The following is a 72,089-nucleotide window of genomic DNA, read 5'->3' on the forward strand; positions in this document are numbered from 1 at the left end:
TCTACTTGCTTAATCAGCTTTAAGTTTCAGGAATTCCAGCTTACAACTACAGCCTTCATCTCTGCGACCACCGAGGGACAGAAAGAGACCCTCCCAGCAACACGTCACACATACATCATCGGAGGAAAGAAGCAAGATAAAAGCAAGACTGAAAAACCTGCCAATTCACTGCAGTTGGTGGAGCGAGACTCCCCTGCCGTCCAGCGCTGTATTTGCCTTTGCTTTGCCTGCTGCAATGTAATAAATTCCTATTGGAACTTTTCTTTGTGTTCATAATCTATTACAATTTGGTGCCATGACTCGGATCCACCTGCAAGATAGGACTTTTGGTTCTGCCTGGGGGGCGCCCCGCCGATCAGTCGGCGGCCCTGGTAGACCCGATTCCTGTCTCGGTTGGACCGACGAACCTAAATTCAAAGCATTAGGCAAAGGAAGCCGGCAGACCCTATAAACTTTGTGCACAAAGGTCCGGACGAAGACGCAAGACGCGTGAGTATCTGTGTGGAAGATTCCGTTCGGTCTGGGTCGGGTATCCTGGAGTGCTGCGAGTGTGTGTGTGTGTGAGAGGAAAACCGGCAGCTTGGATTCTCCAAGCGATTGTGGACCCTCAGTAGTGCGGTTCTCATTGTCCGAGAGGGCGTGAGCCACGAACAAGGGGAAGCGAGTGACTTCTGCACCACACTTGTGTGAGGGCACTCCAGAAGATGGGACAGGGGAAGAGCAGGCCCTCTACTCCCATAAAACAGATAGCCCACTGGGGTTCATATTAGACAATTGGAAACATTACCCTAACACAGGGGGTAAAGATAAAGCTAAAATGATCCATTATTGTGTGGTAGTATGGGGTGGAAAGGAGATTTCCTGGAATATTTTTTAGCCTATTTTTGGATCATCAGAAGATTGGGTGAGGCAAAAACTCAACTTGTGGGTAAACACTAAAATTCGTTTTAGTCAGGAAGAAAGTGAATATGCTAATGTATGGGTTACAAGACCTGGGGGTGAAGTGCTCCTGTTTCCCCTCAACGAGGGAGGACGAAAGAAAGACAGGAGTAAAGAGGAAGAAGCCTTACTACTCCCACCTCCTTACATACCCCCTCAGAACCCCCAGATTCCGGATGCACCTCCAATGGAGCCTCAGGAAGCAGGAAGTAATCCCGAGCCCCCCAAGGAAGTGCAGGGACCCATAACCCGAGGTCGGGCTAGACAGCATAACCTATATCCCCTAAGAGAAATGCCTGTGGGGGGGGGGGGCAGGGACCTCACCCAGCGATAGGGTTTGTTTCAGTACCTTTGAGTTCTGGGGATGTTCGGGAATTTAAGAGGGAGATGGGGAGCCTCCTGGAAGATCCTTTGGGGGTGGCCGAGAGACTGGACCAATTTTTGGGACCCAGTATTTATACTTGGGGCGAGTTGCAAGCCATATTGAATATTCCCTTCACGGCCGAGGAAAGAAATATGATTAGACGAGCGGGGATGCGGATATGGGATTCACAACATGCACAAGGACCTTTAGCAGACACCAAGTGGCCTTTGCAGGATCCCAATTGGAATCATCAGCAGCAGGATCACAGAATCAATATGCAGGATCTGAGGGGGATAATAGTACAGGGGATCCGGGAAGCGGTGCCTAGGGGGCAGAACATCAACAAAGCATTTAATGAGAGACAGAAAAAGGAGGAGACACCTACGGATTGGCTAGAACGCTTGAGAAAAAACCTGCAGATGTACTCGGGCTTAGATCCTGAGACACCGTTAGAGCAAGCACTACTAAAAACACAATTTGTGGCTAAATCGTGGGAAGATATCAGAAAGAAGTTAGAAAAATTAGATAATTGGCAAGATAGAGACCTGGATGAGCTATTGAGGGAAGCACAGGAGGTATGTGTGAGAAGAGATGAAGAGAGTCACAAGAGACAAGTAAGAATGATGGTGGCAGCAGTAAGGGAAACTAGGAGAATTGATGCCCCTCCCAAAACAAGTCAAGTGTGTAGAAATAGCTTCCTCCTGCTGCTGAGGACTCCAGGACGGTGTAGATGAATGTAGACGAGAGATCTCTGAAGTTAGGTTTTAGAAGATGAGGTTTATTGTAAGGGATGTGGGGGGCCTTGCTCGGAGCTGCCAGGCTGCAGCTCGTGGCAAGGCCTAGGAAAGTGGGGGAAGGGAGAAGTAGGGAGAGGAAATTCCAAGAGAGGAAAGTCCTCAGGGAAGGGTGCAAGCAGAAAGAGAGCAAAGAGCAAAGAGCAAAGAGACCGTCCAGCCCCCCGGGACCCCTTATCAGGGGTCTTCAAGGTGGGCTGGAACAAGCCTTGGGCCAATGGGGTTACAGATACCTGATACTTCAGGGGAGGGGTACAGGTGTGGGATGAAGCATACATTGAGGGGTGAGACAGAACATTCCATTTGACCTCTGGGTCTGGCTGCAGGTAACTTTCAGATGGTCACATAACTGTTTTCCCAGAGATCCAGTATCTAATACATCTCAAACATCAAAACTTACTTTCAATTCTATCTCAGTTACAGGTTTCACATTCTCAGAATAGAGGCAATCATATTTATAGGGCTTTCTGGCTTCATCCTCCCCAACATCTCCCCCGTTCTTATTAACAACTAAAACACTAGACACTGTCTTACTCATTACTTTTTTCACACACTGAAGTATGCAGGGAACTGCTACTAAAACTACAACTACTACTATTAGAATGATCAAACCTATCTTACAAAGTTCCTTTAGCCAAGGTGCAAAGCTCAAACCATCAAACAAATTGTCTAACCAGGATGGGTCATCTATTGTAATTTGGCTAGCTAAATCTCTCAATTCTTGCAATTGTTTATGAATGGAAACAGAGTGATCAGATAAATTCATGCAGCACAAACCTTCAAAATCTTTTGGAAAATGTACTCTAACTAAACAGGTTTTTCAGGGCTTCTGTCAGATAGACAGATGGTATCAGAGCCTGCAGACTTAGCTAAAACAACTTAGACATTCATCTTTGGTTAACTTAGGTAAAGCTTCACTACAAAAACTAAAACAAAAGAACAAAAGTAACATGCAAATAATAAAACTCCAGTCTTTTCTTGGGCTGTTCTTGGCAGATCATCTTCTGGTGATTCTGCGCAGCTCAGGTCTGGGTGCTTGCTTCTTGGTTTGCAGAAGTACTGGCTGATGTGGGCGTGTCAGCAGGCTTCGATGCGTGGTACTGCTTCACATTCTTCACTGGAACTCACTTGAGTCCTCTTTCTGTGGAGGCAAATGCAAACCTCTTCCCCCATGTTACAGGATTATATGGTCTTTCTAACTGTCTTGATTTTAAATTTTTAATTGAAACTGGGGGGTGTACTTTCAGTTTTACCTTTTTAGTGTTCAAGAAATGTCTGTAAATGTGAGGGTGAGGCTCTTTTGCAGAGCTGTTCAGAAAATTATAAACATACTGAGCTTTCTTCAATCTCTTTTGAGGTGTAGCTTGGGCTTTCCCCCTTTTCACTTGGCTTAAAATGCGTTTTATGGTTTGGTGTGTTCTTTCTAGGGTATTTTTCAGCAGTTCTTTAAAATATGAAGAGCAGATGCCACTGTCCTTTATCACTTTTTGCAATTCTTTCATGTCCTGAGATGGGATAGGTGTCCCTGTTCTGGGACCTCCAGCTTGCTGGCTGAATATCACAGGCATGGCTAGAGGGTTTAGATTTTCCTCTTTGCAAATTTCTCGTGTGACTTCATGCCAGTCTGTCAGTTGAAGGTCATCAGAACATTTCTGGGGACCTTCCAAAATCGGGATTGGTGGTGGTGGATCCTCAGATTTGAGAGGGCTAGCATCTGCAAGGGCAAAACAGTTCTCTGTCTGTCCTGTATTTGTTAAAGTGGCTGTCACATTCCATCCTCCCCCTTCTCGTTGCAAGGCTTGTGTGCCAAGCTGTGGTTCTGTCATGCTTGGGCACGATGCAAGATGCGGCGGCAGACGCAGGGATGCAGGAGGCACAGGCAGGAATGCAGGAGGCAGAGAGCTTGTCAGTGAAGACATCTGAGAAGAACTTGAAGCCGCGGGAGGAGTCGTCAGGCATGAAGCTGTTACAGTAGAACGTAGGTCTGGCGGTGGAAGAGGCGCGGAAGGATACATAAAAGTCGCTGTAGAATCGTGTTGCTGTTGTGCTGCGTGCAGGGTCGTAGACGAAGGAAGGGCTGCTGGAGGCTGTGGTCGTGCAGAAACTGCTGAAGTCTGTGGCGTCGGGGGCTGTGCAGCACGCGCGGCAGTGTGGACTATTTGCGATGGCACTGTAACAAGTTCCGGCTGAGCGTAGGTTTCTGCATGGCTGCGGGAGCTGGCAGGCTGTATTACAGGCGGTGATGCGGCTTGGCGGGTTGGCGCGTACTGCGCATGCGCGGGCTGCGCAGTCTGCGCATGCGCGAGGTGCGCAGTCTCGGTGTAGGGGGACGTTATGGCGGCGGCTCGCATGGGGCGCGCGGGAGGCGGCGGGGGCGCGGGAGCCACAGCAGCGGTAGTTTCAGGGGCCGCGGGAGGGAACGCGAAGGAGTCTGCGGGCACAGGACACGCAGGGGCTGCGGCAGGGGGCAGCGCAGCGAACCCGGTGGCGGCCGCGGCGTCTGGTGCAGCTGCTGCTCCGGCAGGGACGGGGGGGCGGGGTAGAACACACCGCGGAGCAGGGACTGGGCTCGCATGGCCATCCGCCGTCCGTGCCGCGGCACTCAGCCGCCGGTAACTCGCAGGCTGGGCCGGGGCTCGCCGCGGAGCGGGGACAGGGCATGCATAGTCAGCCGCCGTCTGTGCCGCGGGAGTGAGCTGCTCGTAGCCTGCGGGCAGGGCCAGGGCACGCCGCGGAGCCGGGACTGGAACGGGCTGTAGCATCCGCCGCGGCGTGGGGCTGGGGCAGTTTGCAGGCGCCCGAACACGCGGGGGAGTGACGGGCGCAAGGGGAACTGCAGGGATAGCCGGTACCGGCGCCGCCGGCACCGCGGGCGCCGGCACCGCTGCAGCCGGCACCACCGGGTCGTAGAAAGGCGGCGGCGGCGAGGCAGCGGCGGGCACAGGCGAGAGCGGCTGCACCGCCAGCGCCGCGTCGGCCGCTGCGAGGGGACTCTGTGCTGCTTGCAAGACTGTGGCCGCTTGGTTGTGGAGGAGTCCGGCAACGGCGGCAACTACAGCCGCAAAAGCCATGGCAGGCGGAGCGGCGGGACTCGCGGCAGGGAGGGGGGGTAGAGCCGGGGCCGCGTGGTATGGAGGGGGCGGGGCTGCCGCCGTGCCGGCAGCGAGAAGCACCGCAGGGACGCTGTCAGTGGGCGGGCTCGAAGGGGCAGAGACGGGGACGGGGCCCGGCACAACGGAGCGGGGGGAGGGAGCCCCGGTAACAGGAATTCCAGCCGTGAACGGGACCGAGGGCGCGGTGGGAGGGGCCGCAGGGTCCGGTGGGGGCGTAGGGGCCGAGGGAACGGGTGCCGCGGCCACGAGGGTGGGGGATGGGTCCGCGGCGCTCGGCGGGGCCGCGGAAACCGAAACCACGTGGCGCGGCGAGGGGGGGGGAGGGGGGCGGGCTCCGCTGCAGACCGGCGGCCACGCGGAGGGGATCTCCGGGAGCGGCGTGACTAGATGTCGTGGCTGCAGAGGCATTTTTTGTAGCAAAGATCTCAACTAGGGCCCTACAAGCTGGAACGAGCTCAGCAGCAGCAAAATTCTTCAGTGAAATATCATTAAAAAGTCTATTTCCAACTGAGTCCCAAAAGTCTCTGGTAAAGACGGCTGAACGGTCAGCATTGGGAAAGTTAACTAGAGTCCATTCTAAAAGGTCTTTCAGCTCTTGCTTATGTAAAGTACTGTGATTGCAGCATAAAAGATACTTAAGTTTCTTATAGAGATCTCTATCAAGGGTAGAATGGCAGTGCCCCATTTTTACACCAGTGTAGCTCACCTCGATGTCGCAGAAGCAGGTCCTCACTCGAGATCCGACGTGGGGGTTGGCCAGACACTCCAGTCGGCTCTCAGGACGCTGCGCGGGGTCCCCTTCAAAGCCACGGCTCCAGGCGCTGCTCCGGAACAGCTCTTCCGTGCTCAGGGACTCCAACCTCCCCTCGGCGCTTCAGTGCAGGCAGTGCAAAGCGGTGCCCACACGCGCTCAACGCACGTGGCAACGTACCACGGCAAAACTCCCTCCGTGAGCCGCAGTGGCCGCCGCTCAGCAGCAGCCGTCTGTGCTCGAGGGACGCCAGACAAAACCTCCTCAGAGCTCCGAGTGTTCGCTACTTAGTAACGATCGTCGTGCTCAAGGTTTTGTCTTCGGCAACTTTAAAGAGCTCCAGCCTCACGCTGCCATGCAGCGATATACTGTGCTCACGACACCGATTAGCATACAACTGGTAATTTACCGTCCATGGGGAAGTCTCTCACAGCTTGAAAGGCTGGGTCCGGCGTTTTCCACGTTGTGCGCCAATTGTAGAAATAGCTTCTTCCTGCTGCTGAGGACTCCAGGACGGTGTAGATGAATGTAGACGAGAGATCTCTGAAGTTAGGTTTTAGAAGATGAGGTTTATTGTAAGGGATGTGGGGGCCTTGCTCGGAGCTGCCAGGCTGCAGCTCGTGGCAAGGCCTAGGAAAGTGGGGGAAGGGAGAAGTAGGGAGAGGAAATTCCAAGAGAGGAAAGTCCTCAGGGAAGGGTGCAAGCAGAAAGAGAGCAAAGAGCAAAGAGCAAAGAGACCGTCCAGCCCCCCGGGACCCCTTATCAGGGGTCTTCAAGGTGGGCTGGAACAAGCCTTGGGCCAATGGGGTTACAGATACCTGATACTTCAGGGGAGGGGTACAGGTGTGGGATGAAGCATACATTGAGGGGTGAGACAGAACATTCCATTTGACCTCTGGGTCTGGCTGCAGGTAACTTTCAGATGGTCACATAACTGTTTTCCCAGAGATCCAGTATCTAATACATCTCAAACATCAAAACTTACTTTCAATTCTATCTCAGTTACAGGTTTCACATTCTCAGAATAGAGGCAATCATATTTATAGGGCTTTCTGGCTTCATCCTCCCCAACACAAGTGGCCCAGAGAAATGGGGGAGGGGTTCCCCAGGCAGAGAAAAAGGATGGAGGTGTATGTTTCTACTGTGGAAATAAAGGACACTTTCGGAGAAACTGCAGGAAGCAGCTGAGGGATGAGAGAGTCTTCAAAGAGGACTGAAGGAGTCAGGGGCTTCATTTGCTGGGGACACGGAAACATCAGGAGCCCTTGATAAAATTAAAAATAGGTCCTCAGCAGCAGGAATTTGAGTTTTTAGTAGATACCGGAGCTGAGCGATCGACAGTCCAGGTACTACTGGAGGGATGTAAGATATCAAAGGAAACTGCTCAAGTGGTAGGGGCGAAGGGGGAGCCCTTTAAAGTCCCTGTTATTAAGAATGTACTGGTGGAATCAAGGTCCAAAATGGGAATAGGGAACCTTCTACTAGTACCAGAAGCAGATTATAATTTGTTAGGGAGAGACTTAATTATAGAAATGGGTATTAATATAGAAGTAGTAAATGAGGAAATCAAAATAAAACTCTGTCCCTTGAGGGTAGAGGATGAGAAAAAAATTAACTCAGAAGTATGGTACACTCCTGATAGTGTAGGAAGGTTGAATATACCCCCCTTCTCAGTAATCATTAAAGATCCAGAGACACCGATAAGGGTTAAACAGTACCCCATCTCCCCAGAGGGGGGTAGGTTGTTTGTAGATGGCTCATCGCGAGTAATTAATGGAAAAAAGGTCTCTGGCTATGCAATAGTTGGGGGAGAAGGACTTGTAGTTATCAAATCAGGCCCTCTAAGTGGATCTTGGTCGGCGCAGGCCTGTGAACTTTATGCTGTACTGTGGGCATTGCAGTTGTTGAAGGATAAATCAAGTACCATCTATACTGACTCAAAATATGCCTATGGGATTATACACACTTTTGGGAAAATATGGGAAGAACAGGGGTTGATAAACTCCCAGGGAAAAAAAACCTAGTTCACCAGGATCTAATCAGGAAACTGCTGAAGGCCTTGAGGGGACCTAGGAAAATTGCTGTTGTTCACCTGAAAGGGCATCAAAAGGGATTGAATTTTAAAAGCAGGGGAAATAATGCAGCAGATCAGGAAGCAAGAAGGGCTGCTTTGCAGACATCACAATCTACCCCCCAGAAAGATCCGAAGGCTAAAAGAAAAGAGCGTGAGACTAGCAGAGGGAACTTGCAAAAGATATATAGTTTTACTATGCAGGAAGAAGAAAAGATGAAAGGAATGGGGTTGAGAGAAGACCCAGAAGGGGAATAGCGACTTCCAGAGGATAATAGAACTGTACTGCCTAAATCCATAGCTATGGATATTATGAGGAGAATACATAGCAAAACACATTGGGGGGCACAAGCATTGGTAGATCAATTTGCCACCAAACATATGTGTATTGGGGCAGATGACTTGGCAAAGCAAGTAGTGAGGGGGTGCGTTACCTGCCTAAAGGTAAATAGGGCCAATTTAAGAAAAACCTTAATGGGGAGACGACCTACAGCATACCGGCCATTTGCTAACATCCAACTATGGAAAAAGGGAAAGTTAGCTCAGAGACCCCCACTAGATTTGAAACTGCACCAGGTGCAACCAGGAGATTAGGTAATGATAAAGTCCTAGAAAAAAAAAAAAAAGCAACCTTAGCCCCACAATGGGAGGGCCCTTACCTTGTATTGCTTACTACAGATACTGCAGTCAGAACAGCAGACAAGGGATTAGACCCATGCTAGCAGAATTAAAGGGCCAGTGAGCAAACCGACTCCTGAGTGGCAGGTGACAAGCAATCCCGGAGACCTGAAGTTACGGATCCAGAAGAGAGATCATCAATGAATGGACACCGTGTAGAATATGCACCAGAACCACACTACACGGAGGAAAGATTAATTTGTAACTCTGATGTTAAGATAAAGTGTAGAGACCCAGAGTGCAATTGTTATCCTTTTGTTTGTTATATTTGTAAAATCTGCAGGGACAGGTGGTGGAGTCATTGTAGGCGAGGAACCCCTCCTAGAGGAATTTGCAGCCCCTGTTGGGTACTGCAGCGGAACATAACTGATTGGATTCTAGAATATAAAGTTAAATATGAGGAATTAGTAGAAGAATCAGAAGAGTGGTGGAGGATTTTTGCATTAGGGATTGAACCAAAATATTATTGTTATCACCCTAATGAACCCATCCCGTTCATAGCTGAAATTGTTGACTGCACCTGCCGCACACGCCTAAAGGGAATCCGGTGTGATACACCCCCGGTTAAGTATCGGAACTGGGATTCCTATGTCAAGAGGCAACAGAGTCGCCCCCGGGGACCTCCTGAAGAATATCCCTGCTGAAGATGGTACCCCCCGTGGCTCGAAGCAACCGAGTCGACGGGAAAGGCAGAGGGGTAAAAAGCTGTGGAGGAAAGAAACCCCAGGGTGGGACAACAAAACAATATTTGAGGAATTGCCTCAGGAATGGGAATAAGAGCAAGGACCCTGGGCAGAGAGACAGGTTGCAGTCTATGAAATGGAACAATCCTCAGATATACTCCCATTCCTATGCCCCCAATGATGCTCACCACGTGACCCAGCCGATTACTTTTCTTTTGCTGATGTTATACTTGAGAGGGATTAATGCCTTAGACAATCTACCACACCAACCCTTTAAATGGTCACTATGGCGATGGGATGACAATGAGATTTTGCAAACTGTAACTACTGTAGGAGCACCCAGTTTCAGAGTAGGATTGTGTGATCTGACCAACATAGATCATTGTGGAAAAGTACTGAACCTAACGGGATTTTACATGTGCCCAAGCTCAAATCACGGTAAAGGATATTGTAATTATCCTGGGGAATATTTTTGTGGATATTGGGGCTGTGAAACAATCACCTCTGACTGGACACCCAGGGGAGGGCATGATAAATATTTGCAAGCAGACTTTGGACCAGCAGGATGCACAAAGCCATGGAGGGGTCCTTCAGGAGAAATGACCTATATAAAGGACTGCTCGTTTGTTTATCTCAATGTCACCCAACCAGAGAAACAAGAATAGCTATTAGGTAAAAATTGAGAAGTTAGACATTGGGAACCCGGGAGAGATAGGGGGAATATCATCCAAATAAAGAAGGAACCCGGTCCCCATTCGCCAGAGATGGGGGGGGGGGGGGGGGGGTTGTAGGACCAAACCCAGTACTAGTAGTAAGGCAGAGCAGGACAAACACTACAAATAGCAGGGGATCGGGAGAATTAACAGTGCCTCAGGCTGATGCCCCTGAAGAAGCCTCTAAATATGGTACTCTGTGGAAAATAATGCAAGCTAGTTATGGCATTCTAAATAGAACAAACCCTGATTTAACAAGAGAATGCTGGCTTTGCTATAACATCCGACCTCCTTTTTATGAAGCCATTGGGGTAACGGCTAAAGCAAGAAGAATAAATGGGACTAATCCAAAAGAATGCCTTTGGAAAAAGACTAAAGAAAGTACTCAAGGAGTAACACTCTCTCAGGTAACCGGACAGGGACGGTGTGTGGGTACTGTTCCCCCTAATAGAGAACATTTGTGTAACATCATTGTGAAAAACCCCAAGCAAAAACAAAAAGCAGATTGGTTGCTCCCAGCTCCCAATACTCGATGAGTTTGCCAGAGTATAGGAATTACTCCTTGTTTATCTTTAAAAATTTTCAATCACACCCATGACTATTGTATTCAAGTAACTATTATACCGAAAATTACTTATCATCCAAAAGATTATGTCCTTGAACAGCACACAACCCCAGAACATCACCTCATGAGAAGAGAACCTTTCACCGCCCTGACTATAGCAACTCTTCTAACTGTAGGAGGAGTAGGAGCTGGAACAGGGATAACCTCATTAGTCAACCAACAGAAAGAATTTAGAGCACTAAGAATCTCTGTAGATGAAGATTTAAGTAAAATAGAAAAAGCAATTGATGGGTTAGTAAAATCAGTAAGATCACTGTCAGAAGTAGTATTACAAAATCGAAGGGGTTTAGATCTGCTGTTTTTACAACAAGGGGGCCTTTGTGTAGCACTAAAAGAGGAATGCTGTTCGTATGCAGATCACACAGGAGTAGTAATCAATACTATGAATGAACTAAGGAAGCAGATAGAACAGCGGAAAAGAGAAAATGAAGCACATCAAAATTGGTATGAAAATTGGTTCAACCACTCCCCTTGGTTAACCACACTGCTTTCTACTATTGCGGGGCCAGTAATTCTGGTGGCACTCGGGCTTACCTTTGGACCATGTATATTTAATAAACTGATTACTATAGTGAAAAGCCGGCTGGAAGCGGCACATCTTATGCTTCTTAGGACTAAGTATGATCAGATACCTGAAGAAGAAAATTTAGAAACTTTAGAGTTAGCTAGACAAGAACTGCAAAGATACAGTGAACAAAAATAAGTAAGAACAAGAGAAATGGGGGAATTGTGATAAACATTAACTATTTTTTGTTCACTGGAGATCAAATAACTCAAGATAACAGGAAGTTACTATGTTACTATCTAAGCTTATAGGCAAACAGACCCTTGCCCATTCCTTCTTTCTCTCTCTACTTGCTTAATCAGCTTTAAGTTTCAGGAATTCCAGCTTACAACTACAGCCTTCATCTCTGCGACCACCGAGGGACAGAAAGAGACCCTCCTAGCAACACGTCACACATACATCATCGGAGGAAAGAAGCAAGATAAAAGCAAGACTGAAAAACCTGCCAATTCACGGCAGTTGGTGGAGCGAGACTCCCCTGCCGTCCAGCGCTGTATTTGCCTTTGCTTTGCCTGCTGCAATGTAATAAATTCCTATTGGAACTTTTCTTTGTGTTCATAGTCTATTACACTGGGCTTTGGGAAACAAAGCCCCTTGAGGTTCCTGGTTCTGTTTATTATTAATGCTGTAGTTGTTGTTTGTTTGCCTTGTTATACTTACTAGTAAAAAACTGTTATTCCTTTCCCCATAGCTCTGCCTGAAAAGCCTCTTTAATCTTCTAAATTATAATAACTTGGAGGGAAGGGCCCCCACGGCTGGGCCTAGGCCAGGCTGCACCAGGCTCTGCTGCAGTGCTGGCCCCTTCCCGGCAGAGCCCGCTGGTCCATGCTGGTCAGGGGGATATACTGGCACTAAGAGCAATCATGCAGCCAGGACCAGCGCCAAGAGGAGCAGCCGGGGCTGAGACTGGGAGCAGCCACGTGGCCAGAACTGCGTGGCCGGGATTGGCATGACTGAGTTCTGTGAGTCATTCAGGAACGAGGGGTGGAGCTTCCTTAGTTGCTGAGTGACTGATTATAAGAAGCCTCTAGGGAGCATAGCGAACAGGAGCAGGCAAACAGGGGTGTGTCATGTCTCTGGGGCATGAGCACGGCAGTTTGCACGGCAGTTTGCTCAGCAGTTCTTGCAGGCAGGGCAAGCAGGCAGGGTTGTAAGTTCTCTTGCTAGTAAGGTGTGCTGTGTGTTGTTTGAGGTGTTTCTGCTGGCTGGTTGGTCTTGGGGTTTCTTTTAGTAATGATTTCAACATGGTCAAAAACTGTGGTTGGTACAAGTGTACATGACCAAGTGGAGCCCTCCAAAAAGGATGTGTCTGTACAGACCCATTCCTGCCCAGAGTGTTTGAGCTTATCGGTGGTTTCAGGGGGTGTAGTGGAGGAGGCGTGCCTGCAGGGTGAACAGGTGAACAACCTCCTTTCACTGGTGGCCGAACTTAGGGAGGAAGTTGAAAGATTAAGGAGTATCAGGGAAAGTGAAAGGGAACTAGACTGGTGGAGTTCAGCCCTTCCATCTTTGAGGGAGGCCCATCAAGATTCAGTGGACTCATTTGCCTCCCACTCCCAGGCAATAGAAGGCCACCTAGTAGATGAAGGGGAGTGGAATTGGGTCCCTGCTCAGGGAGGTAATAATAAAAACTCCTCCCGACCCCCATCCCCTGGCCAGGTGCCACTTCAGAATAGGTATGAGGCCCTGGGTCTAGAGAGCCAGCCAGAGGATTTAGATGATTTAGAGGGAAATTATCTGCCCAGTGAGCCTCCCAATTATGATTCATCTGTAAGATGGATCTCCACCTCTAACATCAAGAAGAAAAGAAGGGTAATCGTAGCAGGTGACTCCCTTCTGAGGGGAACAGAGGGCCCCATATGTCGCCCGGACCCATCCCACAGGGAAGTCTGCTGCCTCCCTGGGGCCTGGGTATGAAATATCACTGGGAGACTTCCTGGGCTGATTCAGCCCTCTGATTATTACCCAGTTCTGATACTCCAGACTGGCAGTGATGAGATTGAAAAGAGGAGTGTCAAGGCTATTAAAAGGGACTTTAGGGCACTGGGTCAAGTAGTTGATAAGACAGGGGCCCAGGAAGTATTCTGCTCAGTCCCTTTTGTGGCTGAGAAAAATGATAAAAGAAATAGGAGAACTCACATCATTAACAAGTGGCTTAAGGGTTGGTGTCATCAACAAAATTTCAGATTCTTTGATCATGGGGCAACTTTTATGGCACCTGCTCTGTTGGAACCAAATGGGATGCATCTCTCTGTTAAGGGCAGAAGGTTCTTAGCTCATGAACTGGCAGACCTCGTTGAGAGGGGTTTAAACTAAGTTTGAAGGGGTAAGGGGCTACAGCTGGGCTGTCTGGAAGCAGGCCCAAGGGTGGTAAGACTGAATTAGGGGTGAAATCAGTAGCCCAGCTGAAGTGCATGTATACCAATGCACGCAGCATGAGTAATAGACAGGAAGAGCTGGAAGCCATGGTGCAACAGCAAAGCTATGATGTAGTCTCCATCACAGAAACGTGGTGGGATGATTCATAGCTGGAGCACTGCACTCGATGGCTACAAGCTCTTCAGAAGAGACAGGACAGGGAGAAAAGGTGGAGGGGTGGCCCTTTATATTAAGAAGGCTTTTGATGCCATGGGTATTGAAACTAATGGAGTTGAATGCCTACGGGTAAGAATTAAGGGGAAAGCCAACAAGGCTGACATCCTACTGGGAGTCTGTTATCGTCCACCCAACCAGGAGGAAGAGGTGGACAACTTATTCTATAAGCAGCTGGAGGATGTTTCAGGATCACCAGCCCTTGTTCTTGTAGGTGACTTCAACCTGCCAGACATCTGCTGGGAACTTAATACAGCAGAAAAGAGGCAGACCAGGAAATTTTTAGAGTGCATGGAGGACAATTTTTTGTTGCAGCTGGTGGGTGAGCCCACCAGGGGAAGGACTATCTTAGATCTGTTGTTTGCAAATAGAGATGAGCTGGTGGGAGATGTAGTGGTTGGAGGCTGCTTGGGGCAGAGTGATCATGAAATAATAGAGTTCTCAATATTTGGTGAAGTCAGGAGGAGCACCAGTAAAACTCTTGCATTGTACTTCCGGAGGGCAGACTTTGGCCTATTTAGGAGACTTATTCAGAGTTCCTTGGGAAGCAGCCCTTAAAAACAAAGGAGTTCAGGAAAGCTGGGCTGCGGTGGTGTGTGATTTGTTTTATTTGTTTTATGTAAATTTATACAGATCTTATGTAGTGGTTCGTTCGATGTACCCCCCTGTTTCTGTAATGGTTCTGACTTGTTTACTGCCAAGTGGCCCCTGTTCGTTATATGTCAATCACCCCTTCCCCCTTGATCCCAGTTGTCAATCCCCTCTCTCTCCCCTTGGGCGCCCTGTCTATCACTCCAGGACCCTTCCCTGGCTTCTAGAAAGCTCCAGGAAGGGCGTCAAGTGATAGGCTGGGGCCCTGGAAATCCCCTCCCATCATTTTGTGGTTGGTTCCTGGTTTTATGGTTCACACCCCCGGTTACCCCCTCAGTTTCTCTGACTGGCTGACCAGTTGTCGCCACCCCTGTTTCCACCCCACCTTAAAAGCTCTTGCACGCCTGCTCTCGGGGTCTCTTCTGGGCAGCAGGTTACAGAGTGCAGAGCTCCGCGCTCCCTCTGTATCAATAAACCTACGTTACACCCTGCTCAGAGGAGTCCGCCTTTCATTCAGCTGCCGCGGTTGCTTGCTCCATCTACGTGCTCGTCGCTGGTGGTGGGATCCAAGTTCCCACAGGGAGGAGGTGGCTCGCTCTGCCTGCCACCCTGACCTTACCACGCTGCCGCAGTGAGACCCACTGAGCTAGCCTGTGGCCGCGCTGGTCAGCGCGAACCGGACACTGCGACACTGGGCGTGCTTCAAAACAGAGATTTTGAGGGCACAGGAACAGACTGTCCCTGTGTGCCAAAAGATGAGTCAACGAGGTAAATGTCCAGCCTGGATGGGCAAGGAGGTTTTGGAGGAACCTAGGAATAAAAAGAGGATGTATCATTTTTGGAAGGAAGGTCAGGTCGCTCAGGAAGTATTTAAGGGGGCTGCTAGAGAATGTAGAAAAAAAATTAGGGAGGCCAAAGCTCAGTTTGAACTTAAAATGGCAACTTCTGTAAAGGATAATAAAAAATGTTTCTACAAATATATTAATGGTAAAAGGAAGGGTAAGGACAACCTTTGCTCTTTGTTGGATGAGGGAGGGAACATAGTAACTGCAAATGAGGAGAAGGCAGAAGTGCTTAATGCCTTCTTTGCCTCAGTTTTCAGTGGGAAGACAACTTGCCTTCAAGACAGCTGTTCTCTTGGGCTGGTTGATGGTGTCAGGGAACAGAATGGTCCCCCCATTATCCAAGAAGAGGCAGTCAGAAAACTGCTGAGATGCTTGGATATTCATAAATCTATGGGCCCAGATGGGATCCATCCCAGAGTGATGAGAGAGCTGGCAGATGAGCTTGCAAAGCCACTCTCCATCATTTACCATCAGTCTTGGCTCACTGGTGAGGTTCCGGATGACTGGAAGCTGGCCAATGTGACACCCATTCACAAAAAGGGTGGGAGGGAGGATCCTAGAAATTATAGAGCAGTCAGCCTGACCTCAGTACCTGGCAAAATAATGGAACAGTTTATACTGAGTGTCATCACACAGAATTTGCAGGATGGCCCGGGTCTCAGGCCCAGCCAGCAGGGGTTTAGGAGAGGCAGGTCATGTTTGACCAACCTGATCTCCTTTTATGACCAGATCCCCGCCTGGTGGATGCAGGAAGGGCTATGGATGTTGTCTATTTGGACTTCAGCAAGGCCTTTGACACTGTCTCCCACAGCACACTCCTGCATAAGCTGGCAGCCTGTGGCTTGGACAGGAGCACTCTTTGCTGGGTTAGGAACTGGCTGGATGGCTGGGCCCAGAGAGTGGTGGTGAATGGTGCTGTATCCAGCTGGTGGCCAGTCACCGGTGGTGTCCCTCAGGGGTCTGTGCTGGGGCCAGTTCTGTTCAATATTTTTATTGATGACATGGATGAGGGTATTGAATCTTTCATTAGTAAATTTGTGGATGACACTAAGCTAGGAGCGTGTGTCGATCTGTTGGAAGGTAGGATGGCTCTGCAGAGAGATCTGGAATGGTTGGATGGATGGGCAGAGTCTAACAAGATGAGGTTTAATAAGTCCAAGTGCCGAGTCCTGCACTTTGGCCACAATAACCCCCTGCAGCATTATAGGCTGGGGACGGTGTGGCTGGACAGTGCCTGGACAGAAAGGGACCTGGGGGTACTGGTTGACAGCCGACTGAACATGAGCCAGCAGTGTGCCCAGGTGGCCAAGAAGGCCAATGGCATCCTGGCCTGTATCAGGAATGGTGTGGCCAGCAGGAGCAGGGAGGTCATTCTTCCCCTGTACTCGGCACTGGTGAGGCCACACCTTGAGTATTGTCTCCACGTCTGGGCCCCTCAGTTTAGGAAGGACGTTGAGATGCTTGAGTGCGTCTGGAGGAGGGCAACGAGGCTGGTGAAGGACTTGGAACACAAGCCATATGAAGAACGACTGAGGGAGCTGGGGTTGGTTAGCCTGGAGAAAAGGAGACTCAGAGGTGACCTTATCACTCTCTACAACTTCCTGAAGGGTGGTTGCAGACAGCTGGGGGTTGGTCTCTTTCATCAGGCAGCAAATGACAGAACGAGAGGACACAGCCTCAGGCTGCGTCAAGGGAAATATTGGTTGGATATTAGGAAAAAGCTTTTCACGGAATGAGTGATAAGGTACTGGAATAGTCTGCCTGGGGAGGTGGTGGAGTCACCATCCCTGGATGTGTTTAGAAAAAGACTGGATGTTGCACTCTATGCCATGATCTAGTTGAGGTGTTAGGGCATGTGTTGGACTCAATGATTTTGAAGGTCTCTTCCAACCTAGACATTCTGTGATTCTGTGATTCTGTGACTGGTGTGGTGCCACGCAACCACGGCTGCCTCAGCATGACTTGCACTGGACTTAGTTTGCTTAGCTGTTTTTAGCCACCTATGCTACAGACAGAAAGACAAAAACAGCAGCAGCAGCTTTTCTTGTTTTCAGCACTCCGCATGAAGGCAAGCACTGAGTAAAGCCAGCAGATGGCACAGCTCATACAGTGTCAGCAGAGACCATGTGATCAGCAGCAAGTGACACAGTGGGCGATCTCTCTGTTGCAGAGCCTGGATGAGATTGACCATTCAGCATTGCAGAACTCTATAAAGACTGTTTTAATTGATAAAGCTTGAGAACAGATAGACTTGTGAACATCAGTTCTCTTCCGAATTGGAAGGGGGAAGGGGGGAGGACACGTGGGGAGAACAGCATGGGACACTGTGGTCAGTAGAGAGGGAGTCAGGTTCTAGATGGGAGGGGATTGAGAAGATGCCTTGTTCTTGGGCTGAAATGTTGTAATGCACCCCCCACCCCCAAGTGAGCATTTCTGTATAAGGAAAAGAGTTTCAGTTTACCTTTGGACATTTTAGGAAGCTTAACTAGAAAGTTCTGTGCCCTTTTCATCTGTATTAACTCAGTGCCAGCACAGAAGCAGTGATTGGGCTTTGAGAGTGTACCTCAAAGCCTGTTGTCAATTTCATTGGGCTCAGTGCCAAACAGCCCACCTAGACCATTAAGTACTAAAGGGACTACACAAAAGAACTCAGGGGCTTTTTTTGACTGCCTTACCAGTGTCAGAATGCTCTCTACACTGTGTTCGACTTTCATTTCTTTGTTTATGCTTATTATTTTCATCATTTATTAAAACCTTTTTTTTTTTTACAAAGCATGTCCAGAGAAGTTGTCTTGCTATTATTTTAAGCTATTCTGAGAAGTGCTGGACACCCTCAGAGACTTGATAAATCTTCACGTGTCTCATTCTACTCTGGATACGTGCCAAGATTTTATTACTGAAATTCTTTTATGAAGCTATGTTGAAGATATATTTTGGATATATCTGACTTCGGGGTTTTTTCCCTGTAAATTCATGTAATGCACTGGGGGGATGTAGTGTTCTTCCTACAGTCATGAGCAGAGGCACCAGTGTTGCAGCGAGCAAATGTTAAAGTAGCTGTGATTCAATGAGAAGCTTGAATAGAGAAAAGGGAGATGAGAGAAATGAGAATCCTTGCCTCGGGAATGAAGGGGGAGGACCTCTGTTCTCAGAGATGGATGAAAAGAACTTTTGTTTTTATGCTAAAACAGCTCATCCTTAAAAATAGCACCCCAATAAGTTAACATGGCCCATGAGAGCAGCTTTGGGAAAGCTGCAAAACATGGGAGGGACTTTTCACACCGCAAACAGATTTTCCTTTCCCGGGCAGCTAGTTCGCTGTGACATTAAAGCTGTGAGAGAACTGTTTTTCTTGTAAGAAGTCTCCATGGCATGGTAGGAGGTACTCCTCTCCCTAGGAGAGCTGATGGAGGACTATTTTGGAGGTGATAGACTGACATGGGTTCTAGGTTTTATCTCTGCACGTTGTCAGTGAGAAAGAGAAGAGGCTTGGGGGGAGGAAGAAAAAGTGTTTTGGAGGTTTCATTCTGATTCTTATTAAAATTTTCCCTCTTGCAGTTTTGTTGCTGGAGCTTTCTTTGTACTGACTTATTAAAGAAATATGGGTATTGATCTAGTATCGATACCCAACTGTGATGGACAAAAACTCTCTAACAGTTTAAAGTTAGAAAGTGTATGTTTATTACGGCCGGGCAGCACGCGGGATATTTCCCTAATTCGCACTGCAAAATTCACAGGTAATTACAAAGCCTTTTATTTACAAAAGTGTTGAATATCCAAAACACAAATGCATATTCATACCCCTGTCACCTCCCATTCCTCGCTTTGTATGCTAATTGGCAAAAAGGCTATTAAGCATGTGTAGTTTGTTTCTTAAAATGAGTTGGGGGGCTCTTCTGGGGAGGGGTCACCCAAAATGAGGAAGTAAGATGAGTCTTCCTAGTTCTGACCTTTCTACCTTTTCAATGCATTTGTGACAAATGAATCCTTGGTAGAACTTATAGTTTCCTGTGTTCAATGGGTCCTTTAAGCAGGAAGTCTGCAGCTATCTTATGTCCTATTTATCACATTTTGTTTTTCATTACAAGCACAACTACATAAACAAAAAGCTGACAAGCAATGAGTTACTAAATCCGGGATAGCTTATCTAAGATCCGGCTTCTGTTAACTGTGAACAAAGTTTACCTATCTACTTCAGATAATTCAGCAACTTATTATCTTAACTTTCCTAAAAATCCCTAATTCTTCAAATTTAATGTCTCAATACCCTTTAAAGTTTTGGCCTGCTTTGCTCTTCTCCTGGTCCTATCTTACAGCAGGGAGAGGGGAAATGATTCTAGTGAGCGCTCAACCCACCACAGCATGTTTTTTTGTCACAGGAAATGGGGTGAATTACAGGAACCAGTGAAAAATGAGGTTCACTGTCCTGGTAAAATTTAAAAGTTTAATAAAGTACAATAGGAGACAAAGACAATAAAGCAAAGTTTTTAATGGCCGGGTGCTTGGCATTCAGCCAAGAGCACACCTGCTGTTTCAGAGACACCCTTTATATACCTTTTCTATTGCATCAGCCTATTGCATATTCGTAAACAATTATGCATATTTAAACTTTTCCCCAAACTAGTTTACATGTTCCAAGAACTGTTCAGCATGACTTCTCCTCAGGTCCCCCTTTTTAGAGCATGTGCATTTCTTGGCTGTGGTTTTAGTCTGTTCTTATTATGACCTCTAGCTTGGGTTCCGGTCCATACTTTCTTCAGATGGCAGGTGCTGATAGTTAGCATATCAGTAGCAGGGGTCTTCATCATATGTTCATTGGATGTTATCCCAACCAAGCAGGCAGTTCAATTATCACAAGCATAACTATATCAGCTATTTTACTACTATGTCTAAGTTTAATTAATAGCAGAAATAAAAATTATACCTTTATAGCAAAGTTACTTTAATATTATACATATAGCATCTATTTTAATATTTGCAAAAAGCCAATATTATAATATGTATTTATAACAAACCTGAGCCAGGCTTGTTGTGCCTCTGACTGTGAGGCAAAGCAGCCCCTGCAGCCCAGGTCCTGGGTCAGATCCAGAACCAGCCAGCTGGGAAGGCAGCTGGAATACTCTCCTCCTCACTGGAATGCCTGTTTTCCTCTCTTGAGATGCACACTGAGGTTTTGGAAGGATTGAACTAATTTCACGCATGGGTTTGTGGAGGCCAAATGGATTGTCTTGGACTTTCAGAAAACTGCAAGTTTTCCCTGATCTCTCTCTGCTCTGAGCTGTTGCTCTCTAGGCTGGCCCATCCTGACTGACTTTCCCTGGTGGTTTAACCCCATCTGGCAGCTGAACCCCACAGAGGTGGCTTAGCTCTATCCCAACCAAAACCAAGGCACTTTCCCCCACACCAGAAGAGACTTTCAGACAGTTATCTGATCCCCTGCACACCACAGGATTGAAAGTGTTGAGTGTGTGACCTTTCCTCCCAGGCTGGGGCTGCAGTATGGAAAAGGAGCATTTTGGGGAACCTAAGGGAGTTCAGAGGGCGAGTGAGGCAGGAAAATATGGGGAACTGAGGTGCTTAGGGATGCCATCATGGAGATGGAGAATGTTATCCCTGATGGAGACACCAAATCCATGCTAAGGTTATGGGCAGGAGAACCACTGTCACTCCTGGACACTCAGCAGCTGGACCAGGTATTCCCATGCCTTGTCCATTTTCCACTACCTAGGACACCTTCCTGTGGATGATCATCCTCAAAATACTTCTAAATCTAATAGAAGTGTGTTAGATTCAAAAATTAAATAAATAACCATTATTCAGAGTTAACATAAGCAACAAATCTGTTTAATAATAATAAAAGTTGCACTCCTTTGCTTGAACCCTGATCCCAGGAGGAGTTAATCCCACACAGTTTTCCAGGTACCAGTGATAACTACAAAACTCAGCTGATGTTTGCAAAACAGCCTTTATTTCTTTTTTGAGCATCAGTTCTTGGGAAGTAAAAACCACAGAATGAGCTACAGAGTTTCTGTAAGTGCCCTTATCTTGTTTTCACCTGATCAAGGGAGGAAGGGTACGAAAGTGAAGGGATAGGAAACAGCTCCCAGTCACATGGAGGCTGAGCAAGGTCTATAAAAATCCTCAAAACATGCACTGAAACTGAAGTCTCCTTCCCTGACAACTTTATACACAGTGTAGCTTATGAGAGACTGATGAAGTGACAATTGATTTGTGTGAGGTCAATTCTGCCCATGAGCATCCACCTCTTTGGAAGGGACTCCTTGCAGTGTGTAAACATTTATTGTCTCAGTGACATCAGAGAGAACATTTCCATCAACTCCAGTGCATCCTACTCAGCCCAAAATCATTTTCTCACACCTGGGAGGAGAACCATGAGAGCTTATTGTATTTAATCAGTGTCATTGCCTTTTAGAGGGAAATGGTTGTTTAAACCTTTAAACCCCAATTCTTGGCTTTATCTTGGCTTTTCCCTTTTTTCTTTTTTTTTTTTTTTTTTTTTTTTTTTGTAAACAGAGAAGTGGGAAAACACAATATGCAGGAAATATTTGACTGAGTTACATTTTAACTCAGTGGAATTGAGTGGTTGGAGTTAAAATACACACAGCAAGTGTTTCTGGTATGTCTTCTGGTTTTGTAGCAACTGCTGCAGGACTGTACAAATTGTTCACATTCTTTTGAAAACATACTGATTTCCAAAGGCAATAAATTGGTGACTGTTCAGCCAAATTCATCCCCAGGTATCATGAGATACCCTTGAAGTTACAGAGCTGTAACTATTTAAAAATAAGGGGTAAATTAATCCTTCCTTGTCGCTGCTTTGCATAGCTACCTAAAATGTAAACATTAGGATCATGACAGGACCTGGTGGAAAAAAAGCACAATAATTTATGAACTTAACTTCTGGTCTATCAGTGAAATCACCTTGGCAAGGACTCCTCTCTTTTTTAAAAGATGCAGCAACTGAATAGGTTGAGCTGAGCTTTTTTGGGGCAGATTCATCTCAGGTACCTCTGGACTACATACAGAAGAGAGTGAGAACCTGAGTGGTACTACCATCACCATCTAACCCACCTGCACTGACCCCAGGACCACCATGGTCCTGCCCCAAGGGGTCCAAAGGCAAAAGCCACCTGCCCATGTCCCCCTTGCCTGTTTGGAGGGGAAGAAAGTCACTGTCAAGGGTTGGCACAGTTTGGTTTTTTAGTTATAGAGGAATGTGGAATGTTTTTCCCTGTCAGGACCTTGGAATTGCTTTAGAAAGGACAGGGACCTATCAGAAGGCTAGTTTGGGATATTGGCATCTGTTTTAACCACTGAGAATGTCAAATGTGACTTTGGGCAGTACCCATATAAAAACCCTGATTCCCTGCAGGTCACTCTCTGGCTTCCAGGCTGGTCACCAGGTAATATCGTGGGCAGCAGAGGAGGGCCCAGCTCAGGCCCCACTGCCCTTGGGCGGCTGGGCCGGGCCCAGCCAGGCCTCCAGGAGCTGCTGCCCACATGGGGAGCAGCCTGGGCCAGCTGAGCCCCCTTTCCCCCAGCTGCTGGTGGGGGAGAGGGGAGGCTGCAGCTCGGCAATGCTGGCCACGTGCCCAGGGCCGCAGCAGAGGGGTCCAAGCCATGGCCAGGCTTAATAGCTGCTGGCAGCAGAGAAAGAAAACCTGCAGCTTTATAACAACTCTGAGCTGAGCCACCCTAAATGAGACCAAGGGGTGGAAAGGAAGACATCCACCAGCCTCCCCATCAGCACGGCTTTTCGTCTCTACAGCCCTGCAACCCCAGGGCAGAGAAACACATGGCCACTCCAGGCCTGGGCAGATTTAACCCTTTCCTGGCAACATGATGCTTCCAAGGCCTAACCCTTCCCTGAGAGAGAGAAGAAAGAGACAGAGTGGGCGTAGAAAAGACACAGCATGAAGTCAGTGGAGCAAGAGTGAAAGAACTGGTAATATTATTGGAAAGAGGGATCGAGGAAGTGGACATTTTTAACCGGACTTCTCTGGGGTAAACTATAGAAAAATGGACTGTTCCTTCTAACATCTTAACGTTGTTTGGGGGAATGCTGGTTCTAATCAATATTAGGGACTGATATGATTGAGATTTAAGTGAGAATCTCAAAGCCCCTCGCTCCTGGGGTAAAAGGAGGTCTCAGCCTTTGAGACAAAGATGATTTTAGAGAGAAAGTGATTTGAAGCCCTTGGCTCCTGGGGTAAAAGGAAGTCTATTTCTTTTGAGATAGAGACGATTTTAGAGATAGGAGAAGAGAATCCTTGTTTCGTACTAGAGGAAGCATTCTTAAACAGTACCCCAGATACACTGAGAGGCCCATGAGTAGCCAGGGGAAAGGCTGCTAATGGGTGGGACTGCACAATCAGCAAAAACTCCAGGCAGTTGCAGATTTGTGACATTGGGAGCCACGAGACTGTTGTAGTCTTGTGGCAAATGTCTCCATAAGACTCTAGAGAGACTCCTCTCCCAAAGTGATGAAAGATTGTGTTCAAATGGTGAAACTGACTGAAAATCACAGATTGTGTCTCTATGTTGTTTTGTAAGAAGGTTTGTTGGAGTCCAGGGCATTCCTTTAGTTGCCCTGGAGGGTCAGGGACCTGGGCAGGGGGGTCTGGGACCCCAGCCCAGAGCCCAGAGCTCAGAGAGACACTGGATTTGATCTCAGTCCATGGGAGAAGCTTCTTGCACTGCAGGAAGCATTGCAGGCCACAAGAGTGTAAAAATAGTAGTTTAGTATATCACAGGGTGAAAAAACAGTGAGTTTGGGATTCTTAGCATTGAAGTGAATGGGGCAAGATGGAGAATTTAAGGCGTTGTCCCTTTCTTCTTCCTTCTTGTTCCCTCACTCCATTTCTGCAGTGACGTTAGCACAAAGTAGTTAGTGAGGATTGAGTCAGAGTAAAGATGACCTTTTTAGTAATAGTGATAGACATTAGTAATAAATAGTAAATAAAGAATACGTAGCAATTAGTATAAAAGATAAGGACAGCCCAGAGACGGGGGGAGTCACCAGATGCCCGAGCCGCGGCAAACATCTTTTAAACACTGAGAAAATTGTAAGATAAGAACTAATAAACGAAGCATGTAACCTTGAAGACTCCGTCTTTTCCTGCGTTTAGCACAGAGCTTTGCAGAAGGCCAGAACTCTAAGACCACCGGAATGCCGGGGAATTTAAGCTCCTAAAAAGGAGCCCCCAACAAAGGTTAACAGTTTGCAGGCTGCAAAGACAGAGGAGAATCACAAGAAACTCAGGGAGGGAAGAGTGTTTTGGAGTTTCATTCTGTTTTGTTTTAGTTTTTCCCAAGCGTCTTTTTTCCATCCTTTTAGTGTGTGTCAATAAAACAATTTGTTTATTTTTAAGCTTGAGCCTGCTTTGCTTTTCTCCTAATCTTTCTCCCACAAAGAGAATAAACACTAGGACCACTACACTAAATTTGGCAACCGGAGTTTGGCGAATGTGAAACCACTACAGTCACCTGGAGCAAGGGAAGGTGCCACTCTCTGGATGTTTGAGGAGAATTTGTCTTGCAGAGGGTCTTGCACCAGCTGCAGGTGTAAGTTCTGGGATGTGTCAGCAATCAGGGAGCAAACAGAGCTGGGTGAGGTGGGAAAGGAGGAGCAGAGGAGGAGGGTGAGTGCAGAAAGGGGGAGCAGAGGTCACTGGTGACCAGTGGGATGCACCAAACCCAGAAGCACATGGAAACCACCTTCACATGTCCACAGCCCTCACTGCAGAAACCACAATGTCCTTTGGTTGCTACTGGCCAATTTTAGATTCTTGTGTGGTTTTCCCAGAGAAGATCCTTCAGCAGATGTCAGTGTATGAATGTGGGATTATCTCTGGCTTGATCATAGAGCCTGCAACTGGGAAAGTAGAAAAGTCTGGAACTTTTCCACCATTTCCTAATAAAGGTTTTTTCACTCCGTCCTGTGTATTTTCTAGTCCAGTAAGGTCAGGTGGGGATGGCACAGGGTAGGGAGAGTCACACCAATTGGGTCACTCACCAGATTCCAACACACCAGTCTTAGACAGGGTTTTATCTTCTATATACTGAAAAAATTCTACTGCCACAAAACTCCCTTGGATAAACCTGCAGGATCTTCCGCAACGGAGTTGTTAATGGAGTATCCCAGACCAGTCTCAGATTTCATATGAAATACCTTAGTTTTTTCCAAGTGGCTTTCTTGTCATTCCTTCATTGACTAGGCACTCTCTTTGCTCATGAGCCGGCTCTGGATGACCATGCTGCTGTGCCTGGAAATCTCTTCCTGGAACTCAGAAGTCATAAAGAAATAGATGATGGGATCCAAGCAGCAGTCAAAGCTGGCAAGGCTCAGGCAGAAGGGCTGGGTGTAGTGTGATAGTGCTCAGGAAGCAGTTGGTGATGACATTCTCCTTCACTAACATGTAAAAGAAGAAGTTGATGTGGTAGGGAGCAAAACACACCCAGAACACAATGGTACACATGGAAGCCATCCTGAGGGCCTTCCTCCTCTCCCTGCTGTTTTCCTGTGGGACATGGAAGCCCTGGATGGAGTCTCTTGTTTTCCACATGCAGAATAAGATGATGACGAGCAGGCCCACAAAGCCCAAGAGCTCAGCAGTGCCAGTCATCAGCACTGTTCCCACCTTGCTGTCGATTGGCTTCACCTGCAGGTCAGCAAAGCAGCTGGTGGTGTTGGCACCCAGCCCGTGGCTCCTCATGATGGGGAAGGGCACACAGGTGGCCCCCATGACGAACCAGACCAGGGCACTGATGGCCACGTCGTAGCAACACTTCCAGCCCTTGGCTCAGAAGGGGTGGTACAGGAAGAAGTAGTGCTGGATGCTGATGCAGGTGAGGAAGCAGATGCTGGCGTACATGTTGAGGTACTTCAGGTAGAAGCACACCTGGCACAGGAAGCTCCCGAAGGGCCAGGTGTGGTTGATGTAGTAGTAGGTCCGCAGGGGCAGTGAGAGGACATGGGCCAGGTAGGCCATGGCCAGGTTGATCATGAAGATAACAGCTTTGCTCTTCCTGCTGAGGAACTGGCACAGGACCAACAGGGCAGCACTGTTGGCCAGGAGCCCCAGGATGAAGATCACAGAATCACAGAATTTTTTAGGTTGGAAGAGACCTTCAAGATCATCAAGTCCAACCCATCTCTAATACCTCAACTAGACCATGACACCAAGTGCCACATCCAGTCTTTTTTTAAACACTTCTAGGGATGGTGACTCCACCACCTCCCCAGGCAAGCCATTCCAGTACTTTATCACTCTTTCAGTGAAAAACTTTTTCCTAATATCCAGCCTATATCTCCCTTATTGCAGCTTGAGACTGTGTCCTCTTCTTCTGTCTGTTGTTGCCTGAAGAAAGAGACCAACCCCCAGCTGACCACAGCCACCCTTCAGGAAGCTGTAGAGAGTGATAAGGTCACCTCTGAGTCTCCTTTTCTCCAGGCTTAACAACCCAAATTCCCTCAGTCGTTCTTCATACGGCTTGTGCTCCAAGCCCCTCACCAGACTCGTTGCCCTCCTCCGGATGCGCTCAAGAGTCTCAACGTCCTTCCTAAACTGAGGGGCCCAGACCTGGAGACAATACTCAAGGTGTGGCCTCACCAGTGCCGAGTACAGGGGAAGAATGACCTCCCTGCTCCTGCTGGCCACCCCATTCCTGATACAGGCCAGGATGCCATTGGCCTTCTTGGCCACCTGGGCACACTGCTGGCTCATGTTCAGATGAGGGTGTAGGTGGTGGCATAGAGGCTGGTCTTGAAGGTGATGCCCTGACAGGAGCAGCTCTGGTTGCTCTGGGTCATGACTGGGTTGCTGGAAGAGGCTATGGTGGTGGAGGGTGGGTGGGTCATTTCTGTGGAGATAAAAACAGGATGTGAAGGCAAAGGCACTGCAAGAGTTGTAATTGCTCATGTCTGCATTTTCCATTTGGCTGTTTAGCACAAAGCAGAGGTTTGGGAATGTTGTCTGCATGAAACATCCTGGAATCATGCTCAGAGCTGCCCTGTCAGAGATCCCAAAGTTCCCACAGGCTTGGGAGACCACTCCTGGTGTGTCAGGCCCAGGAGCACAAGTGAAGCTGTGCCACACTGATCACGGGGCAGCAGGAGAAGCTGCCCATCCTTTGGCCATCTCCTCAAGGTCTCCTGTGGTTTGGTCTCTGGGAGCAAGGCAGGAATACATGGATGAAAGGTGGGCATATCCCAGCCTCTATCATAGCCAAACGCTCAGAGTCTGGGTGCCAAGCACTGAATCATGGAATGATTTGGGTTGGAAAGGACATTAAAGCCCATCCAGTGCCACCCCCTGCCATGGTCAGGGACACCTTCCACTATGCCAGGCTTCTCCAAGCCCTGTCCAACCTGGCCTTGATCACTTCCAGGGATATGTTGGGCTGTGTTGGGCATTATGTGGGTGACAGGCCTCCTGAGCCCCTCAGAGGACCTCACGGACCCACTTTCTTTGGTGTCACCGGTACAGACCCCATGCAAAAGTGTAGCAGGGAGTGGGCTTGGAAAATGTGACTGTTGTGAACACAGCCAGTGCTCCTGAAGTGTTCTGTTAATGTATTTAAGCTGATGGAACACACAAAGACCTGGTCACGCCACCAACTTCTATTTCTCATCACCATGGCAGCCTCAGTCTGACTCTTTTCTCTGTCAGACAATTTTACTTTTTAGGTACTGCCAATTTCTGCCTCTCGGCCATCAGCAAAAATGCCACATGTTGAACTGTTGGGCCACTTTTCTCTTGCCAGCTTTTGCAACCGGGACCAGTAAGTTTAGTAACTTGTCCTCAGCTAGGCAACACAGGCAGGAGGAGTTGGGGTTTATTGGGGGTTTCCTCCCAGGGTTATAATTCTCATTACAGTGATTCTCTCCCATGTTGAATATAACGGTTAAAGCTGAAAATCAGCTTCATGTGGTACTGCAGACACTGATTCACTCCTCTGACTCATTTCCTGCAAGGGGCATTTGCCAGAAAAATTGTCTCTGTAGGTAGAAATTAGTAACTCCTACTCTGTTACTAAAGCTTTTTCCTTCATGTTACTGTTATAGAGGATACATAGCCAATTTAGTATAAAGTAATTTTATTTTGCCATTTAAAAATAATCTGAGACAGCCACAATAAAAGAGACAACCTCGATCCCAGGTTACCGAAGTTGGGTGAACGCAGGGACGGCCACAAATGAACCAGTCCTCCCACAACTGAACCAGTCCTCCCCGTTCACGATCTCCTAGGTTCAGGGAGCAGTTTTTATACAGTTTTTCTTCCCTGAGGCAATTTTTATTGTTAGCTTGTGTCTTCTGCGCATATTCATGTATTTTTTTCTCTTGCCCTTAGTCTTCAAATGCTTTTCCCGGCAGAAGTGCTTGAATTGGGTTCCGAGAAATTGGCATTGGGATGCTGATACACAACATCTCCGGGTTTCCCACTTCTAGATCTATATCATGTGTTGATCACCGGAGAAGGCAGTGGACCCTCCCTTGATGGATGAGGCATCTCCTGTCCAGCCAGTCCTTTTCTGTTGTTAATTTGGACTTTGCCCTGCAATTGTCTGGAATCTCTACAGTTGCAAATTAGTTTTGGCAGCCAGAAATGTCCCCACAGTTTTTGGAAACTCTAGCTTGTAACACAGTTTTTAGGTTATAACATAGAACACACTTAAAACACGAATTTATCTCAAAACATATATCACAGTGTAGTGGATCGTAAAGATGCTTTTTGGGCCTGTCCACTAGCCAAGGAGAGCCGAGATATCTTTGCCTTCAAATGGGAGGATCCAAAAACTGGAAGAAAGCAGCAATTGAAATGGACAAAATTACCGCAGGAGTTCACAGAATCTTCGAACTTATTTAGGCAAGCTTTAGAAACAATACTACAAGCTTTTCCCACTCCTCCTGGAATACAAATTATCTAATGTGTAGATGATCTTTTACTATCTGAAGATGATGAAGTTGAAGTTAGAGAAGCTACGATAAAACTTTTGAATTTTCTTGGGGAAAAAGGATTAAGGCTATGCAGTAATTGATGGAAAAAAACATGCAAACTATTGAAAAAAGAAAATTACCTTCAAACTGGTCAGCTCAAACCTGTGAATTATATGCTCTAAAAAGAGCACTGGAATATTTAGCACACAAGAAAGGAACTATATACACTGATTCAAGGTATGCTTTTGGAATAGTACATACTTTTGGAAAAATTTAGGAAGAAAGAGGATTACTTAATTCAAGAAAAAAATTATTAGTACATGAAGGGCTCATTTTAGAGGTTTTAGAGACATTAAAACTACCTGAAGAAATAGCTATAGTACACATTAAGGGACACCAAAGAGGAGTGACCCCAGAAATAAGAGGAAATAATTTAGCAGATCAGGAAGCTAAGGATGCAGCAGAAAATGGAGCTGAAAGAATTATGTTAATATTAACTCCAAATAAGGAAAAATTAGAAATCCCAAAGTTTAGTGAAGCAGAGAAAAAAGAATTAAACAAGATAGGAGGAGAACAGGATGAATCAAAGAAATGGAAATTTCCTGATGGAAGACAATTACTTAATAAAATACTTACTAGAAAAATATTAGAAGACATGCATCAGAAAACCCACTGGAGTACTCAGGCTTTGTGTGATCATTTTTTAAGGAACTATGGATGCATTGGGATTTTTTAGAGTAGCAAAGCAAGTAACTGAAAAATGTGTAACTTGCCAAAGGATAAACAAAAAGGTGATGAGAAAAACAACATTAGGAGGTCGTGAGTTAGCTCTTCGACCATTTCAAAGTATCCAAGTAGATTTTACTGAACTTCCTCAAGTACAAAGATGGAAGTATTTATTAGTAATAACAGACCATCTAACTCATTGGGTAGAAGCAGTTCCCACTACCAAGGCCTCAGCCAACATGGTAAGTAAAACCCTTTCAGAACAGATTATTCCCAGATACAGGATGGTTAATAGAATAGACTCAGACAGAGGAATGCATTTCAGTCAAAAGTGTTACAACAAATAATTCAATCTTTAGGGATAAAATGAGAGTTATACACCCCATGGCATCCACAGAGTTCTGGTCGTGTAGAAAGGATGAACCAGACTTTAAAGAGAACTTTGACCTAATTAATGGTTGAAACCCAAATGTCATGGGTACAATGCCTACCTTTGGCCTTATTGAGGATCCAAACACAACCCGGGTCAGACCTGGGAGTGTCACCCTATGAAATGATGTTTGGGTTACCCTTTTTAACCACCCAACATGAAAATGCTACCTATGAGGTAGGGGAAATGAGCGTTAAAAGATACGTTAACACCATTGCAAAAACTCTTGAAAACTTACGGTTGAAAGGAATAATCCCTCAAACCACACCTTTAGACTTTAAAATCCATAATGTTCATCCAGGGGAATGGGTGCTAGTAAAAACCCGTAAAGAACAATCTTTAACTCCTCAATGGGAAGGTCCTTTTCAGGTATTGCTGATGACCAAGGCTGCGATCCGGACCAAGGAACGAGGGTGGATCCACGCCAGCAGAATCAAAAGACCCATAGAAGAACCTAAGGAAGGGACGATAACATCTGTGAAAAGTGCATATTATATGGCTCTACGCAAGATATTTACTATATGTATTATGTTGTATTGATTGGTAATGTTGTATTAATAGTTTGATAGTATGGTAAATGTAGTTTTGTAGTTAAAATGTAGTTTTTATGTACTAACCACAGGAAAATGTAAATCTTTCAGAGAAAAAAGAATTTACTACTTCCTTATCAGAAGAGACCAACTTTTCCTGCCTTGCTCAGCCCTGAAGACGCCATAGAGATTAAAGGAAAAAAGCGATACTAACCAGAGACAATTCTTTGTTTGAATGGAATTTATGCATCATGTATGAAATGTATGAATATTCAACAGGCTATTGCTTTTAAGAGATAATCCTTTGTTAACAGGGGTCTTTCTCCGGAGCTTTTTTGGCTCGGGGAGGCACCCAGACATCTGTAACTTTGTTTTTATTGTCTCGTATTGTCCTAACCCTAATTGTTCAATTTTTTACTCTAATTCTATTTTTATAACCATCTTATTTACTATTAAACTTTCAAAGTTTTAAAACAAGTGATTGGCGTTTTTCACACATCTGAACCGGGTGATACAAAATTGACTCTTAAACGGGGACTGGGTGGTAATGAACTGGGAAGACCCAAATGATCCAAGAAACATACACAGGATCACACCTAATTGGGAGATAAGGCCAAGCTTATGTAGTAAATCGACAAGCCAAATTCAGTAAATCAAAATTTAGAATTTTATTTTGAGACTTAAACTCAGTCTCCAATAGCCACAATTAAAAGGAACCGCGTCGAACCCCAGGGTTTCGGCACTGGGTGAACGTGGTAATGGACTCTGTCAGCCCACCACCCCCTCTGTTCACAAACTGTGCCCAGCACTGCTGGTTTTTATAGTCTTTCGCTGAGAGTGGACAGCAACCATAGAACTCCTGCTCCTTGGTAGCTTCATTAGGTATGCATGTTCAGGTCCGGGGTCCATTGAATGGATTCTCAGAGTGGAACAATGCCATGATTGCCAGGTCCGGAGAAGGTTTGGAAATGTTAAATCGGTCCGGAACAGATAAGATACCAATCTGATTCTAATCATTCGATAGTTAGTGCGCCCATCTCCCATTTTCCGTTCTTTTAGCCTTTTTGTTTGGTTATCCCGAAGTGGTTCCCGGCAGGAATTCCTCTTTCCCCCAACCCTCGTGTCCCTCCGTGCAATTTTTAGTCTTAGTTAACCCTAAACACACTTTTAGGTTTACTGATCTTAAATCAGACCGAACGCAGATCAATTTTACATTGCATGTTATTACATTTCACCATGAATTAATTACACATCACATTACCTAACATAAATTAACTTTAGGTCATATATCACACTTATATCAGTGGTTTCAAGTACCGCCTAGACAAGCTTTGAGACGCCTCCGATACCCTCCTTGGGGAGGAATACTTCCACTCCAAACAGGAGGATCAGGACTGTTTCGGACAGAGAACTCTTGTATTCAGGCCTTAGCCTGTGATTTATACAAAGAGGCAGAGGAGTTGCAACTTCCATCAGTGCCAGACTAAATACCCTGTTTGATCTACCCAAATACCAGACATGCTAGCTGGGTTAAATGTAAATGTTTAGACTGTGAAAAGAATTGGTATTGTAGTTCACACAATTGATGCTCTCCCTGCAGGAAGTGTCACGGGCCAAATCGATCTTCTATCCAGGTAGAACTCTGAAAACTCGAATAACTTTGTTTTGTCGATAGGAATTATTAGTGCCTGTTTGTTGGGGGTTAGATTTGTTCCTTTTTGTCTTAAAGATTTTTTCCCCATAAATTACTAGGAAACAAAGTGCTGATACTTAGAGGGTACTTGACTAACACAAAAAGATGTGGCCGGGAGGGAGCCAATTACACGAAGTTTGGGGGAAGGAAAAGGACAGGGCCGGGGGGAGCTGAGATTCGTTTCCCTGCTCTTGGCATCGGAGAGAACGGTTAGGCTGCTGCTTGCTGCATGAGGAGTCCACTGTTAACGGAGGGTCTGGTCCTGGGAATTCTACCACCATCCATTGAAAATGGCTTCAGGGGGATTCTGAGGGGAAAAACCATTCCTCAGAGGAACACAACAATCCATCATCTGCTGGAGTGCCCAGGAATTTGGAGCCCCCTTTGCCTGCCCTGCTGGAGCTGGGCCAGCCCTGCCCAGCCACTGCGGCTTCTTCAGCACTGCTCACTTTGCCGGGACATTCCCCATTTGCCTGCTGGGTACCCCCACTGTTCCATCCACCAGCCCCGGAGTTTCCACCGTTCCCGCTTGGTGCTCTTGGGGTCCCAAGAGATCAGACTGCCCCGGGCTTTGTGAAAAAAAGCCCCTTGAGGTTCCTGGTTCTGTTTATTATTAATGCTGTAGTTGTTGTTGTTTGTTTGCCTTGTTATACTTACTAGTAAAGAACTGTTATTCCTTTCCCCATCACTCTGACTGAAAAGCCTCTTTAATCTTCTAAATTATAATAACTTGGAGGGAATGGATTGGAATTCCCCATTCCTAGAGAGGCACCATCCCTCCCCAGCAGATACCTGTCTTTCAAACAAAGACACTGTTGAATGGGAGATACCTGAAGAACAGTGGGAAACTGTCCTGGTTTGGGACAAATTTGGGAGAAAACCCCTGTATAGGATCCCTCTAAGGAAGCAAACCCACGTGGCCCCTCCCTCCAACCGGTCCGGAAAAAAAACCAAAACCCTCTTTGGAGAAAAGTGGAAAAAACTATTTTACTAAACAAATGAAGTGCATACAAGTATAAAGAATGAATAGTATGAAACAATAAAACCTCTCCTTCTGAAGTGAAATGGCAAATTGAGAAAGTCCTTGCCGTGGGTGTAGCTCGGCTCTCTCTCAGTGTCTCCTCAGTCCCAGTCTCTCCGGCGCTGCTGGAAAATGCCGAGCTCCAGGCCCCGGTGGGCCGCAGGTGCAGCCCCCAGTGCTCCCCTGGGTTTTCAGTCTAGAGCAGGTTTAAACAGTTCCAAGAAAAAGGAAAAAAAACAGTCCAGGGAAATTCTCTGCCCTAGCTAGCTGAAACTAACTAAAAGCAAAGAAAAAGAAAAAAAAAAATCTCTGTCCTGCAGTCTCTCCAAGCCTCCGCTGAACACCCCGTCCGGAGAAGAATGTGGAGGAGTCAGGCAGTTTTCTCAAAACAAACTCCGCGCTTCTCCTTGCTCTTAGAACCAGTCTTAAAGGCACAGGACTCAATATACAGCACAAACAGAACAGACGATTGGGGATACAGGCATCATAAAGTTACCCTAGGACAGAAACCACAGTTAAGGAGTGTCAAAAACGATTTGCCTGGAAATTAGCTAAGAGGAAGTGACAAAGAAATAGAGGGCAAGACCAGATTGGCCTCTGTATTCGCCACCAAGAAGATCAAATACACCTGCTGTGGGTTGCAACCCCATAGGCATGGGAGGTGGGAGTATAAGCCATACTGGACCTCTGTTACTCCTTTTTCTGTCACTCAATTTTTGTCTTCTCCCTTTTGGGATATCGACAAGGCCATGCTATAGGTGTTACCAAAAGCTGTACATGGAAAGACACCGAGGTTCTTTTTTCATTTCTCACACTCATGTCAACAGTCACTGTTATAACCCATCCAAATTAGGCAATTGCATACATAAAGGGAAAAAGTACTGGATTGCAGAGAACTTAGGAACAAGTGGTAGCAGGATGGGAAGTCAGTGCCCAAAAGAGGAGAGATGGATTTGTTTTACCTACATTATTGGGCACAAAGCACAAGATTTAGTAAAAGAGCAATTGATAAGCAAAAAGGTTAAGTCAGTACAACCACCTAAGCCTGTGCCAATTTCCATCAACGATTTGTATACCAAACTTGAACAGCAATTAGAGAAAGAAATAGATATCTCAAGGATGGGTAAAAATCAGTTTGTAGAATTGGGGGAAAGAATAAGTAAGGAACTTAACATAACCAATTGTTGGGTCTGTGGAGGGGCTTTGATGTCAGAAGAATGGCCATGGAAAGGCAGCAGCTTAGGCCCAATTGAGCTTCTAAAATGGAACCAAGCAAGTACAAGTGGAGAAAACAGACCTGGAGAGTAGTTTTTAAGCTCAATAGTAATAGAGGAAAAATGTCTCTAGTGCACTGGGAAGAAGTTCCTTCATGAAGTAGGAAAAACACCCTGTAAAAGATATAAGGTTAGTAATGGAACTTCTGTATAGTGGGTCCCAGAAGAACCAATCATGTATTAGATCCAAGAAAAAGCAAAAAAAGTAAATTGTAAGTATGATAATAAAATCAAACTTTTTCAATGTAATGATACAAGCAAAAATCCTTACTGTGACATCCCAGAAATTTCCAAATTTTGGGAGAATATAGATCAACAAAAATTAACTATTGGAAAGCTCCAGATGGCTTATTTTAGATGTGTGGAAAAAGAGCATACCCAAAACTCCCCTCTCAGTAGAAAGGGAGCTGTACTCTAGGAATCATACAGCCAGGATTTTTTCTTTTACCAGGACCTGATGGGGATCAGTTAGGGATACCAGTCTATGAGGATCTAAAGAGAAACAAAAGAGAATTGATTAGAAGATTCCAAAAATGGGGAGATGAGGAATGGCCCCCTGAATGCATACTAGAAACATATGGGCCAGCCACCTGGGCACAAGATGGGAGTTGGGGATATCGAACCCCAATTTATATGCTAAATCGTATTATAAGACTTCAAGCCGCTGTAGAGATAATAATGAACAAAACTGGTCAGGCAATGGAATTAATATCAAAGCAACAAACCCAAACAAGAGCGGCTGTGTATCAGAATAGGTTGGCTTTAGACTATCTATTAGCTGAAGAAGGAGGTGTTTGTGGAAAGTTCAATACATCAGATTGTTGTTTAAAAATAGATGACAATGGAGATGCCGTCCTGGACATAGTCAATGATATCAGAAAAATCATCCATGTACCAGTTCAAAAGTGGGAGTCAATGCTAAATACTAGCTGGTGGGATAATGGGTTGGGAGCAGAATGGTAGAAAAAGTTAGGCTTCTTCCTTTTATGCGCTACAGCTGGTCTAATATTTCTTCTTTGTTTGATCCCCTGTTTCATTCGGCTCATCACCAGTGTGGTCCAAGGCATGCAATTAGTGAACATTGACCAAAAGTTGCCTACAACAACAACAACACCACAAAGGATTATGGTGTTAAAGAAACAAAATAATATAGAAGACCCCTTCAAAGAAGCGAGATTGATTTGTGAAAAAAATGAGTGAATAATGAAGGCTAGAAAACAACGAATATTGCTTGAGCCAAATTAATTATAAAAAGAAAGAGGGAGGATTGTGGAAAATGCATATTATATGGCTCTACGCAAGATATTTACTATATGTATTATGTTGTATTGCTGGTAATGTTGTATTAATATTTTGATAGTATGGTAAATGTGCTACCTCCGCTGAGGCGTAGCGACCTGGTTCAGGAACGACACGGCAGCCACACCCAGGCTGCTCGGTCCATCAGCTCACAGACACCAGTGTGGTGGACGGCTAATGGCGTTTATTAACTGGTTACATGGGGTTATAAAACCTCTGTTTGCTACATCACATCCGTCTGCTTACGTTACAGGTTAGGTATTGCTTATCTTATCAAGGACACTAACCAACTAAGAGTTGAGGGAGGGGTTCTGTCTGCCCGTACAGCGCGATAACTTCCGACCGCCTGTCCCTAATCTCCCACATTTCCCCCCCCTCTCATGACTAAATAAAAAAGTATAAAAGTATAAAAGTATAAAAGTATAAATGTTATAAAAGTATAAATGTTATAAAAATATAAATGTTATAAAAGTATAAATGTCATAAAAATACAAAAGCTGTTAAAGTTAGTATAATAGGATACAAAAATAATATAAAATGTTAGTAACAAACACACTTCACGATAATTGCATGCGTTCGACAAATAGGATGTCGACTTTGTCTAAACGTCTTCTAACAAACGACACTAACTTGTTCAAAATGCAAGGCCCAAAAATCAATGTCAGGAGTATCATGGTGAGAGGGCCTATTAATGTGGGAACAAGGGTGGCTAGCCATGGGGACTGATTGAACCATGACTCGAACCATCCTTGTTGGGCCTCTCTCTCTCTCTTTCTCTGGGCCAGTCTTCCTCTCAGTTCGGCCATGGAGTCTCGCACGACTCCGGTGTGGTCTGCATAAAAACAGCATTCTTCTCTCAAGGCAGCACACAGGCCTCCTTGCTGCATGAGCAAGAGGTCCAGTCCTCGCCTGTTCTGCAAGACGACTTCTGAAAGCGAGGAGATAGATCTTTCCAGAGAGGAGATGGATTTTTCAATTCTCAGTAAGTCTTCGTCAATTGTCATTTGCAGCTGAGAAAGTCTTTGATGTTGGGTCACGAGAGCTGAAACACCTGTGGCTGTGCCAGTGGCTCCTAGGCCAAGGAGCATTGCAATGGTTATACCTGTCATTACTTCTCTTTTGCGGAGCAGGATGGTTTCTTCTAAAAAGTGACACATTTCTTCTTGGTGATACAGGACTCTAGGAACAATCAGAACTTGGACACAAAAGTCAGCAAGGTTATTGAATTTGCTAAGGTACACACAGGGGGTTATTCCAATTTGTTGACAGACCCACATTCCTGATAGGAACGGAACTGCCCACTTGTCAGTCTTTTGACTAGGTTGGATGAACTCAGTACAGATATTTCCCATCTGCTTTGCTACGGTTACACTGCCAAAGCATTTGCCTCGGCCTGTGACTTGACTCAGGGTAATTTCTCTCCGGGGGGTGTCCCACTTACAGTTGTGTGGATTGTTTGCTGCAGAGTATTCAAAAGGAGCATCAAGGGCGACACCCTCATAAAAAGGAGGTTCTGCATTATAACATAACCAGCATGATTTTGTAAAGTTCGGATTGGATTGGTTCAATGACAAAAAGGTAGCATTTAACACACTAAGAAACAGATTGTAAGGATCTGACTTAGGTTTTTGGTAGATAGCTAAAGGACTGAATGAGGAGGAGGTGCCAGATGTGGCCTCTCTCCTGTGTCTGCAGGCTGTGAGAATCTGATAGGGTTTGAATGACTGGGGCACTGAAGGTGGGAGTCTGATAATTTACACGTTTGCCCAATTTAAATGCCTGGCTGCATTTAAAGCATGCCATTTTTATCTTCTTCCAGTCTGTGAGGGGAGTTTGTTCTGACTTCCCCTCAGCCCAAGTAGAAACATTGTTGTTACTGATTTTATATACTGTTACTTCTTCTTTGCCAGAGCCGGAGTCAGAGCCGGCAGCAGAGGACTGGCTGTCCCAGTCCCAGCTAGAGTCCGGTTCAGAGCCGGAAGTCGACTGACTGGCTGCTTCCGGGCTCTGGAGCCTTTTGGTCAGGCTCCGACCCGGCCCCTTTCCCTCAGGGCTGGGCCGTCCCTTCCCTCTTGGCCCCCGCCCCTTTCCCTCAGGGCTGGGCCACTCTTTCCCCCTGGGCCTCCTGCACCTGCGCTCCCCCCGCCTCCTGCTGTGGGAGCTTCTTGCCTTAGAAAAACGCGCTTTTTGGCAAAGATTAGCTTCAGCTCTCTCTTTGCGCTCTCCTCCCTTTTTCTGCTCGCGCGCCCCCGCATTCGCAAACGAGCTCTCTTTGTTTTCAGCGCTATCTTGAGGCGCATAAGGTGGAGGTCCCTCCCCCGCTTTTTCAGCATTCCTAGCTTCTTCAGCTAGACCGCTGTAAAATGACTGCATCTGTTTTATCTCTTCAGTGAGCGGCCTTGAGCCCGGGGGCCTCGAAGCAAGCTCTTGACCTTCTGATCCCGAGCCCATACATTCAGCCAAACCGACTTCATCAACACTCTGAGCATTGTCACTAACATTCAGAGTACATTCTTTTACATTCTGAAAATTCTTAACAACAGTTCCCTCTGAGAAAGTTTGCGTTGCTGCTGCGATACCTAATTGGGGGGAAACCTTTAAACAATTTCGCGCAGCTCTCCAGGTGTCTTGTTCCTGCAACGCCTTCTGTAATGATTTTACGACCCTTCCCCATGCTTTAAGATTTTTCCCTGAGCTGGAAGACATTGTGTCTTCGGCAAGAGCTTTAGTACATTGATCCCAAACATCTGGGTGGAGGATATCCACCGGACGATCAATAATACTAAGTTGCAAAAGCCTCGTCAATGCGAGGGTAAAATCTTTTGCTTTACAATCAATTCCCCACTGCTTATGAATCTGAGAAACGACCTTCACGAGAGCTTCCATCCTCTGCGTGGGTCCGGAGGCGTCCCTCCCGCCGAGCTGGACCAGCCGCTCGGCCGTCGTTCACCCGTCCAGGCGACTCCCGATCTCCTGGGCGACTCCCGGGGTTTTCGGCACCACTTGTTACCTCCGCTGAGGTGTAGCGACCTGGTTCAGGAACGACACGGCAGCCACACCCAGGCTGCTCGGTCCATCAGCTCACAGACACCAGTGTGGTGGACGGCTAATGGCGTTTATTAACTGGTTACATGGGGTTATAAAACCTCTGTTTGCTACATCACATCCGTCTGCTTACGTTACAGGTTAGGTATTGCTTATCTTATCAAGGACACTAACCAACTAAGAGTTGAGGGAGGGGTTCTGTCTGCCCGTACAGCGCGATATCTTCCGACCGCCTGTCCCTAATCTCCCACAGGGGAGGGAAGCGCTGTTTGTTTTTCCCCAGGAAAACTCTTCTCCTTGGAGTGACCTTGAAGCGGGGGAGTTGGAACACTGCAAGACGAAAGAAGCTTTGTTGTTTTTTTCCCCGGCAGTTAGTTAGTTAGTTTAGTGCTAGCATAGTTAGACACTGTAGAATAGATGAAGCTTTTTTTGCTTTTTTTTTTTTTTTTCCCTTTTTTTTCCTCCTTTTTTTTCTTTTTTGCCCTCTTCTCGGAACTGTTCCAACCTCTCCGGATTAAGGACCTGGGGGAAGCACCGGGGGCCTCCACAGGGGACCCACCCCACCAAGACCAGCCCTGCACATCTCCTTTTCGCCCAACGCCAGCGGAGACGGAGCGGTGGAGCACAGTGACGACCCTCAAGAGGAGACTTTCTTTAAGTTTGTTATCCCTCCGTAAGCGGCACGAAGCTCTTGTCATCGGGTATTGTGCTGGGAGTGCTTTGCCTGTTTAATAAACGGGTTTTTTCTACTTCTCTCTGAGGAAGTCTTTTCCCGAACCAGTTGGGGAAGGGGAGGGGGGCCCCGTGGGAGGGTTTCTCCCAAAATCTGCCTGAAACCACCACAGCAGCCCAGGAGAGATGTGAAAATCCTGCTGCTGGAAGTCTCTGTTTGCTCCGAGCCCGCATTGTGCTGACTGGGATTTCCTGTTTGGAGCAGGGAGAGAGCTCTGGGGGTGATCTCTGTTACCAGCTAAAGGTCATCTGTAAGGATGAGACAGCACTCAAGGAGCTCTGCAGGAAGCAGGGAGAGTGCACAGGCTGCTGCTTCCATGGTGGGAAGCATTAGGCACATTCATATAGAGAAGAGGATGTGTTCCCCCCCCGTAGGATCCCAGGATGGCTGGGGATTAATGGGGCCTTAAAGCCCATCCTGTTCCATGGGCAGGGACACCTTCCACAGCCCAGGCTGCTCCAAGGCCTGTCCAACCTGGCTCCTGTAAAGCATCCAGGGAGCACCTTTGGCTGGGATTGGGATTTTAACAACTCTTATTTCCCAAACGACTCCTGTCAGAGTGGAAACTCTTGGATTCTCCCTTAATACAGACAGAGATGTAGATTGCACAGAGCTGCTTCTGAGACGTCCCACATGTGAGATGAGATCCTGAACTCAAGGGTAATTCCAGCTCTGGTCCACTCCACATACCACAGGTTTCTCTGCCTAATCAGGATTTTTTTCCATCTCTCTGCAGTTTAGATTCACTTGTAGCATTCCCTTTGTACCAAGATGTCCTTTTTGAGCCATGGTACTTCAGTGTGTCCTTTCCTGTGAGAATTCCCATAGCTGTCTGTCCTGCAGCTCATTTTTCTGGGGCCAGGCTCCATGGAATCCATGCCAATTCTAATCTGAAACTCAAGTGACTTGGCACCCAATTCCCACAAAGTCCCTTGGCATCCTACACCTCCATGCACATCCCAGATACTCATATTTATCTTTCCCTGATTAGGGATCATCTGTTGGGGAGTTTCTGCAGATGTATCTTCATTTAAACTGTGCTGGATGAAGGGAAGGAAGGAGAGAGAGACTCCTGAGGAGGAAGGAGATGTTTCACAGCATCCTTTACTCTGCAGCAACTCCAATGCCAGGAAAACATGTCCATTGCTCATCATTCTTTATGTGTCATTTGTTCTTCCCTCCTACTCCCCCCTCCAAAAAAAACCCCAAACAGGAATTCCCTGCTGCCATCCTAATTAAATCTCCCTGCTTATAACCAAGGAGGTCTATCCATGTGGTCAAATGATGGTTGGATCACTCAGGAGGAAATTTGGTAGGAAAATACAGCTTCAGCAGCTTAGCAGGGTTTATTTTTAGGGCCCATGCGCTCATTGAACTCTGGGATGCAAAGTGCCAGACTCCCATTGTTGGAAATTAACCATGTTGCTAGGAGAAGTACAAGGAAAGAATGTGCTGACAAACGAAGCATGAGGAATGGACCAAGACGTCGCGGTTAGGTGATCACGGTGGTCAAAGAAGAATAGAATTTATGGTGGGAGCCTTTGTGTAAATAAAGATAGGGAAGCAGGTGTTGTGGGAACGGGATATAGCCTATAGAAATTAGAAGATTAATGTTAAACTGAAATGTCATGTATAGCACGTACGTTGATGATGTAATCTGTAAGAAATAGTATAAAACCTGTAAGAAAATGAGGGTCGGTGGGATTCTGATTTGGGACGCTAGTCCCCGGGTCCCCGGGCCCGAATAAAGCACCGCATAAACTCCTTTGTGGTTTGTGTTTCTCTTCGTTGGGCAACACCATTGTTGTCAGATGGCTCCTGTCCCACCAGGCTGGGGTCAAACCTGTGACTCATGGGAGAGGGGGAATGGCTTTGACAACGGGCTGGGATTTTTTTCCCTCCTTCAGTCTCAGATGTTGACGATAAAACTTCCAGTTTAAGACAATAAAACTTGTTTACAGAACAAGCTCACAGCTTTTTCTGATTAAAAAAAAGTCCTGTTTGTAATCAAAATCCCGTTGCAGTGTTTGAAAAGCACCTCAGGTTTTGGGGCTGGGTGCTCCTGCAGATGCTGGGGCTGCTCTGCTTGAGGCTGGCCAGGTGTGAGCCAAGCCCCAAATGGAAACAACAGGGCTGTGTGAGCTCAGCCTTCTTCCCTGGCCAGAAATCCCTGGATTTATTAAACCTGCAGCTGTGCTGAGGCAGGATCATGTTCAGGTGTGAGCTGCTGGGCACCTGGCCAGCTTGGCAAAGGGAGGTGACCCCTGTGGAAGATTCAGGTCCGTGAGTTATTTGGGGAAATTTATGATCTAATTCTGACACACAGCCTCCCTCCTCTCCCTCAGCCTTCCTCCTTCCAAATCATGGAATTGTTTAGGTTGGAAAAGACATCTGAGATCGAGTCCAACCATTAACCCAGCATTGCCAAGAGAACGACCATAAACCATGGCCCCAAATCCTCACCCTCTTTTATAGGATAAGCTACTTCTTAGAGAATTCCATGAATTAGGTCCTGGAGATGCACATGGAGCTATCTTGGACTCCTTCCTGCTTCCCTTTCTACCCTTTTGGCTCTTCCAGCACTGGATGCAGTTGGAGACAGGCTGGGATACATCAAGCATGTGCTTCCAGGCCATCATCCATAGGGATGAGAAAACCATATGGCATTTCTGGTGAAGTTTTGGTAACAGACAAATGCATGTGTGATTTAAAATCCCTAAATACCCAAAATGCTCTGCAGTTTTAACATCAGTCCCAGGCTGGCTCAAGACTGTGGCAAGTCAAGGACTTCTCAGGAATTCAGGCACTTATTCTCACTGCTGGACAGGGGTTATCCTGATTATTTTTTCCCTCTGCCTTGTGACTGATCCCCACAATCTTCCCTGCTTTGTCTAACAGGAATACAGAGATAACTGTCCCTCCTCAGCTGCTGGCTCCCAATAACTAAAGGATAATGTGATATATGACCTAAAGTTAATTCATGTTAGGTAATGTGATATGTAATTAATTCACAGTGAAATGTAGTGATATGCAATATAAAATTGATCTGCATTTGGTCTGATTTAAGATCTGTAAACCTAAAGTGTGTTTAGGGTTAACTAAGACTAAAGCTGCATGAAGGGACACGGGGGGCTGGGGAAAGAAAGAATTTCTGCCGGGAACCACCTCAGGACAACCAAAAAAACTAAAAGAATGGAAAATGGGAGAGTGGTCATACCTTTCCCGGAGATGGGCGTGCTAACGATCGAACGATTTGGAGAAGATCGGTATCTTATCTGTTCCAGCCGGACCTGGCAATCATGGCATTGTTCCACTCTGAGAATCTATTCAACTGACCCAGGACCTGAACATGAATGCCTAATGAAGCTACCACGAAGCAAGAGTTCTACGGTCACTGTCCACTCTCAGCAAAAAACTGTATAAAAACCAGCAGTGCTGGGCACAGTTTGTGAACAGAGGGGGTGGTGGGCTGACAGAGTCCATTACCACGTTCACCCAGTGCCGAAACCCCAGGGTTCGACACTGTTCCTTTTAATTGTGGCCATTGGAGACTGAATTTAAGTCTCGAAATAAAACTCTAAATTTTGATTTACTGAATTTGGCTTGTAGATTTATTACAGATAATTTTAGCAGTATTTTTCATTTCTTTCCCAAGAACAGGGTGCTCTATTAGCAGAAAGAACTCTGTTGTTGTGCAAACCCAAACAGGTTCAGCTAATGAAATAAAAATTAGGGAGTAAGAGGTGAAATCATGTGGGAATCACCCTTTAATTCTGATTTAAACCACGGGTTTTTAAGGATGAGGTGGCTTTGAAGGGCTGGTGGTGTCAGCCAGGGAGTTTCAATGTTCAGGAGTTGTATTTAAGACTTCACGTGGAAATAAAAGTCCACCTTCACCATCCCCCTGATGTTTGTTCTGGAGAGGGACTCTGTGAGGCTGCAGAGTTGGCTTAGAAGTTTCTTTTGTTCTCCCTCCATGGATACCTTCTCTGTGCCAGCACAAGGATGGATGGGATAAAGCTGTTCCCAGAAACCTGGATAAAAATAAACCTCATTTTGAGGGAGGTGGTGGAAATTAGAGTTCTATTTAATTTTAATTTATTTTACAGAGATCTGGGCGACAATGTGCCCTCTCAAGCAAGTGTTGTACAGCTTAAGGCAATGGGAGAGCCACAGGGGGATGTGGAGAGGAGAAAAGGAGGCAGCCTCCCAAATCAATGTAATTGTCCTGCCCCCCTCAAAAAAGAGAGGGACTCTCGGTTTTTAGTTCTGAGATTCAGGTGGTTTTAGAGTCTTTTTGCCTTCTGCAAAGCTCTGAGTGAGACGTAAAAAAAGAGACTGAGTCTTCAGGTTCTGATTTTTCAAGGTTGCGCACTTTGTTTATTGTTTCTTATCTTACAATTTTCTCAGTGCCAACAAAGGTCTGTGCAGCTGCTCGGGCATCTGGCGACTCCTCCCGCACTGGGCTGTCGCTATCTTTTATACTAATTGTTACGTATTCTTTATTTATCATTATTTGCCAATACCTATCACTTATACTAAGCAGGTCATCTCTACTTTGACCCAATCTCTTTAAACTACTTTGTGCCACCGTCACTGCAGAAAATGGAGTGAGGGAAGAAGAAAGAAGAAGCAGGAGACAACGCCCCAAATCCTCCATCTTGCTCCTATTCACCTCCATACTAAAAACCCAAACCTACTGTTTTCTCACCCTGTGATAAGCTAAACTACTATCTTTCACACTCTTGTGGCTTGCAGTCCTTCCCGCAGTGCAGGAAGCCTTGTCCATGGACTGAGATCAAAGCCAATGTCCCTCTGGGCTCTGGGCCAGAGTCCCAGACCCCCCTGTCCAGGTCTCTGACCCTCCAGGGCAGCCAAAGGAATATCCAGGACTACAACAAGGGACAAATGTCCTGTGAGCCCTGGATTTAGAAAGTATCAATGAAGAAATTGTGTTTAGAGGGGGAATTGTAGGATAAATATTTGGGAAGGAGTGGCTGTGGCAGGAGAGTGTTTTACAGGTATCTCCCCACCCTCAATCCTACCTGTGATCCCTCACTGCTCTGCCAGTTTGGAATGACGAGGTAATAGATGGGAAAAGACGGGAATCTGAACTGCCAGTGAGACCTTAATTTTGAAGAACTAAGGATTTTTAGGAAAGTTAAGATAATAAGTTGCTGAATTAGCTGAAGTAGATAGGTAAGCTTTGTTCGCAGTTAACAGAAGCTGGATCTTAGATAAGCTACCCCAGATTTAGTAACTCATTGCTTGTCAGCTTTATGTTTATGTAGCTGTGCCTGTAACAAAAAACAAAATGCGGTAAATAAGATATAAGATAACTGCAGACTTCCTGCTTAAAGAACCCATTCAATGCAGGAAACTATAAGTTTTACCAAGGATTCTGTGTCACGAATGCATTGAAAAGGTAGAAAGGTCAGAACTAGGAAGACTCATCTTACTTCCTCATTTTTGGTGACCCCTCCACAGAATAGACCCCCAACTCATTTTAAGAAACAAACTACGCATGCTTAATAGCCTTTTTGCCAATTAGCATACGAAGCGAAGAATGGGAGGTGACAGGGGTATGAATATTGCATTTGTATTTTGGATATTCAACACTTTTGTAAATAAAAGGCTTTGTAATTACCTGTGAATTTCGCAGTGCGAATTAGGGAAATATCCCGCGTACTGCCCGGCCATAATAAACATACACTTTCTAACTTTAAACTGTTAGAGAGTCTTTGTCCATCACAGTTGGGTATCGATACTAGATCAATACCCATATTTCTTTAATAAGTCACCAGAAAGTCACTTTTATGTCTAAACTATGACAAATTTCCCCAATATTCTCCTTTCCCTTGGATCAGGATGATTCCATCATCCATGTCATCTCTCACAAGTGGTAATGGGGTTGGAAAATGCCAGATTATTCTCCTGAGTAACCCTGAAGGAAGAAGCTTTTCAAATGAAATAATTTGCAATGCAAAATCTGGAGGTGAGTGCAGGAATTTCAGTGGGATCCTTCGGGCCTCTGTGGCCTCCAGCTGTCCCTGTGCCAGGGGGAAAACAGCAACCCTAAGCCAGAAAGAGAAAATTCCTCCTCCAGGTATTTCAGGATGTGATTGTTGGACTTAGGACTGAAATTTGTCCTTTAATAAATCTGAACCTCTTTCCCACCTGTTATAAATGAGAAGACCAAATTCGATAAATCAAAATTTGGAATTTTATTAAGAGACAAAATAACAGTCTCGGACAGCCACAATTAAAAGGACAGCGTCGAGCCCGGGGTCGGTGCCGGGTGAACAACGATAACACACTCTGCCAGTCTGTAATCCCCAAGTTCACATCTGGGGTTTGCAGCAGCCTCTTTTTATACACTGGATCGCGGAGAGAGGCCTGAGATGACGTAAGTCCTCCATCCGAGGCAGCTTCATTAAGTATGCAAGTTTCAGTTCTAAGAGTCTGAATGGATCAGCGGAGGAGGACAATGCTGTCGATGGTCGGTTCCAGGTGTGGTGTAGACATGCTAATTTTGGCCGGAGACCATCTAGATTCGGATCTGAAACCATCATCAGGTTCTCCGGGTTATCATCTCTGTGTTCCGTTGCTCTTTGTTTCCTTTCAGCGATTCCTGGCAGTGACAGTCTTCTGTCCTCCTTTCTGGTAATTCCAATCAAGCTCTTTCTGTGTCCCTCCCAAACCTTTTCAGGCTAGGGACATTTTTGTATCCTATTGAATCCCCTTCTTCCCAAGTTAACCCACAAAATGCTAAAACAAAACCTAACTTCTAACATGCTAGTTTATACAGGACTTATAATCATACATTCAGTATTACAATTTATATTCTATTAACATGAAGTAACTTCAGAGCAGATGTTACATTCCTTTTTAACGATTTGTAGCCAAAGCATGTTTGTGTCTCTCTCCTGGTAGCCAAAGCATGTTTGTGTCTCCCTCCTGGTAATTCTTAATCATGTTATGTCTCGTGCTTCCCCCTCCCTTGTCCTTTCAAGTGAGAGAAATTCCTGCACCTTTTCTGAGCTGCTTTCCTCTGAGTTGACTCATAGTTTGTTGGATTAAAACAAAACTTACATTTATTGAGATGATATTACATTTTTATCTATCAACACGAATTAACTTTAGGATATATATCACACCGCCCAAACCTGAAAATGAAGCAAGGTCTCAAATCCCTTCCTGGGCCTGTCAGGTAGTTCCAGGCCTGGCTTCATCCTGGTTTTAAGAGGACTTTTTGCCCATAGGCTGGAAATTTGGGTTCTGATGGCTCTGCAGTTGTGTGAGCACATCTCAGCTCCACTGTGACCTCGAGCTCTGAGTGGTGCTGATCATGTTAAAAATAACAAAATATTCCCTGGAGCTTTACAATCAACACCTGGCCTTGCTGGATTATGGCCTGGGTTTATACCAGACTTTATTTTGGGTTTTTTTTTTTTTAGTCCAGGCTTTTAGTGTGTAATGGGCAGTTACAGAGCAGCCAGAATTCAAAATGTTAACAATGCCACCATGCCACTATTCAAACAGGTTAATTTTTTTCTTTGTGTGGCCTATGTAAAATTTCTAAATTATTTCCCAAGACTCTTCATCTGTGCAGCAGGAGATCTGAGACACCTCTTTCACAGCACTTTCCTCAGCTCCCTAATGCAGCTAACATTGATTTAGCACATAAAATAACACCTCCCCTGGGGGATCAGCTGCTAATTCAGTGTCTATTGTGAGGTTCTCAGACTCCCTGAGTAAGATTTCAACCCTCCCTGGTGCTGAGAGGGCTTTTATTCCATGGCGCTTCCAGGGCTAACACATGAGGCAGTACGGCCCTTCCAGTGGTCAAAAGATATTTTTAAGGTTAATTTTATTCTGCTAGTGTGATATATGTTTTGAGATAAATTCGTGTTTTATATGTTATAACCTATAAACTGTATTACAAGCAGAAGGTTTCCACAAAAACTGTGGAAACTTTTCTGCTTGGCGAGACTAATTTGCAATTGTAGAGATTCCAGACAATGGCAGGGCGAAGTCCGAATTAACAACCAAAAGGAATGGCCAAACAGATGTCCCATCCATCAAGGAAGAGCCACCTGCCTTCTCTGGTGATTAACACATGATATCAATCTAGAAGAGGAAGACCCAGAGATGTCACTATCAGCATCCCAATGCCAACTTCTCTGACTTCTCGACTTCTCGGAACCCCATTCAAGCGCTCAATTCTGCTGGGAAGAAGCATTCAGAGCCAAGCGGCAAGAGAAAGAAAACACATGAATATGTGTTTCAGATACAAACTAACAATAAAACTGCCTCAGGGGAGAAAAACTGTATAAAACCTGCCCACTGGATCTAGGTGATTGTGAATGGGGGAAGACTGGTTCATTCGTAACCGTCTCTACGTTCACCCAACTTCGATAACCTGGGATCGAGGTTGTCTCTTTTATTGTGGTGGCTTCAGATTGTTATTTTTTAATATGGCAAAATAAAATTACTTTATATCAAATTGGCTATTGATCATCCACAACAGCTAGCAATGTGTCATCCTGTGCAGGAAAGATAGGAACTTGGGGAAATATAAATTAAAATAAGTTCAGTGCAACTGCTTTGGTTTTTTTCTGTGTTATGGTCTTAGAAGTGATCTAGGGAATTAGTTCCAAGGAAGTATTCCATGACTGCAGAGGTGATTAGGGTTAACGGTGGAAGAAATGGGGGGATTTGTACAAACCAAGAAAAAGGAATGACTGTGTTCCATGCTGAGGGTTTCCAGGAAAATCTCCATGTGTGCTGGATGTACTCAGGATTTGAGAGGGCTACAGAGAAAGTGAAATTTAAATATTATTCCAGCTAACATTGTGTATTTATGTAAGTCAGGGTAAATGAGCACACTCACATGTTCTGGTTTTCCAGAAAAAACTTTCCTTTTTCATTATCCACACACATCCACAGAGATACAGAAAAGAGAAAACAGTGCAAAATATGGGCATTGGTCACTTCTATACATTTACATTGCTCAAATCCCTCAGGCAGGGAAAAGCCAGCCCAGGGTTTTCTTAGGAACTGGACAGTTTTCTTGGAAAACATATGCCAAATGATCCCAAAAAGAAACCACTCCACTCCTTGCTTGTCCCAGTGGTTTAGGGGTGTGAATGTCCTGGTGTTTTGCATGGAAATTAAATTTAAGAATTAAAATCAAGAACAGCCAGCAGTGTTAAATGTTAGTTTTAAGTGAAGTGATGTTTTCCAGAGGAATAAAACAGGAACAGCTCCATGTTTTGCCGTGAAATGTGCACATTTTATAGGGCTTTAAATCACTTTTTAAATCATGGAATGGTTTGGTTTGGAAATGGCCTTAAAGACCATGGGCAGGGACACCTCCCACTATCCCAGGTTTCTCCAAGCCCCATCCAACTTGGCCTTGGGCACTTGCAGGGTTTCCACATCAGGCAGAAAAAACCTTTAAACATACCCAGATCCCAACAGAACAAACAGGGAAGGGAGAATATTACCATGGTTGGAATCTGTACCCAGAGAAAAGGAGCTTTGACCACTCTTGTGGGAAGCAAAGATTTTTGGGTAGATCTTCCTCACTTGCTTGAACCTCCCACAAACCTAATTTTCTCCAAGTGGCATCTCCATGGCACAGAATTTCAGGGACATACAGGAGTTATGTACAAGTATCACAACAGGATGAGAGGGAATGGCCTCAAGTTGTGCCAGGGGAGGTTTAGATTAGATATCAGGAAAAAATTCTTTCACAGAAAGGGTTGTCAAGCATTGAAACAACAAAGTGGTGGAATGTCCATCCCTGGAAGTGTTCAGAAATTGTGTGGATGTGGCACTTGGGGACATGGGTTTGTGGTGAACACGGTGGGGCTGGGTTGATGGTTGGACTTGGTGATCTCAGAGGTCTTTCCAACCTTAATTCCATTATTCTAGGGGTGATTTACGGTCCTTGGAGTGTCAGAGGGCATGCGCACAGCTCAGACCCAGCCTGGGCTCTGGGGTCAGCATTCAGAAATAAAAATTACATCTTTCCTGGAATTACAGAGGAAACAAGGCTTGGGCTGCTAATCCACGCAGAACAACTCTGCTTCTTTCTTCAATTAGTGCTGAGCACCAAAACCTGCTTAGTGAAGTGAGGGCTGCTTTGTTCCTGTCTTCAAATCCTGCCCCAAGAACTCTTTGGACACAGCAAAGCTTTGGGGTTACCCTGTGCTGAGGGCTTCCTGGGGCCAGCAGGTCACACCTGTTATAAATACGATAGACCAAATTCGATAAATCAAAATTTGGAATTTTATTGAGAGACAAAATGACAGTCTCGGACAGCCACAATTAAAAGGACAGCATCGAGCCCGGGGTCGGCGCCGGGTGAACAATGATAACACACTCTGCCAGTCTGTTATCCCCCAAGTTCACATTTCTGGCTTGCAGCAGCCTCTTTTTATACACTGGATCGCTGAGAGAAACTCGGGATTTCGACAGTTCTTCCTCCGAGGCATCTTCATTAAACATTCATGTTCCAGTTCTAAGAGTCTGAATAGGGCGGCAGGAGAGGACAATGCTGTTAATGGCTGTGGCCAGGTGTGGTGTGGAGATGTTAATTTCAGGAGGAGACGGTCTAGATATCGATCTGATGTAATCATCTGGGTCTCCAGGCTCTCATCTCCTTTTTCCGTTGGCATTGTTCTTCTAATGTTTCCCGGCAGAGGCATTTTTGGGTCTCCCTTTCTGGTAATTCCAATCATTTTTCTTTCGTGTCCCTCCCATGTCTTTCAGGCAAGAGAAATTCCTGTACCTTTTCTGAGCTACTTTTCTCTGAATTAACTCTTAACATATGGGATTAAAACAGAAACTTATCCTTATAGAGATTGCATTACATTTTATATCTTTTAACACGAATTAACTTTAGGACATATACCACACACCCAAGGACACTTTCACAGGACAATTTCCTACCTGTGGACAGTAAACCTTCCCACTGTGAAGGTCATGGAATGTCATGGGGGAGCTCTGTAGGAACACAGCTTTTGAGAAGGTTATCAGAGGTGCTGTATCTCTCTGTCACAGGGAGCAGAACCTCCCTCCCTCATCCATGCAGAACTTCAGGGAGAACTGCCAAAAAATTTCCTAAGGTTAGTTTTAGTGGTATTTCAAGGCTGGATCGATGCAGGGAGCAGGGATAGGAGGAGCAGAGCCTGGCTGGCTGATGTGTATGTGCAGCATAGGAACTTTCCATCCCTCTGGTTCATCCAAGAGCTAATCCATGACTTTTATACATGACTTGTGCTGCCTCTTTGCCCTTGTGGTTCGTAGGTGTGACTGGGTAGTTTGCACTAATTGTGCAAAGCTGGTAGAGATTTTCACAAGATTTACCCAAGATTTACATAAGACTTGGCACCTTTCACCTGTCATAGGGCCCATGGTGGCACCAAGAGGAGCTTCCCTGGGACTGTAGAACAAAGCCCTGCTTCTCCCTATTGTGACAGCTTAGATTGGCATAGAATTTCACCATGTGGGCACCCCAGGGTGGGTTTGGCCTGGGCAGAGGGCTCAGGAGCCTTTTGGAGCTGCAGCTTTTCCAGATGGGCAATGGGTTGCAAAGCTGGTGAATGGATGTTGTGGGAGTACTGGGGAATGGGAACAGGGAACTGGAAGGGAGCAAGGAAATTCATGATTAATGTTTGTTTAGGATTTCTGGGTCCTGTCTCAGCCTCAACTAAAGGCAGTGACTTAATTAATTTGATTTTGTTTTTAAACTTGAAGTGGTGGCATTGTCTTTGCTGACAGCAGCCCTTTGTCAGAGGGAGGAACACTCAGCTGCCCCTCAGCCAGAAAAACTGGGAATCCACTTTTCTGCCACCCTTTCCTCCCAGCTTGGCTTTGGTGACATCTGAAAAATTACTTTTCCTCTCTCTGAATGCATAATTGGTTATTTATCCACAAACCATGGAGTGTGTACTCAGTGTACCTGACCTAGAAAAAAACAGATTAGTCAAGACCTGTCCCAGCAGATGTGTCAGTCATGTGATCTCCAGATAATTTATGAGATCTTAAATTACAAAATAATGTATCTTTTCAGTTGGAATTTTGGCACAGGATGATAGCATTACATTTTATGTGAGAATATCTACCACAGCTCTTGCCCCATAAAACTGCAAACAGAAATTTGTAAGCATTGGCACTGGTTTGGCTCCCAAAAAGACACCCATTATGCTGGGATTACAGGCAGGCCATGGATGTGGAGCCTGGAGCTTGTCCAGTCCCAGGCAGTTCTTTCCCTCCTCTCTTTTACCATTTCCTTCAGAAGCCCAGACAGTGGTTTCTAGCCTGGGTTTTTCTTTCTCCCCTTGGATTTAACCAGAGGAAGGTCTGTGGAGCACATCGAGAGCAGAAGGTGTCTCAGGACTCTGGAAATTATAGATTCTGCAGCCACCAGACATGCGAACAGGCCTGTCCCACAAAGCTCCCAAACCCCACAAAATCTGGCATCGCTTCTTGCTTTGCAAGTGTAAAGCAGCAGCTTTAAAATTATTTCCAAGCTGGCGTGAACCATGGTATTGTTAAGCTTAAAGAAATAGACAAACTACGGGCTTAGAAGCTAGGAGTTAGGAATGTAGTAGAAGAATTAGAAGTTGACCAAGATTAATGGTTTACATATGATAAGATTCAGTCAGCCAAAGTGGGGCCAATGCACATATGGAAACATTTAAGCGAAATCGATATACATTGGATAACGCTCAGAGCCAGCCAAGAGAGACCCATACAGCATAAATTTTGACACTGAAACTAATAAAGACCAGAATGAAGAGATCAGCAGGTCAAGTAGTCATAGCAACAGGACAGAGGTGAAAAGTTTAATAAGTGAGGAAGACATTCCTGACTTCCTCCCATCACCTTCCAACCCATTTTAATGACCACTGACCCAACAAGGAGGAGGGCTGCAAAGCTGCAATGAGTATGCAACTAATTTTAATACCAAGCGGGGAATGGGTGGAGACAGGTGATGAATATGTATAGGCGTTTTGGAATATGCATGACTTTTGTGAATAAATAGAAGGCTGAAGCTGTAGAGGGTCGCTCATGCCTCTGGGAGCGATCCCGCGTGAGCCCAGCGCTGTAATAAACATCCCCTTCTAACTAAATCAGTTGAAAGGTATTTTGTCCATGCCATCTGTGCTTCATTTTGGCAAGCCAGGCAGGAGAGCTCTGTCTGCCTGCAGGAACAGACGGGAGTGTGACAGCTCCAGGCATGCCAACCTGAGTCCCTCTTGGACAGAGACCTCCACTCCCTCCTGCTTCAGTGCAGAAGACAGACAACGACTGCTGGCAACAGACATAAGGGTATGTTTATAATTTTAAAGTTACTCCGGGGTTAGAAGGCTAATTGATAAGACATAGAAGATGTTCTATGCACAATGTGGGCCAGATTGTATTGCTTGCAAACAGAGAGAACTGTTTAAGTTGCCGGTGAAGGGATTTTGTCATGCCGTAGGGGGCCTGCTAGCAATTCTGGGGGTGAATTGGGGAAATCCTTGTTTATTGCTGCTACTTTGGTGAGCTGCCTTTTTTCCTGTGTCTTGAACGTGTGTAGTATGTGTGTGAAGCGAGCTTTGAGCTTTCGACAACAATTTTGCTGATTATCATATATTTTTCAGGCAACACTACCATCTTGTGTCGAAAGTTATAATTGCAGCAAATTGGGATTTTTTTTTTTTTTTTTTTTTTTGTATTAAAATGAGCTGTTTGTCCTTATTGAATTTTTAAAGGTGGCCAGCGAAGCTCAGGCTCGAGCCGCAAGGGCCCGGCCATCCAGGGAAGCACTCTCTAGGTGGTTTGGGCTTGAACCGGATGAATTTTTTGCTTTAGGAGGGGACTGGGTTAATGTCGAACAAGAGAATGGAAGGACAGAGAGGGTGTTTTTAGGAGGATTGTATTCGAGTTGAACAAGTAATCATTTGGTTTTTGACTGGGAACTACCCCAAGTTGAGAATAATCACAGAAACCCACAGCGGTGGGGACGAATAGGGGTAAGTCCTTGCTTTGTGTGTGGGCTGACAGTTTTTCATTGGGAACCAGGAGGGCATCCAGGTTGTGTCCTTCTCCGCTGCAGAGGGTGCAAAAGGAGATGGTATTGTATATCCTACAGAAGAAGACCTAGGTGCACCAAGTTTATCCCAGAGCTTCTGAGATACTATAATTGGGAAGTAGCACAATCAGTGTGAGATAGTGAGTCTAGTCTGTGGAAAACATTTGGAGCCCAAGGATTTGGATATCTTTGAAAAAGACTGGGAACAGTGACAGCTGGGTAGAATGAATTAGAGGTTCCCCTTTGTGGTTTAGCTTTTGATATTTGAGAAGCGGTTAGTTGCTAGTGGAGAAGGGGTTGTTGATTTTTAAATAACAGAGGAAAAGGTAGGGATAATCAGAACTGAGTGTGCCTAGTATATTTTCATACCATGAGACTGCCAGGTCAAGGCAAAGAGCTGAGACAAAATAAAGAAGCATCAGGAAAAGAAAAAGACAATGGGTACCAGCCAGAGCAAGGACATTTCTAAAGCCAGTCCTTTAGTCTGTATTTTGGCACACTGGAAAGAACTAATGGGATATGAGGGAATTGAGAGTAAAAGAAATCTTGTGAAATTTTGTACACAGTGATAGCCACTTTATAAATTGGGAGAAGGCTGTCAGTGGCCACCCGCTGGCTCTTTGGATACCTTATTGCAGTTGATGTTATTTTTAAGAAGGGAAGAAAAATGGGAGGAGGTGACCTATGCTGATATGTTCTTCTTGCTCCGAAACCATCCCGAATGGCAGAGAAATTGTGGAATTAGACGTCCCTCTGACCCCTTTGTACTAGCTTTAGAGAAAGACAAGGCTAATAGAGGGAAACCCAAGCGATGCTGTGATGCCTGCTCTATAAACCAGAGGTGCATGCAGCCTGGTAAAGTTTACCATGCAGAAAAGCAAGAACAGGGGTTAACAGATCTGTTCAGACCACTTCCTAACCAGGGTAACAGCAGGGTAGATTAAACGAAGAAATGGGTTTAAGGGAATCGTCACACTTAACCCCCACCTCAGTTCCCTTAGGAAAGAAAAAGACAGCAGCCTATTCCCTCACCTGCAAAATCACCATACCCATGTAGTAGTGATAGTGATGACAAGTCATCTTCCCCCTGTAGCTCACCTCCCCAAAGTAGTCCAATAGCAACCTGAACTAGAAGCCAAACAAAAGAGATAATGCAAGCACCCTTATTACAAGAGGCAGTGGGACCAGAGGGAACGAAGATGTTAGTTAAAGTACCGTTTTCTACAGTTGATTTAGAGGCATGGGGAAAAAGTTGCTAAGAACTATCAGGGTGATCTGATAGGTACTGACAAGAAATTCAGGTTTATGATTAAACAACACAATCCAGACTGGGCAGATATCCAGTTAATACTGGAAGCTTTAACTGAAACAGAAAAGCAATTGATTTTGAAAACAGCAGGGGATATAACAGGAGATGCTTTTAGAGGAACAAATCAGGATGTTAAAGAATTTTTCCCTCTCCAGGATCCAAATTGGGATCCAAACAATTGACTTCATAAAGACATATTAGAGAATTATCGAGGATTTATAATAAAATTAATGGAGAGGGCAATACCTAAAACCATCAATTGGTCAGCCCTTTACGCAGTCAAGCAAGGTCCTTCGGAAAGCCGTTCTGAATTTTTAGATAAATTACAAGATGCAATGTGACATCATACGTCCCTAGATCCTGCATCTGAAGAAGGAGTACAACAGTTGGTGAATTTATTTTTAGGACAATCCACGGGGGACATTAGGCAGAAACTCTAGAAGACTAAGGGGCCAATGGGACAGAACTTAGAGACCTTACTAGATGGAAGCACGGGGAGTTTTTAGCAATTGAGAAGAAAAATATAAACAAGGGATGAGAAAGTTAGTAGCAGTAGCAAGAGAAGAAGGAAAAGGGAGAGCTGGGCAAGGACTACCTAAGCAAGGTTCACCTCAACTCAGGAAAGACGAATGTGCACTTTGCAGGAAATTTGGTCACTGGAAAAACCAATGTCCTGAACGGAGAGAAGGTGATGAACGATGAAGAGGGAACCCTAAAAGGGAGGAGGTGGTTGCTCACGTCAGAGAAGACTGAGGAAGACCAGAGGGTCTTACCCTGGCAGGCCCCCTGGTTATAATTGAGCTAGGGAATAAAGGAAAGAAAATTGAATTCTTAGTAGATACAGGAGCAACATATTCAGTGTTGAATAAAGCTTTAATGCCTATAACAGATGATTATGTTATGGTAAGAGGAGCAACTGGCCAAACCAAGAAAGCGTACTTTCACAAACCATTAAAATACAAACTTGGGAAGCAATGGGGAATCCATAAAATTTTATACATGCCCAATGCCCCAAAAGCATTTTTGGGTAGAGATTTATTGGAACAGCTAGAAGCAAAAATCATATTTAAGAATGGAGAGATTCTTTTGGAAGTTAAAGATCAAGAGTATGTGGAAATATTAAGGCTAATATTAATAATTAATGAGGCAATCAATGAGGATAAAACTAAAGATGAAGAAAAGATTTGCAAGAAAATAATGGATCAGGTATTTCCTGGAGTATGGGCCTCTAGCACACCTGGAAGGCCAAAGAATGCATCTCCTGTGCAGGTTAAGGTTAAGGAAGGAAAGCAACCAGCTAGGGTCAAACGGTATCCCCTGAAAAAGGAAGAGAGGGAAGGAATCAGCCCGATAACTGAAAACTTTTTGCAGATAGGATTATTAAAAGAATGTCAATCTGACTTTAACATTCCCATTTTACTGGTTAATAAACCTGATGGATCATATAGATTAGTACAGGATTTGCGAGCTGTTAACAAAATAACTGAGGTCTTATACCCAGTGGTTGCAAACCCATATATGTTATTAACATGCTTGACCCCTGAACTAACTTGGTTCACTGTTTCAGATTTGAAGGATGCTTTCTTTTGCCTCCCTCTTCACAAAAACAGCCAGAAAATCTTTGCATTTGAATGGGAGAACCCAAAGACAGGTCATAATGCCCAGCTCACATGGACAGTTTTGCCTCAGGGCTTCAAAATAGTCCCACCATATTCGGAGAACAACTTGCAAGGGACCTGGAATCCTGGGAAGCCCCATCAGAAGAAGGGAAACTATTGCAGTATGTGGACAACCTCCTGATAGCTACTCAAACCTAAGAGGCATGTATAGACTGGACAGTAAGCCTCTTGAACTTTTTGGGATTGCAGGGGTATCGAGTATCTCAGAAGAAAGCTCAAATGGTGAAACAAACAGTTATCTATCTGGGTTATGAGGTCAGTGCTGGACAAAGGACTCTAGGGCAAGGATGTAAAGAGGCAATATGCCAGACCCCAAAACCCCAATCAGTAAAAGAACTGAGAACCTTTTCAGGGATGACAGGGTGGTGCAGATTGTGGATTTACAATTATGGACTGTTGGTTAAACCCCTGTATGCCCTGATCACAGAAGGAAACAGAGATCTTCAATGGACAGAAGAAGCTACCTGAGCCTTCAACCAATTAAAGAAAGCCCTTATGTCAGCCCTAGCCCTAGGACTTCCAGATGTGAATAAACCATTCTTTCTGCTTTGTCATGAGAAGCAGGGGATCACCCTAGGAATACTAGCACAGGACTTAGGCGTATATCAGAGGGTAGTTGCTTACTTCTCCAAACAATTAGACACAGCGGCTAAAGGATGGCCAGGGTGTCTCAGAGCTGTTGCTGCAGTGGTGCTGAACATCCAGGAAGCACATAAATTCACCTTAAGCCAGAAGATGACTGTGCTAGTGTCCCACACAGTGTCTGCAGTGCTGGAGATAAAAGAGGGGCATTGGCTCTCTCCACAGAGATTCCTGAAGTACCAAGCTATAATGGTAGGACAAGATGATGTTGAGATTAAGGTCACTAACCTTGTGAACACAGCTTCTTTTCTCAGTGGAAAGACAGGAGAGCCAGTGATCCATGATTGTCTGGAGACTGTTGTGGCCACCTGCTCCAGTTGCCCGGATCTGAAGGATACTCCTCTCGAGGACGCTGAGACCTGGTCCACTGATGGAAGCAGCTATGTCATCAGTGGAAGAAGGCATGCTGGGTATGCGGTTACTACTGGCAGAGAGAGGTGATAGAGTCTGGACCATTACCAACAAATACCTCCGCACAGAAGGCTGAAATAATTGCCTTAGAATTGGCAAAGGAAAAAGAAATTAACATCTATACAGATTCAAGATATGCATTTGGGGTTGTGCATGCACATGGAGCTATTTGGAAATAAAGAAGACTTGAATTCACAAGGAAAGAGCATTAAACATGCACAGGAAATAAGATTGTTAGATGCTGTTCAACTATCTGCGAAGGTAGCTATTATGCATATTAAGGCACACCAGAAGGTGAGCTCTGAATTGGAAGAAGGAAATGAGCTGGCGGACAGAGAGGCAGAAGAAGCAGCCAAAGGTGAGGTATCCATTGAAGCAGCTTTAATTCCAGATGGGCAGATTTCCCTAGAAGATAAGCCAAATTATAACAAAAAGGATAAGAGGCTCATTAAAACAGAGAATGGAAGTTATAATGAAAAAGGATGAGCCATTACCCAAGAAGGGAAAGGAAAGCTCGTGGTTCCCTCATATATATTATGGTCATTAGTAAAAGAGGAACATCAGAAAACCCATTGGGGAATAGATCCCCTGTATAATTATTTGAGAGACAGAATTGTTGCCAGAAATCTACAAGGCACAGTTATCCAAGTGACCCAACCATGTAGTCTTTGCCTCCAAACCAATCCCAAAAATATCCCCAAACCAAAACTTGGGCAAATTGGAAGAGGCTATGGGCCTGGGCAGCAGTGGCAAATTGATTTTTCAGAACTTCTAAGGAAAGGGAGATACCGATATTTATTAGTGGCAACAGATACCTTCTTGGGGTGGCCAGAAGCCTTCCCTACCAGAACAGCCAAAGCGCGGGAGATCACCAAAGTACTGCTACAAGAAATAATACCATGCTTTGGAGTTCCAGCCACAATCTCCTCAGACAGAGGGCTACATTTTATTTCAAAAGTTGTACAGCAAATTAGCCGCCTGTTGGGTATAGACTGGGAACTTCACACCCCCTATCACCCTCAGTCAAGCGGCCAAGTGGAAAAAATTAATCATTTGATTAAACAGCAAATTGTGAGATTAGGACAAGAAGCCAAATTACCTTGGCCCCAGGCTCTTCCACTAGCATTTTTGCGGATTCAGACTAAACCAAGGACAAAAGAGAAATTGAGTCCTTTTGAGATTCTCTATGGAAGACCATATGGGATACAACAGGGAACACCAACCCAAGTGGGGGAAGAAACCCTACACAGGTACATGGTGGCCCTGAATAAGCAACTCAGAGAAATTGAAAAGCATGTGGGAAGGACTATTCCAGGTGCTTCTCACCACTAATACTGCAATCAAGATTAAGGAACAGAACACTTGGATTCATCATACACGAGTGAAGAAGGCTCCAGAAGCTCCTTGGAAAGCAGCACTGGGTGATAATGAACTGAAATTGAAACTTACTCGAGAAAGATGAATAGATTTTGGGTAGAAATGTTAGCCTGGAAAATTGTAACTCTTGTGATTATAGCCATGGCCATAACCAAAGTTAATGCAACACCACGTGTATATAATATGATTGGGAGATATTTTTGCCAAGGAAAGACTTATGACGCTTACTCCCATAAAATGCTGTCTTGGATGATGAAGGTTACAAATGCAACTGTCTGGGAAGGGAAAAATATTTGGGGCTGTGAATATGTGTTTGTTCAGGTTGGATTGCATAAGCACCACCAGAAACTTATGGAGCTAATTTGAATTGACTCTGGATGTTGTGACACCTAGTTATCCACCTGTCCTGAATTTAGACTTTAAATAGAGAGGTGTGCAGTTAAGGGTTATAGCCTGGATTATAATATTACTCAGGATTGTGTTGATCCCCAGAAAGATGAGGTTGGAATAAATCCACCAACCCAAAGATCGTAAGAAACCACAGTCACTCAAACTACCCCAAGGAGAGCGATTCAGCCTATAGTCACCAAAATTGGACCTTATGCTATTAGGAGGGTAGGGACTCAAAGATTATTACTGAATCTATAATGGTCCCTGAAGTGAGTAGAGATGGAAATGCAAGTAAATGCTTCTACCATTTAATCAGAGTGTACCCCATTCCTTAAAACTTCCTTTATGGATTAGACTACTTGGTTACAGAAGCATACACCTGATATGTTCAGGCAGAAAAGAGACCTTACAAGGATACTAGGAACAGGATTGGGGATTGTGAACACAATGGACTCAGAAGTGTTAATGAAAAAATTGGCTGCAACCAGTTGTGATGTAGTTAAATTACAACAACCCTTAGAATCTTCTTTACTAGCATTAGGTACTAGTCAGTGGAAATTGTCCAAAATATTACCAGAATGGGAAGGTATAGAAGAATGAGATCATGGACTAATAGTAAACGCCATGGGCGCAGCTAGCAAAAACATGTCCTTAGCCCTTGGATGCATACATGCACAACTATGGATGCAATCAGTAGCTGCCTCAATTATCAGGGAAGGTGGTAAAGGCACATTCCCTGCTGAGGTTCACAAAATTGTTTGGGATAATGCTTCTGATTTAGAAAGAGAACTTCAGTCATGGTGGGTCCTAGTCAATTTTACCTATGATCCTGTAACAAGTATGGTAACTGCCTTGGTTTTAACTATACGTGATGCATCAGTGAGCCTGATACACCCAATAATTGCCTTAGGATTAAACCATGAAGGAACTGTCCTATACCCTTCTGAACACAGGATGTGGGCGCAAAAAGTTGAATGGAAACGGAAGACTATTAATATAGAGTCTTGTACCATAAGGAAACAACTAGGGTTCATATGTGAAGGGAATATAAATAATGATCAAGATACTTGCCTGGATACAGAGCAGAGCATTTGTCACTTCGAAGTTCACTCAGTCAACCAGACAACCTTACTCGTGTACATAGCCCAGAGTTGTGTGTGTCTCAGGACATCATGCCCCACAATCATAGTAGATGAGTTAATCATAAATGAAACCCAATCCAATTTGTGCATTTGCATCTTTGTCAGAATTGAAGTCTGTGACTTTTCCTATCAGGCACCCATGGTATCGCATCAATATATAAAAGCAAATCTGACTGTTGTACAAGAAATATAGCCTGTGCCTATAGGAATGAACTTAATGTTAGTCAAGCAGCTATTGAGACATGAGGATTTAAAGGAAATTCTCAGAGAAATTAGGAACATGGGAAGATATCATGGGTTGGCACAATTTTGTTTTCTAGATATAGAGAAATGTAAAATGTTTTTTCCCTGCCCTGACGGTAGCGTGGGTTGAGGGGGGGAGGACAAGGACCTATCAAAAAGCAGGCTGGGATATTGGCAGCTAAATTGACCAATAAGAAGTGTCAGTGCAACTTTGGAAGGAACATTTAAAACTAATCTGCTGCTGACCACCCACTCTCTTGCTTCGGTGATCGGCCATGAGGTAACATCGTAGTCGGGCCAGGCCCGGCCCGGGTCAGGTCTGCTGCCCCTCTGGGCGGCCGGGCTGGGCCCAGCTGGGCCTCCAGAAGTTGCTGCCTGCATGGAGAGTGGGGGGAGCCCAAGTTAAGTCCCCCATTGCCAGCTGGGCGGCTGGGCCGGGCCCGGCAAGGCCTCTGAGAACTGCTGCCCGCATGAGAGCAGCCTGGGTGAAGCCTTTTTACAGCTTAGTGATAAGTCCGAGCTGGACCGCCCTGGATGAGACTGAGGGGTGGAAAAAAGGACATTTATCAGCTTCTTCTATCAGCATGGCCTTGCATTTTTTTTTCTTCAGCCCTGCAGCCCAGCGCATGCACGTGGCCTTTGTAAGCCCGAGCAAATTTAACCCTTTCTTAGCAACACAGAACTTTTAAAGCACAATTCTTCCTTGAAAGAAAGAAGAAAGAAAAAAAAACAAACAGAAGGTACATGGAACAGACACTGCATGAAGTCAGTTAGATGAGAAGTGAAAGAAATAATAATATTGGAATAGGATTGAAGAAGTGGACAGTTTTAACCGGACTTTTCTAAGGTAAATTATGAAGAAATGAACTGTTCTTTGCAGCATCTTAGTATTATTTGGGTAGAATGCTATTCTAATCAAAATTAAGGACTGGTGTAATAGAGATATATTTGGGAACTTTGAAACCCCCGCTCCTGGGTTAAAAGGAGGTCTCAGCCTTTGAGATAAAGATTATTTTAGACTAGAAGAAGTATTCGTAAATAATACCCCAGATACACTGAGAAGCTTTGCTGATAGAACATCACAGTCTGCAAAAACTCCATGCGGCAGCAGATGTGTGACATTGAGAGCACTGGACTATTTTGTCTTGTAGCAAACATCTTCATAAAAAGATCTTAGAAGGACTCTTCTCCTAGAGTAATGAGTAGTTATGTCTAAGTAGTGAAACTGACTGAAAATCCTAAGTTGTGTCTTTCTATGTTGTTCAATAAGAAAGTTAATCATTTGTAAGAGGAAAGAAGCGTGTTTTAAAGTATCATTCTGTTTTAGTTTAAGTTTTTTTCTTGTTTCTCAACTTTTTTTCTTTTCTCAGTCTTTTAATATATGTTAATAAAACTATTTTTGTTCATTTTTAAGCTTAAGCCTGCTTTGTTTATTTTTCTCCTAATCTCTCCCTCCCACAAAAATATTTACACTAAAACCCCTACATTAATTGGTGTTTCTACCTGGTTTTATTAAATTAAAACCATTACAGAAGAAAGACTGATCACAATACGCCATGACACAGAAACCATACAAAGAATCTTTAAAAGATTGGAAACAGACACATCTCATCGCTGGTGGGATGCACTTTTTGGATGGTCACCAAAAGCGACTGGAATCCTCAATGCATTAGTTCATCCAATTATTGTTTTATTGATTTTGGTTAGCAAAAGTTTGATTTTGTCTGTTGTAATGTTTGTGTGGAACTGGAGAATATTACGATGAGTCGCAATTCTAAGTTCATTATCAAAAGCATATGGTACAACCTTAAGAGATACTTTGACCTGGTATGGCGACAAAGAACCTGTGCATTAGTAAAAGAATTTACTAACCCTATAGAAAAAGGGGGGTTGAACCATGGTATTCTGTTAAGCTTAAAGAAATAGACAAACTACGGGCTTAGAAGCTAGGAGTTAGGAATGTAGTAGAAGAATTAGAAGTTGACCAAGATTAATGGTTTACATATGATAAGATTCAGTCAGCCAAAGTGGGGCCAATGCACATATGGAAACATTTAAGCGAAATCGATATACATTGGATAACGCTCAGAGCCAGCCAAGAGAGACCCATACAGCATAAATTTTGACACTGAAACTAATAAAGACCAGAATGAAGAGATCAGCAGGTCAAGTAGTCATAGCAACAGGACAGAGGTGAAAAGTTTAATAAGTGAGGAAGACATTCCTGACTTCCTCCCATCACCTTCCAACCCATTTTAATGACCACTGACCCAACAAGGAGGAGGGCTGCAAAGCTGCAATGAGTATGCAACTAATTTTAATACCAAGCGGGGAATGGGCGGAGACAGGTGATGAATATGTATAGGCGTTTTGGAATATGCATGACTTTTGTGAATAAATAGAAGGCTGAAGCTGTAGAGGGTCGCTCATGCCTCTGGGAGCGATCCCGCGTGAGCCCAGCACTGAAATAAACATCCCCTTCTAACTAAATCAGTTGAAAGGTGTTTTGTCCTTGCCATCCATGCTTCAGGCAATTGGATGTTGCCCCCTGAGAACAAGCCAAGTGTAAACAGGTTTCTCATCTCTGTAAATCTGAATTAATCAAGGGTTTGCCTCAGAGAAGAGCATTTTCTTATGTTCCAAATATTTTTCTTGCAAATAGGAAGATGTGTTTTTAGGCACAGAGTGGGGATTCTTGGGGCTGTCCTGTGCAGGGCCAGGAGTTGGACTTCCATGATCCTTGTGGGTCACTTCCAGCTTGGGATATTCTGTTTCTAAATGCACCCTCAGTTTTTTGGTGAATCCTTCTCAGTCTTGTTCCTTCTCTCTCCCACCCCTAGACATGAAGCTTGTTAGTGAATTCTTCCTGCCCTTTTTCCTTCCCTCTCTCATCCATAAAAATGCAGCTTGTGTCTCATTAAGTCCAGTTCCTGGCAGGGTTTTGGGATGGGATGCCCCATTTCTCAGTTTGGTGAGTGTCAGAGCCGTAGATGGTTCCCCAACCGTCCTCTTTGCCATGGGATGAAGGATTTGATCCATGGGGAGAACTCTGCCTGTAGGGAAGCCTGACAAATCCCTCACTTTGCCTTTTGATCTGAAATTGCGGTAACAACTCTGAAATACACACATTTCATGGCAAGGCTTGAGATGGGCTGATCAGCCAAAGGAAAAATGGAATTTAAAATTCTCTGTGAAGAGTTTGGGTCCAGCAGGAAAGGGACACAGGCAGGAGAAGAGACAGAGCACTGCCTGACACTGCCTCTGGTTAAATGGCAAATATTGCTCCTTCCTAAAGCCCAGCTCATTCCTTGGGCTGGAGGTAAAACTTTCCCAGCTGCTGACAAATTCCCTGTCAGTGCCTGTCCCTTGTCCTACATCGACCTCATTCCACCAACTTTTTCCAATGATCTCTCCCTATTTTCACATTTTTCTGCTCCAAAGTGCAGTTGTCTGAGGGTTTAATCTCCAGAACAGCCTCCCAGGCCAGTCCTGTGTGCAAGCTTCCAGTAAAGATTGCTGTAACTCAGAGCTGAAATAGAATATTTTGGCTGCTTTCATGCTCTCTGTGTATAATGTGTTGATCATATGCTTTTCTCCAATAAGTGATATTTTAGGGCTGAAATAGAATAATTTTTGGGGTTTCTCAACCTTGGTTAGCCACTGATTTCTTTATTCAAAGTGAATGCAGTGCTAAATAAATATTCTCTTGGAAGCATTAACATTTTACAGCTGAATTCTTCTCACATTTAAACCTCTGTTGCTTTAAATTATCACATTTGAGGTGTTGCTCTCATATCCCATGAGGCTTCATCAGAGAGACTTAAAATTGAGTTGAGTGGAAATCATCTGTTCAATTAATAATTTGTCTCTTTTTTTTTGGCAGTATAGTCCTAGAAGTACCTTTACCACGGTAATGTAGATTGCTGTAAAGGTGTAACTTTATATTTTTTCAAATTAAATTGTTCTCCTCATTTCTGTGTCTCACACTTAAGAATGAACCAGCCGGGGAAGGGCTGTAGAGCTTCAAACATGAGCCAAGAGCTGGAGAAAGGAAACAGGGAGTAAAATGCAACACATACAAATAATTAATTTTCCATATATTTCTGTGATCTATAAAAAGAAAGGTAATAAATTAATTGGAAAACAAGACAATATTGCTGTAACCAGCTAAGAAAAGAGTGCAACAAATTGGTTTTTTAGTTACTTTGAGGCCCTAAAAACCCATTAAGCAATCACAGATCATCCCTTAATTGGGTGCTCAGACACCATTTGTCCATATTTCAGTGGGATCAGCACTCCTGGGCCTTCAGCTGCCTCAGCTTCCGTATGGGAGCTTTGCCCTTGGAAGAACTCTGGGGTTTCAGGCCCTTCTCCAGCTGACTTTACAGTCCAGCCCTTCCCAGAAATAGTCACATAATCCCCTGGGATATAAAAGACCAGGTGCAACAGATCATTAATGAGCTCTTTACTCCTCCCCAGATGTGGCATTAAAAATAATCAAATAAATTAACTGACAGCTTAATCCGATAAAAATGAAACTTCATATTTCAAAACTGTAGAAATAATTATCTATTTTTCTTAAAATCTTTTCTGTCACCAAGCAACTCTTTTGCCTAATTGCTAAACAATTATTTACTTTTCAAACCTCTCCATAAATTCCAGTCTCTAGGATAACCAGGCTATACACTCTGGCAGTGGAGTAAGGAAAAGCCACAAGCTTTATTATGCCTTTGTAAGCAAACACACATATTGTGGGAAGTTACTGAGTTAACATATGAGGATGAGGATGCACCTCCAGAAGGCAGAAATATTTGCAGGAATCTCTAAGAAAATGAAGTTTTCTATTTCCCGACTGGTCCCATGTCAACTGCTGAGGGGGAAAAATGCCAAATGTTGGCATCTTCTGGTTAAAGACGCTGTTCTGTTCCCTCCTGAGTTGATGCATGTGTTGTAGCCTATCCATAATCTGCAAAGGGAGATCCATTGGGATTTTCATACTTCGTGTTCACCTGTGGAATGTGATGGGACCATCCCAGTGTGAGGATCTGTCATCCCCCAGCAGCTTTTCTTCATTAACCCCATGTGTGAACCCCCATTTTCTGGAACTGCTCTTTGCCACATGGTGTTAATCAAGAGTTAATGGGGGATAACTCCCTGTGTAAACATCTCCCTAGAAATGGGATTCAGATGTGGGATCTCCTCCATTGGTGATGGCCTGGTCGCTGATCTCATCCTGCAGCGCCGGCAGCGCCGTCTTTGTGAGCGGCATCTCTGTCTTGAAAAGAGAATCCATTTTGACCTGGGCTTTGATGTTGAAGGACTTCTGGAAGGACTCAGAGGTGAAGTAGTAGATGAAGGGGTCAAAGCAGCAGTTGAGGGTCGCAATGCACAACGTGATGGGATACATAGTCCTGGCAAACCTCTCCAGAGAGCAGTTCGCAATGGCCTGGGAGCGCACGAGTGCATATAGGAACAGGATGGAGTTGTAGGGGACAAAGCATACGATGAAAATGGCCACATGCATGATGATCATCTTCAGCACTTTCTCCTTGTTTGTTCCAATCTGGGACAGGGTAGCCGGCTTCCGTAAAGTCCGGAGAACCAGCGAGGAGCATGCGAGGTTGAGCAGCAGAGGGATGATGAATCCCACCACCTCAATAAATATAGTGATCTTGGACAGGTAGGTTTTCCAGATCCTTTTGGAGAACCCTTCAAAACAGGTTGTGCTGGTGTTGGACACGTTGGTTGTGGAGAACAGCGAGGCCGAAATTCCACCGCTGAGGACCAGGATCCAAACACCAGCACAGACGATGGCAGAATTCCTCCTGGTGCGGATGGTGCGGGAGCTGAAGGGATACATGATAGCCAGGAAGCGATCCACGCTGATGCAGGTGAGGAACAACATGCTCCCGTAGATGTTGGTGAGGAACGCCGTGCCCGAGATCTTGCACAGGGTATCCCCAAAGGGCCAGTGCCTGTTGAAGTTGTAAAAAATCTTAAAGGGCAAAGTGAACACAAAAAGCAAGTCTGAAAACGCCAGATTGGTCATAAAAATGGCTGTCTCACTCCGCATCGTCATCCGGAAGAGGAAAACGAAGAGGGAGGCACAGTTTGTGATCAAGCCAAGGATGAAGACCACGCTGTACACAGCTCCGTATAGGTTGTACTTGAAGGAATCATCTGTCAGGCAGGTATGGTTGTTGCTGTGGTTTCCCATGCCAAGTTTGGGATGGGCTTCCAAAGGCCTTCAAAGTCTACTTCAGTGACATCCATAAAATAAGGCAGGGAGCTCATCCCTTCCCGAAGCAACACATTCCAGGGAGGTGGCTGGACTCCTTCCTACCGCATCTCCCTCATGGATCTGTTCATCCTAAAGGAGAAAGAGAGAGCTGCCATCAGTCTTGAACGGGTCCCCCAAAGTGGCTGTGCAAGAGAAATTCCCAAATTAATGGATGTGCAAACAAGAGCAGGAATTAGTTTTCAAGCGAGTCTTTACAAATTCCACTATTATTGGGGCTTTTCACAGTTGAAGATGGAATTTACTGAATTTGATCTTTCCTTCCATCACTCCCTTATCCTCTCATTTGAAGGAGAGTGATTGTTCTGATCAACCTGGTCTATGGAAGATGTCCCTGTCCATGTCAGGGGTTGGAACAAGAGGGGCTTTAAGGTCCCTTCCAACCCAAGCCGTTCTATGATAATTCCAACTTTCCCCTTGGAAAGGTTTTTCTTTAAAATCTGAGATGGAATTGGCCCAGTACGTTTGGAAAGAAATTTAACAGAATGAAACATCTGAAATTTTCCCCTAAACCTGTAACAGGAGGAGAAAAGCTGAAAGTGGTAGTGTTTGCTTTAAACTGTGCACAAAGGCAAGTTCTATGGATTTTCAACCTCTGTTTGATGCAAAAGTATTTTTAAAAACCCCCAAATCTATGATAATGAAGAACTGTTTTTGCCTTTTTTTCTAATTGAAAATAGGAGCATCCTTACACATTTTCCAAAGAGGAAAACTGTTGTACCTCAGAAATGTTTATCAAAAACACTTCCCAAAGCCATGTTTGCTTTTTTTCCCTGATTAAAAATGTCTGAAAATATGGTATTACTTCCAAAAGGTTTTGTTGTTTTTTGGGTTTTTTTGCAAGTGTAAAACTTTCCCAAGAAAGATTACTCTAAGCTGTACCAACAGCTGCTTTTCATTCCTACTCTTTGTTGAGGTTTGGAATGTGAAATTTGGGAAATCTCATGGACTACACACTTGTAAGACTTTGTCCCAACTCAACAAGCTTTGGAGACATGTGGAGTTGAAATGAGCATGTTTTTACTTGGACATAGGTGCTTCCTGAACTCCCTGGATTATCTCTCCTGCCTATTTTAAGTATTTTGAATGCCTGTGAGGATAATCCCTTGGAAAGTCTCCTTGTTGGAGCAAGGAGGGTTTGTGAGTTCGATCATGAGCTCAGCACTTCTTGGAAATGTGGAGCAAAGTTGGGTCATGAAGGGAAAGATCTTTTCCTTACAAAGTCCAGCCAACCAAATATGAACTAGTTTGGAATCTTCTTGTAACCTAAGAAATTTAGGAGCTACAACCAGGAGTAATTTGGAGGCAAAACCCTTGTGAAGAGTGGGATCCTTTCCAGAGTGATCCCCTGACAGAGGAATTTCAGCTCCAAACCTGTCACTGAGTTGTGTTAAAGGTTGCAATGGCAACATATAAACAAATAAAATGGAAAACAAAGCATGGATTCGAGACAATTTGGGATGCAAACAATCAAAATCAGATGTTTTCCATGTTTTCCTCCTGGGAGTTCTCCCATGCAAGCTATCAGCCTTGCTGGTAAAATGGCAAGTGTTGGGAAAGCTGGGATAGCCACAGCTTCGCCAGGTGGAAAGAGCAAGTTCCTCACCTGGGAATGCCTGGAGAACCACAGGCTTCCCAAAAACTGATGCTGCGACCCTGGGAGCAGGCAGCACCTCACCTTTGCACCAGGCAAAACAGCAGGAAAGGAGGATGCCCAGATCTCCCTTCCCAGATGACTTCATCCTTTGGGCATCAAAAAAGATGCATTGGAACTTGGAGGTCTCTCCTGTGGAGGTGTTTTTCCTACTAAATTCATGGTTAAATGAGCTTTATTGGGAAACAAGCTAAAAAAAATTATATCAAATATTTAAATTGATGAGAAGGACAGGAGTAAAATCTCAAATGTGGGATTGAACTCACTTTCTTTGGATCTGTGGTGGAAGGAAAAAAGGAAAGGTCTTGCCTGAAAGTTCAAATGCCTTTAAACAAGAGCTAAATTGGATTGGAAAGCTCACATGAGCTCCAACAGGAATAGCTGAGGCTTGGGTTAACCTTCAGCCTAAAACATTAAATCCTTGGCTTGGAGCTCCCTCCCAGTGCAGATACTCCCTGATATCTGCATCAGGAGAGTTTGTCTTTATGCTGGAATGTGACTCCCTGGGTGTGTGAACCCCAGGTATACCACCCTCTCCTGGTCCAGGATTCACTCTGGGTCCTGCTGGGGAGATCTCAGAGGGATTGGGTGTCCTTTGAAACCTCACACAGCCTGGAAGCCCAATGGAAACTTCACTTTCCAACCTGGCCTGGATTTTGGCAAGACCCAGGTTTGAAAGGTGCCTTTGGAACTGTCACCTTTGCTCCTGACTAAGTGCTTGTTGCCAGCAGCCTGACCCAGATACTCCTCACACAAGAAAAAAGATGCTCCATCATCTGACTCTTTTCTCCCTGCTCTACTCCAGACAGCCCCAAGGTCAAATACCATTTTTTCCAGTGTCTAATCTCTGGGAATTGCCTGCCAGCAATTGTCTAGTTAACTTATGGGCTTTAAAATACAGCCTGGCTTGTTTACCTATGGAACCCTGAGGTGTTTAAACAAGCTGACATGTGGCTTTGAAACCTAGCCATGTGCTTTAAATTTTGTAGGATGAGTCCACAGATTGAGTTTTCTGAGTGTAAAATTCCCTTTCCTTCCTTTCCGCTATGGATTAAAGCAGTGGGATGCTCTTCATGGACACCATGGTCACTACTGCTATAGCCTTGCTGGGAAAAAGTAAAGCAATATATTTTAAAAAATAAATACAAGATGACAAAGTGGGGTTTTTTTTATATATTTCAGGCAGGGCAAAGCTTTAAATCCTATATTTAAACTGGGGGCCACTCCAGGAGGGGAGGAACGTAGCAGAATAAACTGCCTGTTTAGTGTAATAAAATTCAGAATATTCTCTCTCCTAGCAGGTATGGTATCAGCAAACCTCCAGCAGCCATCCCTCACAAAACCCTGTAATTCAGAGTGAGGTTTAGCAGAGTAGCTCCAGACTTTGCTCTTTTATAGTAGAAATAGCCCATCCTCCATGGACTGAAAAGAGAGGAAAACTTGGTGTTACTTCCTATGGTGCCTGAGTAACCTGTTTACAATTCTTGTATTTCCTCCTCCCAGCTCCCCAAGACACCTCCAAACTGCCCGACTGCAGCTCCATCCAGAGCAACTGTTTGTTAGAACAGGAAATACTGCAGGGAAAAAAAAACACCAAATTTAAAACCAGCCCCTGTCATTCCATTATCCCATTCTTCCTGCTCCACACTGATCCCGTTCTCCACATGTGCAGCAAACTGAGGTCAGGAAAACCAGCATGAAGTTTGGGACTGGCATTTTTGCCATCACGACATTTTCTTTTAGTCATGTGAGATGTCAGATGAGTGGAACTTTATCAGTCTGGACATGAAGGACACCCTGTGTGTTCATTTAAACAACTGAATTCTGGGTTTGGGAGGTCTGGCACAGCCCTGATGGGAAAACCTCCCAAAGCTGAAGGATCTTTGCTGGATTATCATGGTGTGTACTCAGGTTATCTCTTAAATATTGAGAAACAAAGGTTTATAGGTCGAGAAGCCAAAACCTGCAGGACAGTGGGGTTTGGGGAGGTTTCTTTGGGTTTTATCCCAGGTTATGGCACCACTCCTTTTGTTTTGATAGGGTCTCAGCCCCTGGCCTTGGAAATAAATAGGGATTTTCCTGGGGCACAGCAAGAACTTTATTTCTGCCTTCTCCTGACAAGAATTCCATTCACTCCAGGGTTTGAAGCTCCCTGCTCCTCACCCCATTGCTACAATGCCTGTGGGATGTGTAACTTACTCCCACCACAGAGCCCAGGGTTACAGCTTTACAACAAACTCAGCTCTGCGACTCCTTGGAGTTTATTTCCTTCCTTTGTTCCACTTTAATTAGGCAGAAGGCTCAAATAAGGGGTTTGTGTGGAGAGATGTTTGGGATTTTGGCAGATTTTTGCAGAGATGATAATCCTGTGTAAGTCTGTAGGACTTGGGTTCTTCCAGACTGGTGACTATAGATAAAATAAAATTAAACTACAATTGTTTGAATAGATAAAATCAAAACTATTATATATTAAAAAAACCCCAACTTTTTCTACCTGAAAAACGAAACATCTCAGTTCCTGCAATGGAATTTCCACTTACTTCTACTTTCTTTTTTCAATAAAATTTGGTTTTGTTCACAGAGAACTCTGAGAGTGTGAACTGGCAGCAACTTTAAGGACAAACCTCCAGTTTGGGGCAATCTGGTGGCTGATTTTTCCCTGTTGGAGGCTGCCAGGGCAGGAGCTGGTGCTTCACAGCAATGCTGCCTCTGTTTTCCCAGTGCCAGCAGTGTGGGTTTATGGAAAGCTGGACCAGCTGGAGTAGGTGATGCTGGATCTGTATTCTCCAGAGAAAGGTGTAGGGATGGGAAATAGCTTGA

General features: G+C 45.0%; 1 protein-coding gene and 1 pseudogene across 2 annotated transcripts in view; both read right to left on the reverse strand.

Moving 5' to 3' along the window:
* Window positions 1-25,543: 25,543 nt before the first annotated feature.
* On the reverse strand, window positions 25,544-27,205 carry LOC120764914 (putative P2Y purinoceptor 10; annotated as a pseudogene).
* A 35,677-nt stretch (window positions 27,206-62,882) lies between these two features.
* LOC120764957 (lysophosphatidic acid receptor 4-like) overlaps window positions 62,883-72,089 on the reverse strand; it is a 15,207-nt gene continuing 6,000 nt past the window's right edge. For both annotated transcript variants that reach the window (XM_040089143.2, XM_040089144.2), the window contains exon 2: window positions 62,883-67,687. In XM_040089143.2, the coding sequence (XP_039945077.1) occupies window positions 66,488-67,534 (1,047 nt within the window). In that variant the 5' untranslated portion in view covers window positions 67,535-67,687 and the 3' untranslated portion in view covers window positions 62,883-66,487. The remainder of the gene's footprint in view (window positions 67,688-72,089) is intronic.

This window comes from Hirundo rustica, chromosome W (assembly GCF_015227805.2).
Source record: "Hirundo rustica isolate bHirRus1 chromosome W, bHirRus1.pri.v3, whole genome shotgun sequence".
Lineage (NCBI taxonomy): Eukaryota > Metazoa > Chordata > Aves > Passeriformes > Hirundinidae > Hirundo > Hirundo rustica.